The sequence below is a fragment of the Lolium perenne genome, chromosome 3 (genome assembly GCF_019359855.2).
Source record: "Lolium perenne isolate Kyuss_39 chromosome 3, Kyuss_2.0, whole genome shotgun sequence".
Classification (NCBI taxonomy): Eukaryota; Viridiplantae; Streptophyta; class Magnoliopsida; order Poales; family Poaceae; genus Lolium; species Lolium perenne.
In genome coordinates, this window is record NC_067246.2 from 222,300,952 (window position 1) to 222,373,040 (window position 72,089).

At 44.4% G+C, this 72,089-nt stretch overlaps 1 protein-coding gene and 1 long non-coding RNA gene across 2 annotated transcripts; one reads left to right on the top strand and one right to left on the bottom strand.

Annotated features, from left to right (window-relative positions):
* Nucleotides 1-27,780: 27,780 nt before the first annotated feature.
* Nucleotides 27,781-37,692, top strand: LOC127343469 (ABC transporter B family member 11). The gene is made up of 12 exons (XM_051369610.2): nucleotides 27,781-28,079; nucleotides 29,962-30,016; nucleotides 32,157-32,332; nucleotides 32,430-32,651; nucleotides 32,772-33,010; nucleotides 33,101-33,626; nucleotides 33,715-33,988; nucleotides 34,090-34,708; nucleotides 34,798-35,026; nucleotides 35,789-36,055; nucleotides 36,389-36,652; nucleotides 36,740-37,692. Exons 1-12 carry the CDS (start codon nucleotides 27,822-27,824, stop codon nucleotides 37,382-37,384), a joined length of 3,774 nt encoding a protein of 1,257 aa, XP_051225570.1. The 5' UTR covers nucleotides 27,781-27,821; the 3' UTR covers nucleotides 37,385-37,692.
* On the bottom strand, nucleotides 34,001-38,378 carry LOC127343471 (uncharacterized). Its single transcript, XR_007877269.1, has 2 exons — nucleotides 38,183-38,378; nucleotides 34,001-34,296 (listed from the first exon to the last, which is right to left on the bottom strand). It is a non-coding gene; the product is annotated as an uncharacterized lncRNA (long non-coding RNA).
* Between the last annotated feature and the right edge of the window lie 33,711 nt (nucleotides 38,379-72,089).

Here is a 72,089-nt window from a genome sequence, read left to right on the forward strand (position 1 = left end):
GTAGCTGGGGTAGGCCCTTGGCCAGGGGCTGGGGGGGCGTACACCCTTGTCCACATGGTGGGTCTCTAAGGCCTCTGACGAGGACGTGTAAGTCCTCCCTTCCTTTTCATGTCTCAGATGTAAGTTGCCCCGCTCTTCTCTTGTCAACCCGCTTGTTTTCCTTTCAGGGCCGCCAAGTGCCCCAAGAAGAAGAAACCAAAGACGGTCGAGAGAGAGGAGGGGAAGCCGCGGAGAAGGACGAAGTCCTCCACGCGTAAAGAGCCGCAGCCGCTCGCGCGTCCTGAGCCCATCGTTCTTGGCGGGGAACAGGACGCCCAAGACGCAGATGTAGACGCCGCTGTCCTCGGCGCTGCAGCCCCCGAGCTTCCAACGGATCCGATGCTAGTGGATCCTTCGTCCCTTGGCTATTGCCAGGGGACGTTGGAGACCCTTCTCCGTGGAGTGGGGGCGCATAACGCAGCACAGGGGACCGGGCACCCTCGGAGAAGACCTTGTCGGTAGAGGGGCCTCTGGCCGGCGGGGCAGCACGTGGCGAAGACCAGACGACTCTAGAGCATTCTGGCCCGACATGGCTGACACCGGTGGGATTGAACGATCCCCATCGCCTCTTTGGCCAGCGCCTGGAGCCTCTCCTCTGGGCGGCAGCCAGAGTGGGCAGGAGACTGGCCGCTGCTCGCGCAAGGTCCCTGTTACCAGCGAGGAGAGCGTCGATGTTGGCCCTGTACTCCCTGCGCCCCCTTTGGGCTAGCTGCAGCGCATATCGGCGGCACGGGCCGCCTTCAAACAGACCCTTGACGAGTGCGTTGGTGCCCTGGTTGTCGAAAACCAAGCCTTGGCCTCGGAGCGGGAGCTGTTCCGCGAGGAGCAGCTTTAGTTCAAGAAGGCCCAAAAGGTTGCTCGAGAGGACCTCCGCAAGCTGTGTGACCATGCCGATGAGGAGGTTGCCCAGAAGCTGAAGGCGGTCGAGCTCAGAGAGAAGGCATTCGCGGCTCGCGAAGAGGCTGCCATGACTAAAGTCAAGGATCTCGACACTCGCGCCCTTCAGTTGGATTCCGCCCGCTCTCGACTCCAAGAGGAACGTGACTCTCTTCAGGCGAAGCTGGATGCGGCCAAGGGCCAAGAGAAGAGACTCAAGGAGGTCTCTGCCTCTATTTCCACATTGCAAGGCGAGGTCACCTTGCTCAGTGGGTCCATTGCCAATTTGTAGACTAAGCTTGACGATGCGACGAAGCTTCAGCAGAAGCGGGCTGACCATATGCGCTCCGTCAATGCCCGTTGGTCCAAGGAGCTGGGTGCACTAACGACCAGCGTGCAATCTCTGTTTCCGCGTCTCAGCCTGGTCCCGCTTCCAGCCCTCATGGTGCCAGAAGACAATGACGGTGAGGCTTTGGCCGGGCACCTCCGCCTGATGTTTGCCGCCTTTGTGCGAATGGAGCCCTTGATCAGTGACCTGGTCGTGAAAGACAGTTCCTGTCTTCTACGCTCTGCAGGGCACCACATCTTCTACCACCTCCAGCGGCTCGGGATCTCCGTTGACTACCAGGAGCTCGTAAGGAGTGCACTGAAAGCCGAGGATCTGGTGAAGATAGATGGCAGGGCTGTGACGGAGAATAACATCCAACAGGGCCTGGCGATGCTTCTCGAGAGGTACATGCCTCAAGGCGAGGCCAAAGCCTTCTCCAGAGCCTTCCCTAGAGTCTTCAGATACAACCACCGATGAGGAGGGCGAGACCGAGGGGTGATGGCTCGGTGGAGGATATGAGCTCACCCGGAGAAGCTCCTCGAGATGATGTCACCTCTCCGTCGCACGCCTAACTGCTCCGCTGCCTGTCGGGAGGCCCTTATCTGTAATGTCCTTGTTTTTAAGTCATTGTTGTAAGACTTTGAATCCAGACCAGGTGGTATGTTTATGTCGTACTTTGCATGCGGGGCAGGTGTAGAACTTTAACTTGGTTCTTGTGAATGCTTTCTGTGCCTTCTTGTTGGTTCTTTATGGAAGAGATCGTAAGCTTGACACATAGGCATTCGTCCTGTGCGCGTATTCTTGTTGACCCCTCGAGGAGGCGGCCGTAAGACTTGACACGCAGGGTTCCACATGACTGGCACGTGTTGGGGGTGTCCTGTATGCATGTTCTTGTTGGTTCCTCGAGGATGCAACCGTAAGACTTTACATGTAGGCTCTGACGTGACATCTTGTAGGTTCCTCATGGAGATGAACGTAATATTTTCACGTGGGGGGCGTCCTGTATGCATGTTCTTGTTGGTTCCTCGAGGAGGTAACCGTAAGACTTTACATGTAGGCTTTAACGTGACTCCTTGTTGGTCCCTCGGGGAGGTGACCGTAAGGTTCGCACGTGGGGGTGTCATGTATGCCTATTCTTGTTGGTTCCTCGAGGAGGTAACCGTAAGACTTTACATGTAGGATCTGATGTGTCTCCTTGTAGGTCCCTCGGGGAGGTGACCGTAAGGTTTGCACATGTATAAGAGTTATCCTGTCAGCGGATTCTGTTGGTTCCTCAAGGAGGTAACCGTAGACCTGCACCTTAGGCTTTACCGCGACTCCTTGTTGGTTCCTCAGGGAGGTAACCGTAAAGCTATGCGCGTTGTTTTGCTCGTGCGATGTGTTTCTCGGATGTATTGTCGTGCAAGGAGATCAGACACCAAGTGACTTGGTGAGGTGGCTTAGTGCGGGTAGCGACCCCGCTGCCAGAGCTCAGTACCCAAGTGTAGGACTGATGGGTTATCCCGACTAAGGCACAGTGCCCAGCCCCCGCTCGCGCAGCGCATACAATCGAGAACTCAGGGAACGCTTTGAGACAAGTATTTGAATCCATTAGGAGTGAAATCCAGTTTATTCCAATTGGCGCAGGGGCGCATTGTGAAAGACCTGAAGAAATCCCAATAAATGTTGTCGTGGCTGAACCAGTGACCCTTAGAGCTGGCCTTCTTCAAAAAACAAGAAATCCGCTGCTGGTGAATGCTCCTGAGAATTTTCTTTAAGGGTTATAGCTCCCTTTAAGCTGCAAGGTGTCAGAAGGACCGAAGGCCATATGTCGGAGGAGCTCCTGGGTACAGCGCAGCAGACTCCTGATGTCGTGTGATCACTGCGCGTTGGTCATTGGCTGACATCCTTGCTTTACCCTCGTCATTATCCGGGGGCCTGGGTGGCATCTCTGCTCTGCTGGTCTTGTGCCGGGAGTACTTCATTCCGGCTCCTTCCTCGGGACGGGGCTTGATCACCTCTCCATTGAACTCCCGCACCCTTTATGGTGTATGGTTAGCCATGTCAGGGAGTTTCTTTAGGGAGGCGTCGAGCGCGCCTTCATATTTGGAGGGATTGCTCTTGAGAGTGCTCCGAGCCCCCGAGCCCCCAGTGCCTTGGAGATTTCCCAACCGGTCCTCCTCGAGGGTAGCTGTTTCCATGGCCTCGGAGAGGGTAGTGGCGTGTGCTGCCCTTTTGGCTCTGGCACGCTCCTGAGAGAGCATCTGCTTCTTCCCCTCACTGCCTCCGAGTTGTTCCATGACATCCTCGCTAACCGGGAAGGCTGCATCGACCTCTCGATAAGCATGTGCCATAGAGCGCATCGCATATGTCACGTCGCAGCAGACCGTGATGATCTCTCCTTTGGAGCCTGGCATCTTGACGATGTTATAGGCATGGTGGGTGACCGCCATGAACTTGGCGAGGGCGGGGAAACCCAGGATGGCATTATAAGGTAGCCCGATGTGTGCAACGTCGAAGTCGATGAGCTCTGTACGACAGTTGTTGTGGGAACCGAATGTCACAGGGAGTCGCACTTGGCCGATGGGCATGGTGGATCCCTCAGTGACCCCCCGAGAATGGCATCGTGGGCCTCAGTCAATCATAAGACAACTGCATCTTCTCAAAGGTCTCCAGCGACATAACACTCAACTCAGCCCCTCCGTCAACTAGAGTCTTAGAGAAAACAATATTGTTGATGACGGGAGTGCACATGAGGAGGATGGCCCCTACTGTCCCGACGGACTTCGGGTGGTCTTCTGAGCTAAAATAAATAGGAAACTGTGACCATTTGAGCTTGGCAGGGTTCAAACCTGGGCGAGCGGTCGCGACCTCTCGGACGAGCTGTTTGAAATGCCTCGCGGAGGTTGACGCCTGTGCCCCACCCCCCTCGAGGATGCAACAGATAGAGCCCCTAGGCTCCTTGTAGCCCCCAACGCCATCCTCGGGATGGTCTCTCCCATCTTCGAGGCGTGGTTGTCCAGTATTCGCCTGGTTATTGCCCCTGCTCTGGTCACTGATACGCGTACAACACGCGTCCGTTGGGAACCCCAAGAGGAAGGTGTGATGCGTATAGCGGCAAGTTTTCCCTCAGTATGAAACCAAGGTTTATCGAACCAGTAGGAGCCAAGAAGCACGTTGAAGGTTGATGGCGGCGGGATGTAGTGCGGCGCAACACCAGGGATTCCAGCGCCAACGTGGAACCTGCACAACACAACCAAAGTACTTTGCCCCAACGAAACAGTGAGGTTGTCAATCTCACCGGCTTGCTGTAACAAAGGATTAGATGTATAGTGTGGATGATGATTGTTTGCAGAAAAACAGTAGAAACAGATGTGCGGTAGATTGTATTTCAGTATAGAGAATTGGACCGGGGTCCACAGTTCACTAGAGGTGTCTCTCCCATAAGATAAACAGCATGTTGGGTGAACAAATTACAGTTGGGGAATTGACAAATAAAGAGGGCATGACCATGCACATACATATTATGATGAGTATTGTGAGATTTAATTGGGCATTACGACAAAGTACATAGACCGCTATCCAGCATGCATCTATGCCTAAAAAGTCCACCTTCAGGTTATCATCCGAACCCCCTCCAGTATTAAGTTGCTAACAACACACAATTGCATTAAGTATTGCGCGTAATGTAATCAGTGACTACATCCTTGAACATAGCACCAATGTTTTATCCCTAGTGGCAACAGCACATCCATAACCTTAGAGGTTCTTGTCACCCCTCCAGATTCACGGAGACATGAACCCACTATCGATCATAAATACTCCCTCTTGGAGTTACTAGCATCAACTTGGCCAGAGCATCTACTAATAATGGAGAGCATGCAAGATCATAAACAACACATAGACATAACTTTGATAATCAACATAACAAGTATTCTCTATTCATCGGATCCCAACAAACGCAACATATAGAATTACAGATAGATGATCTTGATCATGTTAGGCAGCTCACAAGATCCGACAATTAAGCACAATGGGGAGAAGACAACCATCTAGCTACTGCTATGGACCCATAGTCCAGGGGTAGACTACTCACACATCACTCCGGAGGCGACCATGGCGGCGTAGAGTCCTCCGGGAGATGATTCCCCTCTCCGGCGGGGGTGCGGAGGCGATCTCCTGAATCCCCCGAGATGGGATTGGCGGCGGCAGCGTCTCTGGAAGGTTTTCCGTATCGTGGCTCTCGGTCCTGGGGGTTTCGCGACGGAGGCTTTAAGTAGGCGGAAGGGCAGGTCAGGAGGCGGCACGAGGGGCCCACACCACAGGGCCGCGCGGCCAAGGGGGGCCGCGCCGCCCTAGGGTGTGGCCACCTCGTGGCCCCACTTCGTCTCCTCTTCGGTCTTCTGGAAGCTTCGTGGCAAAATAGGACCCTGGGCGTTGATTTCGTCCAATTCCGAGAATATTTCGTTACTAGGATTTCTGAAACCAAAAACAGCAACTGGCACTTCGGCATCTTGTTAATAGGTTAGTTCCAGAAAATGCACGAATATGACATAAAGTGTGCATAAAACATGTAGATAACATCAATAATGTGGCATGGAACATAAGAAATTATCGATACGTTGGAGACGTATCAGCATCCCCAAGCTTAGTTCTGCTCGTCCCGAGCAGGTAAAACGATAACAAAGATAATTTCTGGAGTGACATGCCATCATAACCTTGATCATACTATTTGTAAAGCATATGTAGTGAATGCAGCGATCAAAACAATGTATATGACATGAGTAAACAAGTGAATCATAAAGCAAAGACTTTTCATGAATAGTACTTCAAGACAAGCATCAATAAGTCTTGCATAAGAGTTAACTCATAAAGCAATAATTCATAGTAAAAGCATTGAAGCAACACAAAGGAAGATTAAGTTTCAGCGGTTGCTTTCAACTTGTAACATGTATATCTCATGGATATTTGTCAACATAGAGTAATATAATAAGTGCAATATGCAAGTATGTAGGAATCAATGCACAGTTCACACAGGTGTTTGCTTCTTGAGGTGGAGAGAAATAGGTGAACTGACTCAACAATAAAAGTAAAAGAATGGTCCTCCATAGAGGAAAAGCATCGATTGCTATATTTGTGCTAGAGCTTTGATTTTGAAAACATGAAACAATTTTGTCAACGGTAGTAATAAAGCATATGTATCATGTAAATTATATCTTACAAGTTGCAAGCCTCATGCATAGTATACTAATAGTGCCCGCACCTTGTCCTAATTAGCTTGGACTACCGGATCATCACAATGCACATGTTTTAACCAAGTGTCACAAAGGGGTACCTCTATGCCGCCTGTACAAAGGTCTAAGGAGAAAGATCGCATTGGATTTCTCGCTATTGATTATTCTCAACTTAGACATCCATACCGGGACAACATAGACAACAGATAATGGACTCCTCTTTTATGCATAAGCATGTAAGAACAATTAATAATTTTCTCATATGAGATTGAGGATATATGTCCAAAACTGAAACTTCCACCATGGATCATGGCTTTAGTTAGCGGCCCAATGTTCTTCTCTAACAATATGCATGCTTAACCATAAGGTGCTAGATCTCTCTTACTTCAGACAAGACGAACATGCATAGCAACTCACATGAAATTCAACAAAGAGTAGTTGATGGCGTCCCCAGTGAACATGGTTATCGCACAACAAGCAACTTAATAAGAGATAAAGTGCATAAGTACATATTCAATACCACAATAGTTTTTAAGCTATTTGTCCCATGAGCTATATATTGCAAAGGTGAATGATGGAATTTTAAAGGTAGCACTCAAGCAATTTACTTTGGAATGGCGGAAAATACCATGTAGTAGGTAGGTATGGTGGACACAAATGGCATAGTGGTTGGCTCAAGTATTTTGGATGCATGAGAGGTAATCCCTCTCGATACAAGGTTTAGGCTAGCAAGGCTTATTTGAAACAAACACAAGGATGAACCGGTGCAGCAAAACTCACATAAAAGACATATTGAAAACATTATAAGACTCTACACCGTCTTCCTTGTTGTTCAAACTCAATACTAGAAATTATCTAGACCTTAGAGAGACCAAATATGCAAACCAAATTTTAGCATGCTCTATGTATTTCTTCATTAATGGGTGCAAAGTATATGATGCAAGAGCTTAAACATGAGCACAACAATTGCCAAGTATCACATTACCCAAGACATTATAGCAAATTACTACATGTATCATTTTCCAATTCCAACCATATAACAATTTAACGAAGAAGAAACTTCGCCATGAATACTATGAGTAGAAACTAAGGACATACTTGTCCATATGCTACAGCGGAGCGTGTCTCTCTCCCACAAAGTGAATGCTAGGATCCATTTTATTCAAACAAAACAAAAACAAAAACAAACCGACGCTCCAAGCAAAGCACATAAGATGTGATGGAATAAAAATATAGTTTCAGGGGAGGAACCTGATAATGTTGTCGATGAAGAAGGGGATGCCTTGGGCATCCCCAAGCTTAGACGCTTGAGTCTTCTTAGAATATGCAGGGGTGAACCACCGGGGCAACCCCAAGCTTAGAACTTTCACTCTCCTTGATCATGTTGCATCATACTCCTCTCTTGATCCTTGAAAACTTCCTCCACACCAAACTTAGAACAACTCATTAAAAGGTTAGTGGACAATAAAAATTAACATGTTCAGAGGTGACACAATCATTCTTAACACTTCTGGACATTGCATAAAGCTACTGGACATTAATGGATCAAAGAAATTCATCCAACATAGCAAAAGAGGCAATGCGAAATAAAAGGCAGAATCTGTCAAAACAGAACAGTTCGTATTGACGAATTTTATCGAGGCACCAGACTTGCTCAAATGAAAATGCTCAAATTGAATGAAAGTTGCGTACATCTCTGAGGATCACTCACGTAAATTGGCATAATTTTATGAGTTACCTACAGAGAAAACAGCCCAGATTCGTGACAGCAAAGAAATCTGTTTCTGCGCAGTAATCCAAATCTAGTATGAACTTTTCTACAACGACTTTACTTGGCACAACAAAACACTAAACTAAGATAAGGAGAGGTTGCTACAGTAGTAAACAACTTCCAAGACACAAAATAAAAACAAAGTACTGTAGTAAAAACCATGGGTTGTCTCCCATAAAAGCTTTTCTTTAACGCCTTTCAGCTAGGCGCAGAAAGTGTGTATCAAGTATTATCAGAGGGTGGTGCATCATCCTTACCTTGGGCTTTACCCTTACCTTTCTTGTTGTTTTTCTTTCTCTTTGATTTAGGAAATTTATGATTCCCCCCCGGTATAGAGGTGAAATCCAGGATGCCTTCTCCCACATCTATGACTGCTCCCAATAGTTTTAGCAGGGATCTTCCGAGTGTGATTTTTCCTGTCCCTACACATTCAATAACAAGATAATCAATGGATATTGTTCTTCCAAGAATGGTTGTATGCACACCTGCGGCTATTCCCTTAGGAATTATAACAGAGTTATCAATGAGAGTTATTTCTTCTCCTCCTTCATCAACTCCCCAAAGTTTCAAAGATTTATAAATGCTCTCAGGTATAAGGCAAAATTCAGACATAATATCACAGTTGGCACGAAGAGTTTGATCACCGATAACAATTTTAACAGTAGGATCCCATAATGAAGGTTTAGAGTTCACTAAAACTTGTTCAAGACGATTACGAACATGGTGATAGTTGTCATCCAAGCGAGATGTACTTATCTCGAGATTGTTTAATCTATTATAAATGCTAATAAGGGCTGAATCAAAGTTATTAGCTGAATCATGTGATGCAACCAACTTCTTTATGGCATTAAAAGCTTGATCCCCATTGCAATGAAGGAAATCTCCTCCCACTAAAGCATCCAAAGCATATCTATAACGAATCATAAGACCAAAATAAAAATTACTAAGGAGCAAACTTAGAGTCATTTGAGGTTCAGTTTTACGATAAGAAGTAAAAATTCTAGACCAAGCATCCTTAAAACTCTCCTCATCCCCTTGTTTAAAAGTGAAGACTAATTCTTCAGGCGAAGAAGTAACAGGTTCAGAGCTAGACATGGTAACAAAAGTAACTAATATTTTTTTGTATTTTTAATATAGAGTGCAAGACAGTAAATAAAGCAAACTAGATAAAGTAAATGCAAGTAACTAATTTTTTTGTGTTTTTGATATAGCAAACAAGATAGCAAATAAAGTAAAACTAGCAACTAATTTTTTTGTATTTTGATTTAGTGACAGCAAACAAAGTAGTAAATAAAACTAAGCAAGACAAAAACAAAGTAAGGAGATTGGGATGTGGAGACTCCCCTTGCAGCGTGTCTTGATTTCCCCGGCAACGGCGCCAGAAAAAGAGCTTGATACGCGTACAACACGCGTCCGTTGGGAACCCCAAGAGGAAGGTGTGATGCGTACAGCGGCAAGTTTTCCCTCAGTATGAAACCAAGGTTTATCGAACCAGTAGGAGCCAAGAAGCACGTTGAAGGTTGATGGCGGTGGGATGTAGTGCGGCGCAACACCAGGGATTCCGGCGCCAACGTGGAACCTGCACAACACAACCAAAGTACTTTGCCCCAACGAAACAGTGAGGTTGTCAATCTCACCGGCTTGCTGTAACAAAGGATTAGATGTATAGTGTGGATGATGATTGTTTGCAGAAAAACAGTAGAAACGATGTGCAGTAGATTGTATTTCAGTATAGAGAATTGGACCGGGGTCCACAGTTCACTAGAGGTGTCTCTCCCATAAGATAAACAGCATGTTGGGTGAACAAATTACAGTTGGGCAATTGACAAATAAAGAGGGTATGACCATGCACATACATATTATGATGAGTATTGTGAGATTTAATTGGGCATTATGACAAAGTACATAGACCGCAATCCAGCATGCATCTATGCCTAAAAAGTCCACCTTCAGGTTATCATCCGAACCCCCTCCAGTATTAAGTTGCTAACAACAGACAATTGCATTAAGTATTGCGCGTAATGTAATCAGTGACTACATCCTTGAACATAGCACCAATGTTTTATCCCTAGTGGCAACAACACATCCATAACCTTAGAGGTTCTTGTCACCCCTCCAGATTCACGGAGACATGAACCCACTATCGAGCATAAATACTCCCTCTTGGAGTTACTAGCATCAACTTGGCCAGAGCATCTACTAATAACGGAGAGCATGCAAGATCATAAACAACACATAGACATAACTTTGATAATCAACATAACAAGTATTCTCTATTCATCGGATCCCAACAAACGCAACATATAGAATTACAGATAGATGATCTTGATCACGTTAGGCAGCTCACAAGATCCGACAATTAAGCACAATGGGGAGAAGACAACCATCTAGCTACTGCTATGGACCCATAGTCCAGGGGTAGACTACTCACACATCACTCCGGAGGCGACCATGGCGGCGTAGAGTCCTCCGGGAGATGATTCCCCTCTCTGGCAGGGTGCCGGAGGCGATCTCCTGAATCCCCCGAGATGGGATTGGTGGCGGCGGCGTCTCTGGAAGGTTTTCCGTATCGTGGCTCTCGGTCCTGGGGGTTTCGCGATGGAGGCTTTAAGTAGGCGGAAGGGCAGGTCGGGAGGCGGCACGAGGGGCCCACACCACAGGGCCGCGCGGCCAAGGGGGGGCCGCGCCGCCCTAGGGTGTGGCCACCTCGTGGCCCCACTTCGTCTCCTCTTCGGTCTTCTGGAAGCTTCGTGGCAAAATAGGACCCTGGGTGTTGATTTCGTCCAATTCCGAGAATATTTCGTTACTAGGATTTCTGAAACCAAAACAGCAGAAAACAGCAACTGGCACTTCGGCATCTTGTTAATAGGTTAGTTCCAGAAAATGCACGAATATGACATAAAGTGTGCATAAAACATGTAGATAACATCAATAATGTGGCATGGAACATAAGAAATTATCGATACGTTGGAGACGTATCAGTCACTGCTCCAATTTCCGCCTCCACGACCTCCCCCCATCTGCCGTCGTGCCCATCAGAACGCTTCTCTTTTCTCTGGCTGCCCCGCTCTTCACAGATCTTCAGTTGTCGGTGGAGTGGCCAGACTTGTGGTGATAGGTACAGAATGGGCGCCAGTCGGCTCCAGCGTTCTCCCCCTCCGTTCCGCACTGAAACTTCTGATGAGGCTTGGCAGCCAAGACTGCGATAGTCTTGCGCTTGGAGTCCTTGGATAAGTTCTTCCCTTTGGAGGAGGACGATGTGTTACGTGCCTCTTGTTGGTCCTGGATGAACAGCCTCCCTACCTCGGCCTTGTTGTCGGCCATGGCGAAGAGCTCAGTCGTCGACTCGAGCTCGTCATGCATGCCGAGCTTCTCCCTCATTTGCAGATCGGTGACGCCTTCAGTGAAGGCGAAGATGATGTTGGCTTGCGAAATCCTAGGTATTGTTCCTCACCTGGCTGAAATGATGCATGAATTGATACATCGTCTCGCCTTTTCCTAGCAAATTTGGCGCAGGTCATTGAGAGTGGAGTGGCGGTCTGCAGTAGGCTTGAAATTGGCCATGAACTGTTGGCAGAGGTCCTCCCAGGAAGAGACGGACTCCTCCGGGAGGTTCATGAGCTAGGAGCGGGCAATATCCTTGAGCGCCATAGGGAACCAATTCGCCAAAACCTTTTGGTCTCCCCCCGCGGCCTCAATGCTCACGATGAACAGCTGTAGGAACTCCGTCGGGTCCCCGTGGTCGTCATAGCGAGCAGGCAGATCTGACCGAAACTTGGGTGGCCACGAGACGCGGTGGAACTCCTTGGTGTAGGCGATGCAGGCCCCCATGCAGACAGGCGTCCCAGCTGGGTGGTCGCCTTGTCCTGCAGTCGCAATCTCCCGGAGGATCCTCGCTTGGCGCTCGTGTGGTCGTTCGGGCTGTCGCTCGAACCCAACATGAGCGTCCTCGGGCGTCCTCAAGTGTTGGAGATATGCCCAAGAGGCAATAATAAAAGTGGTTATTATATATCTTTATGTTTATGATAAATGTTTATATACCATGCTATAATTGTATTAACCGAAACATTGATACATGTGTGTTATGTAAACAACAATGAGTCCCTAGTAAAGCCTCTTAACTAGCTTGTTGATTAATAGATGATTAGTTTCATAATCATGAACATTGGATGTTATTAATAACAAGGTTATATCATTATGTGAATGATGTAATGGACACACCCAATTAAGCGTAGCATAAGATCACGTCATTAAGTTATTTGCTATAAGCTTTCGATACATAGTTACCTAGTCCTTATGACCATGAGATCATGTAAATCACTTATGCTGGAAAGGTACTTTGATTACATCAAACGCCACTGCGTAAATGGGTGGTTATAAAGGTGGGATTAAGTATCCGGAAAGTATGAGTTGAGGCATATGGATTAACAGTGGGATTTGTCCATCCCGATGACGGATAGATATACTCTGGGCCCTCTCGGTGGAATGTCGTCTAAATAGCTTGCAAGCATATGAATGGTTCATAAGAGACCACATACCACGGTACGAGTAAAGAGTACTTGTCAGGAGACGAGGTTGAACAAGGTATAGAGATACCGATGATCAAACCTCGGACAAGTAAAATATCGCGTGACAAAGGGAATTGGTATCGTATGTGAATGGTTCATTCGATCACTAAGTCATCGTTGAATATGTGGGAGCCATTATGGATCTCCAGATCCCGCTATTGGTTATTGGTCGGAGTGAGTACTCAACCATGTCCGCATAGTTCGCGAACCGTAGGGTGACACACTTAAAGTTGGATGTTGAAATGGTAGAACTTGAATATGGAATGGAGTTCGAATATTTGTTCGGAGTCTCGGATGGGATCCGGACATCACGAGGAGTTCCGGAATGGTCCGGAGAATATGATTCATATATAGGATGTCATTTTATGTGTTTGAAAATGATCCGGTGCATTTATGGAAGGTTCTAGAAGGTTCTAGAAAAGTCCGGAAGAAAGTCACTTTGGAAGGCGGAGTCCCGAAGGGACTCCACCACCATGGCCAGCCAACCCTAGGGGGTGGAGTCCCAGGTGGACTCCACCTAAGGTGGCCGGCCACCCCCTCCCAAGGGAAGGTGGGAATCCCACCTCTAGTGGGAGTCCTAGCTTGGGTAGGTTTCATGTGATATGGAAGGTTTTGGTTTGGGGTCTTATTCGAAGACTTGTAGACCAACTCTTGGGTGTTCCACCTATATAATGAGGGCCAAGGGGAGGGGGCCGGCCACCACAACAAGCCACAAGCTGGCCGCACCCCTTGAGGCCGGCCACCCCCTCTCCCCAAACCCTAGCCGCCCCACTCCTCCTTCTTCCCCACACGCTTAGCGAAGCTCCGCCGGGATTCTCCACCGCCACCGACACCACGCCGTCGTGCTGTCGGATTCAAGAGGAGCTACTACTTCTGCTGCCCGCTGGAACGGGGAGGTGGACGTCGTCTTCATCAACAACCGAACGTGTGACCGAGTACGGAGGTGCTGCCCGTTCATGGCGCCGTGATCAAGATCTTCTACGCGCTTTTGCAAGCGGCAAGTGAACGTCTACCGCAGCAACAAGAGCCTCATCTTGTAGGCTTTGGAATCTCTTCAAGGGTGAGACTCGATAATCCCCTCGTTGCTACCGTCTTCTAGATTGCATCTTGGCTTGGATTTCGTGTTCGCGGTAGGAAATTTTTTGTTTTCTATGCTACGTTATCCTACATCAAGATGATCTGGCAGCTAGCCTCGGCAACCTGCGGGGATGATGCCACACGCGAAGGTACCCGCGGCACTTGCTGAACGACTGGCTGCGGTGAGACGTTCTGAGCGGGGCGCCTGCCGCGCCCCCTCACCAGCTCGGTGATGCGTGTAGACCAACCATCCCGCTCGGCACCTGACGGGGGGTGGTTCAACAACTCCTGAGCCAGAAGGATGCGAGCCTCCTCCGTGAGCTGCTCCGGAGCGTTGGGCTCAGAGATGACGAAGGAGGTAAACCCCCGCGCCGAGGGAGATTGAGGCTCCCCCGACGGGCGGAAGGAAGAACCTTCCTCGTCGTCGGTCCATAGCTCCAGCTCTGGCACCTCAGGAGCACGACGCTCGGGTGGCTCGGGAGCCCCCGGGGCGTCGCATCCAGCGAGCTTGGAGGCGGAAGGAGCACGACGTCGAGTAGTTTCAGAGCGAGCGCAGCTAGCCACACGACGACGCGTGCGCTCGTCGCGAGTCTCCACCTGCCCGGACATGTTGACGACGCTGACGGAGAAGAACGGCGATAGATTGAGCCCCCTACCTAGCGCGCCAAATGCCAGAGATTCGTGCCGCTTAGGAACACGGGTATCACCGAACCCGAGAGGTTTGAACGCTGGGGACTCAAGATCACGTCGCCGCCTTACCGACTATGGCACTGCAGAGAGAGAGACACAATAGTTACCCAGGTTCAGGACCCTCGGAGAGGTAAAACCCCTACGTCCTGCCTTGGTGGTTGTATTGCAGGTCACAATGGAGGTAAAACGCCTTCTTGACATGTAACTGTCGCAAACTCCATCCCCTATATACTGAAATAGCCAAGACAAGTCGAACAGTTTCTATTTTGATAACAAGACTGAAGGTCTCTTCATAATAAATACCATAGCGTTGCATGAACCCCTTTGCATCTAGGCGAGCGCTTTGTATCTGTCAATGGAACAATCTGCCTTGCGCTTGACTTTGTATATCCATCGACAATCAGGAAAAGCCCCAGTTGAACCTGGGTGCACGTGAACCTAGGTTGGAAATGCATTTTCAAAATGTGAAAAAATTCTGAAATAAAAATATCGGGGTACATATGCATGTTCCATGTGTGCGTAGAAAGTTTTCGTGGAGAAACCACTTTTTTATTTCAGAATCTAAAAAAGACAAAATACGTCACATATATACTGCTATATAGCCCTGTAAAATTTCACTTTTTTGCCGAGGCAAAATAAAATGTTTTTTCAGAACGAAACTCATGTCCAGGGCACATATTTGAGATCATCTTTGCAATCATTTTGTGTTTCAATTTTTGAAACATGTTTTGACATCACAAACCCACTTTTGAAAAGTGGGTTCACATACACCCAGGTTTACAAAAGCCGGTCTCCAAACAATCATTAACATTTGTGGTTGTATGTGGAGGAACAAGCCTCCATGTTTTATTTTTCATTAGAGCACCGTACTCCTCATTCATCGCATTGGACCAATTTGGATCACTCAAGGCTGCATGTAAGGTAGCTGGTTCATCTGTGACAGCAGACATACCCCATCGAACAGTGCCGTCAGTGTACTCTTTGGGCTTTTTAATCCCTTTGGATGCACGAGTATCCGGTCGGTGAGAACCAGAAGCCGCAGAAGATGGCACATGGGAAGATGGAGCAGAAGATCCGGGTGCATGCGAGCTGTTGGCAGCATCTGCATGCGAGCTGGTGGACGTGGTGGGCAACGCGCTGGGCGTGGTCCCTGTCCCCCATGACGTCGCAGAAGAGGGCGCAGGAGTTCCTGTAGGCTCGGGTGTGGCCGACACATGCGCCCGTGTGCTGGAGGAACGAGCCGCAGAAGATTCGAGGGCGCAGCGACCGGGTCTGGCAGGAGGCGGGATGTCTCCGCGGGCGCCAGAATGCTGACGAGCCTTCAGGACTACCATGTGAGGGATCCGAGGTGGATCGTCCCATCCCAATGAAGATTTCGTCAGATAATCTGTTTCATGTTCTAAGCTGCTGTCCTGTAGTGCAGAAGAGACAAAAAAAATCTGGGGCATGTTCAGGAGCACTATTTGGACCGAAATTTTCAGCAAAAACTCTAGCTGTAACCTGCACATCACGAGGAGTACTAGAAGCGGGATTATCAGTAGGAAAATTAGCCATGTGTGAGTCATGAATAATTGCATCTCCATGATTAGAATTACGAAGAGATGGATCAAGGAGTAAGATTTCTTTACGAAGTAAAGCGCCAGCATTTGGATGAAGGGCTTGGAAGGGAAAAACAGTCTCATCAAAAACCACATCACGAGAAATATAGACACGTTCAGAGGAAACCTCTAGGCACTTGACACCCTTGTGACGGGACTGTACCCCAAAAACACACATTGTGTAGAACGGAAAGCGAACTTACGCTTGTTATAGGGACGTAAGTTGGGCCAACATACACAGCCAAACACACGGAGAGAACTATAGTCAGGTTTAGTGCCAAGAACACGATGAACAGGAGTGTCGTGGTTGATAGTTTTGCTTGGAAGCATGTTTATGAGGTATGTGGCTGTAAGAAAGGCTTCATCCAAAATTTTAGGGGCATATGAGCATTAGCAAGGAGTGCAAGGCCTACTTCAACAATATGACGATGTTTTCTTTCAGCAGAACCATTTTGTTGATGCGCATGAGGGCATGAAACATGATGAGATATGCCCTGTGCTTGAAAGAGAGAGTTAAGTTTTTCATATTCACACCCCCCGCCCAATCAGATTGTACCGCAAGGATCTTTCTATCAAGTTTACGTTCAATGAGCTTTTGAAAGTTAACAAAGGCAGCAAAGGCATGCGATTTTTTCTTGAGAAAATATATCCAAGTAAACTTGCTATAATCATCGATAAATCTTACATAGTAATCATGACATCCAAAGGAGGTGGGAGAAGGACCCCATACATCAGAAAAGACTAATTGTAGGGGTGCAGTGGATACACTGGTGGACACATGATACGGAAGTTGATGACTCTTGGCTCGTTGACATGCGTCACAAACCGACTCGATAGTAGACTCTTTAACAAAAGGTAACTTATTCTTGCTAATTATCTGCCTAACAATAGGTAAAGATGGGTGATACGCGTACAACACGCGTCCGTTGGGAACCCCAAGAGGAAGGTGTGATGCGTACAGCGGCAAGTTTTCCCTCAGTATGAAACCAAGGTTTATCGAACCAGTAGGAGCCAAGAAGCACGTTGAAGGTTGATGGCGGCGGGATGTAGTGCGGCGCAACACCAGGGATTCCGGCGCCAACGTGGAACCTGCACAACACAACCAAAGTACTTTGCCCCAACGAAACAGTGAGGTTGTCAATCTCACTGGCTTGCTGTAACAAAGGATTAGATGTATAGTGTGGATGATGATTGTTTGCAGAAAAACAGTAGAAACGATTGCAGTAGATTGTATTTCAGTATAGAGAATTGGACCGGGGTCCACAGTTCACTAGAGGTGTCTCTCCCATAAGATAAACAGCATGTTGGGTGAACAAATTACAGTTGGGCAATTGACAAATAAAGAGGGCATGGCCATGCACATACATATTATGATGAGTATTGTGAGATTTAATTGGGCATTACGACAAAGTACATAGACCGCTATCCAGCATGCATCTATGCCTAAAAAGTCCACCTTCAGGTTATCATCCGAACCCCCTCCAGTATTAAGTTGCTAACAACAGACAATTGCATTAAGTATTGCGCGTAATGTAATCAGTGACTACATCCTTGAACATAGCACCAATGTTTTATCCCTAGTGGCAACAGCACATCCATAACCTTAGAGGTTCTTGTCACCCCTCCAGATTCACGGAGACATGAACCCACTATCGAGGATAAATACTCCCTCTTGGAGTTACTAGCATCAACTTGGCCAGAGCATCTACTAATAACGGAGAGCATGCAAGATCATAAACAACACATAGACATAACTTTGATAATCAACATAACAAGTATTCTCTATTCATCGGATCCCAACAAACGCAACATATAGAATTACAGATAGATGATCTTGATCATGTTAGGCAGCTCACAAGATCCGACAATTAAGCACAATGGGGAGAAGACAACCATCTAGCTACTGCTATGGACCCATAGTCCAGGGGTAGACTACTCACACATCACTCCGGAGGCGACCATGGCGGTGTAGAGTCCTCCGGGAGATGATTCCCCTCTCCGGCATGGTGCCGGAGGCGATCTCCTGAATCCCCCGAGATGGGATTGGCGGCGGCGGCGTCTCTGGAAGGTTTTCCGTATTGTGGCTCCCGGTACTGGGGGTTTCGCGACGGAGGCTTTAAGTAGGCGGAAGGGCAGGTCAGGAGGCGGCACGAGGGGCCCACACCACAGGGCCGCGCGGCCAAGGGGGGGGCCGCGCCGCCCTAGGGTGTGGCCACCTCGTGGCCCCACTTCGTCTCCTCTTCGGTCTTCTGGAAGCTTCGTGGCAAAATAGGACCACTGGCGTTGATTTCGTCCAATTCCGAGAATATTTCGTTACTAGGATTTCTGAAACCAAAAACAGCAGAAAAACAAAGAATCGGCACTTCGGCATCTTGTTAATAGGTTAGTTCCAGAAAATGCACGAATATGACATAAAGTGTGCATAAAACATGTAGATAACATCAATAATGTGGCATGGAACATAAGAAATTATCGATACGTTGGAGACGTATCAGCATCCCGAAGCTTAGTTCTGCTCGTCCCGAGCAGGTAAAACGATAACAAAGATAATTTCTGGAGTGACATGCCATCATAACCTTGATCATACTATTTGTAAAGCATATGTAGTGAATGCAGCGATCAAAACAATGTATATGACAGGAGTAAACAAGTGAATCATATAGCAAAGACTTTTCATGAATAGTACTTCAAGACAATCATCAATAAGTCTTGCATAAGAGTTAACTCATAAAGCAATAATTCAAAGTAAAAGCATTGAAGCAACACAAAGGAAGATTAAGTTTCAGCGGTTGCTTTCAACTTGTAACATGTATATCTCATGGATATTGTCAACATAGAGTAATATAATAAGTGCAATAAGCAAGTATGTAGGAATCAATGCACAGTTCACACAAGTGTTTGCTTCTTGAGGTGGAGAGAAATAGGTGAACTGACTCAACAATAAAAGTAAAAGAATGGTCCTCCATAGAGGAAAAGCATCGATTGCTATATTTGTGCTAGAGCTTTGATTTTGAAAACATGAAACAATTTTGTCAACGGTAGTAATAAAGCATATGTATCATGTAAATTATATCTTACAAGTTGCAAGCCTCATGCATAGTATACTAATAGTGCCCGCACCTTGTCCTAATTAGCTTGGACTACCGGATCATCACAATGCACATGTTTTAACCAAGTGTCACAAAGGGGTACCTCTATGCACTTTGTACAAAGGTCTAAGGAGAAAGATCGCATTGGATTTCTCGCTATTGATTATTCTCAACTTAGACATCCATACCGGGACAACATAGACAACAGATAATGGACTCCTCTTTTATGCATAAGCATGTAAGAACAATTAATAATTTTCTCATATGAGATTGAGGATATATGTCCAAAACTGAAACTTCCACCATGGATCATGGCTTTAGTTAGCGGCCCAATGTTCTTCTCTAACAATATGCATGCTTAACCATAAGGTGGTAGATCTCTCTTACTTCAGACAAGATGAACATGCATAGCAACTCACATGAAATTCAACAAAGAGTAGTTGATGGCGTCCCCAGTGAACATGGTTATCGCACAACAAGCAACTTAATAAGAGATAAAGTGCATAAGTACATATTCAATACCACAATAGTTTTTAAGCTATTTGTCCCATGAGCTATATATTGCAAAGGTGAATGATGGAATTTTAAAGGTAGCACTCAAGCAATTTACTTTGGAATGGCGGAAAATACCATGTAGTAGGTAGGTATGGTGGACACAAATGGCATAGTGGTTGGCTCAAGTATTTTGGATGCATGAGAGGTAATCCCTCTCTATACAAGGCTTAGGCTAGCAAGGCTTATTTGAAACAAACACAAGGATGAACCGGTGCAGCAAAACTCACATAAAAGACATATTGAAAACATTATAAGACTCTACACCGTCTTCCTTGTTGTTCAAACTCAATACTAGAAATTATCTAGACCTTAGAGAAACCAAATATGCAAACCAAATTTTAGCATGCTCTATGTATTTCTTCATTAATGGGTGCAAAGCATATGATGCAAGAGCTTAAACATGAGCACAACAATTGCCAAGTATCACATTACCCAAGACATTTATAGCAATTAGTACATGTATCATTTTCCAATTCCAACCATATAACAATTTAACGAAGAAGAAACTTCGCCATGAATACTATGAGTAGAAACTAAGGACATACTTGTCCATATGCTACAGCAGAGCGTGTCTCTCTCCCACAAAGTGAATGCTAGGATCCATTTTATTCAAACAAAACAAAAACAAAAACAAACCGACGCTCCAAGCAAAGCACATAAGATGTGATGGAATAAAAATATAGTTTCAGGGGAGGAACCTGATAATGTTGTCGATGAAGAAGGGGATGCCTTGGGCATCCCCAAGCTTAGACGCTTGAGTCTTCTTAGAATATGCAGGGGTGAACCACCGGGGCATCCCCAAGCTTAGAGCTTTCACTCTCCTTGATCATGTTGCATCATACTCCTCTCTTGATCCTTGAAAACTTCCTCCACACCAAACTTAGAGCAACTCATTAGAGGGTTAGCGACAATAAAAATTAACATGTTCAGAGGTGACACAATCATTCTTAACACTTCTGGACATTGCATAAAGCTACTGGACATTAATGGATCAAAGAAATTCATCCAACATAGCAAAAGAGGCAATGCGAAATAAAAGGCAGAATCTGTCAAAACAGAACAGTTCGTATTGACGAATTTTATCGAGGCACCAGACTTGCTCAAATGAAAATGCTCAAATTGAATGAAAGTTGCGTACATATCTGAGGATCACTCACATAAATTGGCATAATTTTCTGAGTTACCTACAGAGAAAACAGCCCAGATTCGTGACAGCAAAGAAATCTGCTTCTGCGCAGTAATCCAAATCTAGTATGAACTTTTCTATCAACGACTTTACTTGGCACAACAAAACACTAAACTAAGATAAGGAGAGGTTGCTACAGTAGTAAACAACTTCCAAGACACAAAATAAAAACAAAATACTGTAGGTAAAAACATGGGTTGTCTCCCATAAGCGCTTTTCTTTAACGCCTTTCAGCTAGGCGCAGAAAGTGTGTATCAAGTATTATCAAGAGACGAAGTGTCAACATCATAATTTGTTCTAATAATAGAATCAAAAGGTAACTTCATTCTCTTTCTAGGGAAGTGTTCCATACCTTTCTTGAGAGGAAATTGATATTTAATATTACTTTCCTTCATATCAATAGTAGCACCAACGGTTCGAAGAAAAGGTCTTCCCAATATAATGGGACAAGATGCATTGCATTCAATATCCAAGACAACAAAATCAACGGGGACAAGGTTATTGTTAACGGTAATGCGAACATTATCAACTTTCCCCAAAGGTTTCTTTGTAGAATGATCAGCAAGATTAACATCCAAATAACAATTTTTTATTGGTGGCAAGTCAAGCATATTATAAATTTTCTTAGGCATAACAGAAATACTTGCACCAAGATCACATAAAGCATTATAATCAAAATCTTTAACCTTCATCTTAATGATGGGCTCCCAACCATCCTCTAGCTTTCTAGGAATAGAGGCTTCGCGCTCTAGTTTCTCTTCTCTAGCTTTTATGAGAGCATTTGTAATATGTTGCGTGAAAGCCAAATTTATAGCACTAGCATTAGGACTTTTAGCAAGTTTTTGCAAGAACTTTATAACTTCAGAGATGTGGCAATCATCAAAATTCAAACCATTATAATCTAAAGCAATGGGATCATTATCCCCAATGTTGGAAAAAATTTCAGCAGTTTTATCACGAGCGATTTAGTGGTTTTAGCGATTTCGGGCAGTTTCTCGCGCTTTGCATTAGAAGTGGAAACATTGCTAACACCAATTCTTTTATTATTATTAGTAGGAGGTGCAGCAACTTGTGTAGCATTAGCATTACTAGTGGTGGTAATAGTCCAAACTTTAGCTACATTCTTCTCTTTAGCTAGTTTTTCATTTTCTTCTCTATCCCACCTAGCACGCAGTTCAGCCATCAATCTTATATTCTCATTAATTCTAACTTGGATGGCATTTGCTGTAGTAACAATTTTATTTTCAATATCCCTATTAGGCATAACTTTCGATTTCAAAAGATCAACATCGTGACAAGACTATCGACTTTAGAAGCAAGTATATCAATTTTCCCAAGCTTTTCTTCAACAGATTTGTTAAAAGCAGTTTGTGTACTAATAAATTATTTAAGCATGGCTTCAAGTCCAGGGGGTGAATTCCTATTATTGTTGTAAGAATTCCCATAAGAATTACCATAGCCGTTGCCATTATTATAAGGATATGGCCTATAGTTGTTACTAGAATTGTTCCGATAAGCATTGTTGTTGAAATTATTATTTTTAATGAAGTTTACATCAACATGTTCTTCTTGTGCAACCAATGAAGCTAACGGAACATTATTAGGATCAATATTAGTCCTATCATTCACAAGCATAGACATAATAGCATCAATCTTATCATTCAAGGAAGAGGTTTCTTCGACAGAATTTACCTTCTTACCTTGTGGAGCTCTTTCCGTGTGCCATTCAGAGTAGTTGATCATCATATTATCAAGAAGCTTTGTTGCTTCACCAAGAATGATGGACATAAATGTACCTCCAGCAGCTGAATCCAATAAATTCCGCGAAGAAAAATTCAGTCCTGCATAAAAGGTTTGGATGATCATCCAAGTAGTCAGTCCATGGGTTGGGCAATTTTTAACCAAAGATTTCATTCTTTCCCATGCTTCTGCAACATGCTCAGTATCTAATTGTGTAAAATTCATTATGCTACTCCTCAAAGATATAATTTTAGCAGGGGAATAATATCTACCAATAAAAGCATCCTTGCATTTAGTCCATGAATCAATACTATTCTTAGGCAGAGATAGCAACCAATCTTTAGCTCTTCCTCTTAATGAGAAAGGGAACAATTTTAATTTTATAATGTCACCATCTACATCTTTATATTTTTGCATTTCACATAGTTCAACAAAATTATTAAGATGGGCAGCAGCATCATCAGAACCAACACCAGAAAATTGCTCTCGCATAACAAGATTCAGTAAAGCAGGTTTAATTTCAAAGAATTCTGCTGTAGTACCAGGTGGAGCAATAGGTGTGCATAAGAAATCATTATTATTTGTGGTTGTGAAGTCACACAACTTAGTATTTTCAGGGGTAGCCATTTTAGCAACAGTAAATAAAGCAAACTAGATAAAGTAAATGCAAGTAACTAATTTTTTTTGTGTTTTTGATATAGCAAACAAGATAGCAAATAAAGTAAAACTAGCAACTAATTTTTTTGTATTTTGATTTAGTGCAGCAAACAAAGTAGTAAATAAAACTAAGCAAGACAAAAACAAAGTAAAGAGATTGGGATGTGGAGACTCCCCTTGCAGCGTGTCTTGATCTCCCCGGCAACGGTGCCAGAAAAAGAGCTTGATACGCGTACAACACGCGTCCGTTGGGAACCCCAAGAGGAAGGTGTGATGCGTACAGCGGCAAGTTTTCCCTCAGTATGAAACCAAGGTTTATCGAACCAGTAGGAGCCAAGAAGCACGTTGAAGGTTGATGGCGGCGGGATGTAGTGCGGCGCAACACCAGGGATTCCGGCGCCAACGTGGAACCTGCACAACACAACCAAAGTACTTTGCCCCAACGAAACAGTGAGGTTGTCAATCTCACCGGCTTGCTGTAACAAAGGATTAGATGTATAGTGTGGATGATGATTGTTTGCAGAAAAACAGTAGAACAGTATTGCAGATGGGTGTATTTCAGTATAGAGAATTGGACCGGGGTCCACAGTTCACTAGAGGTATCTCTCCCATAAGATAAACAGCATGTTGGGTGAACAAATTACAGTTGGGCAATTGACAAATAAAGAGGGCATGACCATGCACATACATATTATGATGAGTATTGTGAGATTTAATTGGGCATTACGACAAAGTACATAGACCGCTATCCAGCATGCATCTATGCCTAAAAAGTCCACCTTCGGGTTATCATCCGAACCCCCTCCGGTATTAAGTTGCTAACAACGAGACAATTGCATTAAGTATTGCGCGTAATGTAATCAGTGACTACATCCTTGAACATAGCACCAATGTTTTATCCCTAGTGGCAACAGCACATCCATAACCTTAGAGGTTCTTGTCACCCCTCCAGATTCACGGAGACATGAACCCACTATCGAGCATAAATACTCCCTCTTGGAGTTACTAGCATCAACTTGGCCAGAGTATCTACTAATAACGGAGAGCATGCAAGATCATAAACAACACATAGACATAACTTTGATAATCAACATAACAAGTATTCTCTATTCATCGGATCCCAACAAACGCAACATATAGAATTACAGATAGATGATCTTGATCATGTTAGGCAGCTCACAAGATCCGACAATTAAGCACAATGGGGAGAAGACAACCATCTAGCTACTGCTATGGACCCATAGTCCAGGGGTAGACTACTCACACATCACTCCGGAGGCGACCATGGCGGCGTAGAGTCCTCCGGGAGATGATTCCCCTCTCGGCGGGGTGCGGAGGCGATCTCTGAATCCCCCGAGATGGGATTGGCGGCGGCGGCGTCTCTGGAAGGTTTTCCGTATCGTGGCTCTCGGTACTGGGGGTTTCGCGACGGAGGCTTTAAGTAGGCGGAAGGGCAGGTCAGGAGGCGGCACGAGGGGCCCACACCACAGGGCCGCGCGGCCAAGGGGGGGGGCCGCGCCACCCTAGGGTGTGGCCACCTCGTGGCCCCACTTCGTCTCCTCTTCGGTCTTCTGGAAGTTTCGTGGCAAAATAGGACCCTGGGCGTTGATTTCGTCCAATTCCGAGAATATTTCGTTACTAGGATTTCTGAAACCAAAAACAGCAGAAAATGACAAGCGGCACTTCGGCATCTTGTTAATAGGTTAGTTCCAGAAAATGCACGAATATGACATAAAGTGTGCATAAAACATGTAGATAACATCAATAATGTGGCATGGAACATAAGAAATTATCGATACGTTGGAGACGTATCAATGCCATCTTGGAACATAAGAAATTATCGATACGTTGGAACATAAGAAATTATCGATACGTTGGAGAATATTTCGTTACTAGGATTTCTGAAACAAAAAACAGCAGAAAACAGCAACTGGCACTTCGGCATCTTGTTAATAGGTTAGTTCCAGAAAATGCACGAATATGACATAAAGTGTGCATAAAACATGTAGATAACATCAATAATGTGGCATGGAACATAAGAAATTATCGATACGTTGGAGACGTATCAATGGGCGACCAAGATGGCTATGCCACTTGTAATACGAAGGCTTGGAGACAGCAAAGGCGTGCTTCTGAGACTGGTTGGAGGACACCAAGGATGATATGAGTGGATAGATACCTCTGACACACCGCCCTCTATGTATGATGCGCCACGTAACCTGATCCTTAATCAAGAAAAAAAGGGTGAAATTCTATGAATACACCGTTATCATATGTGAAGTGATGGACGGAGAGTGGGTTTTTAGAGGCGTGGGGAACATGCAATATGTAGCGAAGATGGAAATTCTGAGCAGGAGTGCAAACTAAAGAGTGACCAACATGGGAAATTTCCATACCTTGACCACTAGCAGTGTTGACCCGGTCATGTCCTAGATACTTGTCACGGACCGTCAGCTTATTGAGCTCGATTGTGATATGGTTTGTTGCACCAGTATCGGAGTACCAGTTGGTATCCACGCCATAGGTAGCCACGTGAGCCTCCTTGTCATCGACGAAGTCACCATCTTCAAAACGCCACAAGAATGTCTTGGCCGGGTGGCCTTCTTTGTTGCAGATTTTGCATATGACGTCAACCCATGGGGCAGTGCGACGGCATCGTCGTCCACGGCCACGCCCCCCTCCTGGAGGAGCACGACCAACACCACTGCCTTGAGCAGAGGGACGATCATCACGATGATCTTGGTGCCGATCGTTGCGGCGATCCCCACGGTCACTGCGGTCATCGCAGTCGAGTGGATAAGCGGCCCCGGTGTTGGCGGTTGGCGGTTGGTGAGGTTGGCAGAGGTGTCAAAGTCATTGTCGGGGAGCCGTGCAGTAGCTCCTAACACTGTTCATACGCGTTCAGTTGGGCGTAGAGATGACTGGAAGAGATGGGCGTCATCATGACGCCAAGGGCGGCCACGAGCACGTTGTAGGGCGCACCAAGACTGGCAAGGATGAAGGAGACATGCTCCCTAGTGGTGATCGTGCAACCTGCAGCAGCAAGCTCGTCGACAATACCCTGCATCTTTGTGAGATATGCCGGCGTGCTCAGATTCAGCTTCTTGGTATTTGCCAAAGCGATGCAGAGGTTCGTGACCTTGGATTCGCATTGAGAGGCGAACATCTCCTCAAGGGCCTGCCATACTCCGGCGGTGTGCTCGATCCTATGCACATGAGGTAAAACCAAAGAGGAGAGCGATTGGAGGAGGTAGCTTAGGACTGTTTGATCCCGGTAGATCCAGGCGTCGTAAGCTGGGTTGGGCACCGTCTTCGGTGTCTTGTCGGTGGCATCGGCCTCCGGTGTGACCGGCAGCATCTTAGGAGGAGCGACGCCGGTACCATCAAGGACACCGAGCTGTCGAGCTCCACGGATCGCCGAAGATCCTGGGCGCGCCAACCGGGAAAATTGGGCCATGTCAACTTGTCAGTCGGCGGATTGCAAAGGTGGATCATCGGAGTGGTGGATGAAAAAGCCATGGATCGGAGCTACGGGACGGCGGCGGCGGGCGGGTGGAATCTAGGGTTCGGAGCGATCAGTTTTGTCGGCGAAGAGGCCGGCCTGATACCATATCAAACGTGCGATCAGGTAGAATATGCCTACTCGGATACATGCCGAGGTAGGATGTTGTTCTATTTGTAGTAGGGAGATATACAAAGTTTGTATACATATATGACAAGTACTAGTACGTATAAAACTGTGGACTACTTTGTCTAACACATTTTACATGCTCTTGGCCAAGTAGTTACTAACTAAAATATAAATATCAAACGAGTAGTAAAACTTGTAGCATAACACTTGATGATAACATATATCATATCATTGGGCTGTTGGTTCAAATTTCCATCTCGCTGTAATTTTGAAGGGAGGGGTAAACTTTAAACTGGGTTATTATTCTAGCGTTCATCCACGGGAGAGTCTTATCCTATCTAACAATTTATAATCAAGGGAGGGATCATTCCTCCGTTGGTCAATATTTTTATGATAATACCTACCAAACGAGTAATTCAGAAGAAATATTACAGCTAGAGTGTAGACTAAATGATATAACAAAGAGAGTAGTTCAGAACAAATATTACAGTCAGAATGTAGACTAAATCATAGTAGGTTATACTCGACGGGGAATGAGACAACCGTGCCAGGAACTTGAATTCAGTCGCGCTAGACAATCTTAATTCGTTTCTCAAGATATTTCAAGGCAGTAATAATTAATCAACAATCTTTCTGCGTTGCGTGATTGCCCCAATCTGGCAACAGAGCGATACAGCGGTACTCCCGCTTGGAGGCAGCATTGACCACCCCAAGCATCCAACTCCATAAATACCCTGCAGAGACTAGTAGAGAAGTAGGAGTATCAGACTTAGAGAAAGCAGTGCGTTGTGCCCGCGAGCAAAATGGACGCAGCGGCCCCGGGGACGGGGACGGATGGCGAGACAAAGAAGGAGGAGGTCGCCATGGATCGCGGGAAGAAGGTGTCCTTCATGGGGCTGTTCCGGTACTCCGACGGCACGGACCTGCTGCTGATGCTAGTCGGCACGGTGGCCGCGTTGGCCAACGGCATGTCGCAGCCGGTTATGACCGTCATTTTCGGCGACGTCATCGACGCCTTCGGTGGCGCCACCACCGGCAACGTCCTCAACCGCGTCAACAAGGTGAGCATGTCTCTCTGCCCACCACCTTTCCGACCAGCTGGGCTTCTTCTCGCCGAGAACGGCGTTCCTTCGGGCTTACCTTGCTCCATCGAGCTTGGCCGATGCCTTTACTCTCTCGAGAAAGCTCCGGCAAATCTCGTCGACGTTTCTGCCCGAACTGGACAACATGTTTGGCTTTTTGGCGCTTGTTGCCTCTTTCGTTCCTTACCTTTTCCCAATAGTTTTGCATTCGCATCCCATTTCTGTCTATTAATTTTCTTTCCACATGGTTTCCTATCTATTTTCCCCCAAGCATACATGTTTTCATAATTTTCGAGCCTAGTTCAGATAGACGATTTTGCAATGGCTATACACTTGTTTTTTTTTGTGTGAAAGCGACGTTTGTGAAGTATCTTTTTTTTTGCCAAAAAGGACTAAGCTAGGCCCATATATTAAAACCAACCCTTATAAAAACGTTCTTATAAGAGAAGAAAATAAAACACAAGTTTTTGAAAAGTTCAGCACTATCTTTCTCATGCATCCCTTGAGGCCGCTTGGCCTCCGGGTAGCGAATTAGCTCGTGTGAGAAAAAGATTGAAAAAATTCAGGGTGCTTGTAGAAGCAGCGGTCGAGAAATTATTGACGTAGACTACAAGATGCCGACGATCACGATCTTGAGACATCACCGTCCCAAAGAAGCTATAGTGCCAAGATGAGCAGGGAGATAATCCCAACTCCGGCTAGATAGAGTGGAGGACACAAAACTCACAAATTTCCTGATAACGTTGTACTTGGCTGAGATTCATCAGGTAGAGACGGAACTTGAGGATACCCGTACGCTGCGACATCATCTCTTCTAAAGAACGTCGTTGCCGTAGACACACTTACCACACCCAGCTTAATGCCCGGAAATCGACTCCAAACTTCAGTCCATTGACGATCCTCCGAAGAAGGGCATAGATATAGGGAATCGGGTACGCTGCAGGACTTTTATTCTCATCACCGTTAATCCTCTTTCATCTGAGTCAAAGAACTCAAAGACCCAATACGATCGGAACCTGATCCGACGTTACCCCACCCTCCTGTAGTGGCCGGTGGAGGGCAGCGACGGCACCAGCGGCTGAGAGTGGATGTGATGGCCGAAAACTTGTTTTTACAGTAGCCGGTACCTACCGGAGTGACGTCAGCAGTGACATCAGCCATGTGCTGACCAATTTTTTCACAAAATTGTGAAATAAATTTGAAACATAACTGAAACATAACTGAAACACTAATATTTTTGTGAAACAAACCGTAGTGACGTCAGCAATGATGTCATCAGTTTCACTTTTTGTGAGACTGTTTCACAATATTTTCCATGTATCACTTTAGTTTCAAAAAAGTTTCACTTGTGTTTCAATTATTAGTTTTATATTAGACAAATGTCAAAAACCTCACCAATCTCAAAGCAGAGAGTGGATGGTAGATGTGACACCGACACCTACCGGCTCCTTTAAAATCGCTGCTCTCATGTGATGGCTTACTGATCGCCTCTCAACCGTTGCCTATGTTTGTGAAGTACTGAAGTTGCTTGCAGATTATTCCAATTCATTGAGATTTCACATGGCATTAAAATAAGAGATAAGCACCCACCCATAGACGGAGGAATCTTTCCATGATCAAGGATCCCAAGCTCCGCCCACGAGAATCTTGCAGTATTTTTCTCCTGAAACTCCGAAATGGGACAGAGATGATCCACTGTCACATCTGTCTTTTTTATTTATTTTTGAAACGATATACTAGCGGACATGCATGGTGTTTTGATTTGTACTGTAGGTCTAAATATATTTAAATTTATTTCCATGCACTCAAGCCAACAAAGACGGGAATAAGTTTTCACCCTGTTGCCATCTCGTTTTTGCAGGCGGTTCTAAACTTTGTTTATTTGGGCATCGGAACAGCAGTAGTCTCCTTTCTCCGTAAGTATGAGCAGACTTTGTCAAATTCATTGTGTTTGCACTTTGCAGTACCTGCCGGCTGCTGAATGCTGATTATAGTTGCAGCTAGTAACTGAACATGATTGCCATCTCAAGGAAGCAGAGTAATAATGAGTTTAGTATAAGTGCGAGAAAAAGACAGTTAATACCCTTTTTGGTTATTTTAAAATTGCTACTTTTCATCGTGGTGCAAAGTTCAAGTTGTGCTCCTAAAATTCTTTTCCAAAGAGTAAACTGTTGAATGTAGGAAGGAAAAATAGGGTCAACATGTTCTATATTTCAATTGAAGGTGAATGGAGAAACATATGAAAACTTTAACAGCAAATACAGCGCCAGAATTTTGTTGACATAGCCGAGCTGAAGGATAAGCTGAAACAGGATCCATATTCTTTTAAAGAGAAGGCTCGACGAGCCCAGCTTTGAATTAATAAAGCCATCAACCGGCCAGGAGTACAGGGTAGCACGCAACAAAGAAAAAAAGAAAAGAAAAGAAAAAGCTGGGGATACCAGCTCTAGATACAAGCCCAGGTGGTGAAAAGCTAAAGCCTACTACAAAGGAACAAGCAGACCAGGGCTAGGCTCTAAACTACAAGCTCTCTGAGAGCGCCCAAGACTTCAGCAAAACACCGGCGGCTCAGCTTGAGACCCCAAGCCCCGAGCCACCACTCCGCGGATCTGAACCATGCAGGACTAGCACACTGAGCATCCTGTCAAACAGAGGACCACCAACACCCCGAGAACTGGCTAACTACGCTAGCGAAGCCGGCGAAACTCCGGAGCTCGAAGGGGGAAGCTTCATGACAGCGCCTCCAGGAAGGAAAATGGCGCTCGCGAGCGTCATCGTTGTCGGCGCAGGCCAGCTGTGCAATGCTTACGCGGAGGCTTCGGCACCCACCCCAAGAGAACGCCTAAGTCTCAGCGCATGCCAATCACGACAAACCACCAGCTGTTGAAGAACACCGGGGTGTCTCCTGCCACGACGCACCACAGACAGCCACCCTAGGCTCGGGAATGGTCGCGCAAAGGGGAGACACACCGTCTATATGGAGCCGGGTACTGCCTGACGCATGGCCTCAAAGAAAGGGGTTTCGAGGAGGAACTCGGATGGATCACTAGTAACTAGGGTAGTAGACAGAGCCCAGGGGCAGGCAACCGGCGACAAGTTGTGTGTCATGGCCACGCCTCCAAGAAGGTGAACGGCGTCCAAGGACGTCGTCGTCGCCGGCAATGGCTAACGCCTTGCTTTGCTTTCGCAAACACCCCAACGAGCCCGCCAGCGTCCCTGAAGGTCAGGGAGTCCAGTGGTGCCACACTAGACCTGCTGGAACAAAAAACCGAGACACACCGTCCCCCGGTGGTCAAGGGTGGCCGGAGGGCAACAGGAAGGCGATGTCGGCGACCGCCACCGCACCAATGGAGCACCCCCTCCCAACCACCAACCCCACCATCCTCCGGCCGGAGCAAGCCGGAGATGGCATCTTGGTCCCTACCAAGAACGAATACAGAGGAGGCTCGAGCACTGCCAGCCCGGCCATACTCCAGCGACGGCCTCGACCCGCACCAACCTCTGCCGACGGGGGCACTGGGCAACACCTGTCTACCCAGGGACGAGACCCCTCAGGCCAACCCAGCCCGAGCCAGTCCACGCCCGGCCCAGATCTAAGCCCACCGGCCCAGATCCAGGCCCGCCGCCGCCACCCAAGGCCACGGACGCGTCGGCGTTGGGACGCGCCAGCAAGTAGCCAGCCGCGCCGCCACCTCGCCGGAACCACGCAGGCCTCGCACCGTCCGGGCGCCGTCGCCTCCTGCGCAGAGACGCCGCCCCTGCTGACTGCGCCGGCCCGCGCCGCCACCGCCAGACGAGGGGGAGAGGAGGCCCCGCCGCCGCCGGCGCCCCAGAGCTTTGCCCGGAGACGCCCTCCGGCAGCGGCGAGGGAGGGAGGAGGCGGAGGAAGGGCTGGTCGCCGGGCGGAGGTTAGGGTTCCGCCCTTCCGCTCGCGGGAGCAGGCAGGACGAAACGTTTTTTCTCACCTTGCCATCTACTCTTCAGGATCCATATTCTTATGCCATATACTTTTAATGTCAAGGAAGAATAACCGTCAAGCCACCTTTTTCTGTGCAGAGGTGGCATGTTGGACAATTACGGGCGAAAGGCAGGCAACACACATTCGTTCTCTATACCTCAAATCTGTCTTGAGACAGGATATATCATTCTTTGACGTAGAAATGACAACTGGGCAGATAGTTTCAAGAATGTCTGGTGATACTGTGCTAGTTCAGGATGCAATTGGTGAGAAGGTAAGGAGTTCCTCCAAGTCAAATGAAGAGCACATTAGTAAACTTGTGTTCATCACATTCCAACTCATATAGAAACTGACATAATTGACTAATGCAGGTTGGCAAGTTTCTACAACTGATTGCTAGTTTCATCGGTGGTTTCGTTATAGCTTTTCTCAAAGGCTGGCTTCTATCTGTTGTCATGTTGGCATGCATACCTCCAGTTGTAATTGCTGCAGCAGCAGTGGCAAAAGTGCTATCTACAATCTCTAGCAAAGGCCAACAATCATACGGTGATGCAGGGAATGTTGTTGAACAGACAATTGGAGCCATAAAAACAGTAAGTTTGGCTCACACATCAATTTAAATGAAGGCTAGTATAAACCTTCTCTAGGAAACTATGGGGGTTCTGCCTTCTTGAGTACTCACTAGGTATCTTGTGGCTATATCGATAAAATAGGTTGCCTCTTTCAATGGGGAGAAGCAAGCAATCAGAGCATACAATAAGCTCATACACAAAACATACAAGACTACTGTGAAGGAAGGACTTGCCAATGGCACTGGCATGGGTTCTATTTTCTTGATATTTTTCTCTAGCTATGGTTTAGTCATATGGTATGGTGCAAAGTTGATACTTAACAAAGGATACACGGGAGGAAAAGTCATCACTATATTGTTTGCTATCATGACTGGGGCAATGTGAGTTATTTACCTCAAAGTAGAATTCACATAAAAATGATGCTTCACATCGAATCGCTGATAGTGATAATTTCCAAATGCGTGTTGCAGGTCTTTAGGCAATGCCACCCCGTGTATGACAGCCTTTGCACAAGGACAATCAGCAGCGCATAGATTGTTCACAACAATCAAGAGGAAACCAGAGATTGATCCTGATGATAGGACTGGTAAGCAGTTAGAAGATATCAGGGGTGATGTTGAGCTGAAGGATGTGTATTTTAGCTACCCAGCAAGACCTGATCAACTGATATTTGATGGATTCTCCTTACATGTGTCTAGTGGCACTACAATGGCTATAGTTGGAGAGAGTGGAAGTGGCAAGTCAACTGTGATTAGTCTTGTAGAGAGATTTTATGATCCGCAGGCTGGTGAGGTTTTGATTGATGGAATCAATATCAAGAGTGTACAGCTCGATTCAATAAGAGGGAAAATTGGTCTTGTTAGCCAAGAGCCCTTGCTCTTTATGACCTCAATTAAAGATAATATAATGTACGGCAAAGAAGACGCAACATTTGAAGAGATTAAGAGATCTGCTGAGCTCGCCAATGCAGCAAATTTCATTGATAAGCTGCCAAATGTGCGTGAAACATTCAATAAGTTGTGTAAATCCAAGTTCTCGGGTTTGAGTCGAGTGCTAATTAAAATTTACTTTTCTATTGTATCAGGGTTATGACACACTGGTTGGCCAACGTGGTGCTCAGCTTTCAGGGGGACAAAAGCAAAGGATTGCAATTGCAAGAGCAATCATTAAAAACCCAAAAATACTTTTGTTAGATGAGGCCACTAGCGCATTGGATGTGGAGTCAGAAAGAATAGTTCAGGAGGCACTGAATAGGATCATGGTCGACAGAACGACCCTTGTGGTTGCACATCGTCTAACTACTGTTAGGAATGCTGATTGCATATCAGTTGTTCAACAAGGAAAGATAGTTGAGCAAGGTCAAGATTCCATTCCCATAACACACCTTTTATATATCACCTCTTTCGCATATTTTAACTAATTTGAGCAATTTCCTACACAAAATGTATGTTTCATATAGGTACCCATGACGAATTGGTGCTAAACCCAGATGGTCCTTACTCTCAACTTATTCGACTTCAAGAAAGTCGTGAAGAAGAGCAGAAAATAGACCGTCGAAGGTTGGATCCGATGTCTAAAAATACAAGCTTGTCATTGAACCGGTCGATTAGTAGAGGTTCTGCAGGGAATAGTAGTGCGCATTCTTCCACCCTCCCCTTCATGATGCCTGAAAAAAATGATACATATGGGGGGAATAAGACAGAGCTGCATGGTGATGGTGAGATTTCAACGAAAGCTCCTCTGGGACGGCTAGCACGTCTTAACAAGCCAGAGGTACCTATTATCCTCTTAGGATCCCTAGCGGCAGCAGTTCATGGAGTGCTTTTCCCAATGTTTGGCGTAATGATTGCCAATGCCATCAAAGTTTTCTATGCGCCACCAGATAAGATCAGAAAAGATTCTAGCTTTTGGGCTTTGATGTGTGTTGTGCTTGGTATCTTGTCGATAATCTCAATACCAGCAGAGCTCTTCTTGTTTGGGATAGCAGGAGGGAAGCTTATAGAGCGCATCCGTTCAATGTCATTTCAAAGCATTGTGCATCAAGAAGTTGCTTGGTTTGATGATCCTAAGAATTCCAGGTTTCTTATAACTTTTCTCTTGGTTTCTTCATTATGTAGATTCTGTTAGCTTTACTTTCAGGAGCTAACTGCTGAATTTTATCTTACAGTGGAGCACTTGGTGCAAGACTGTCAGTTGATGCTTTGAATGTACGGCGGTTAGTTGGAGATAACTTGGCCTTAACAGTTCAGATTATCGCTACACTTATCACAGGATTTGTCATTGCTGTGATGGCTGACTGGAAGCTCTCTTTGATCATCCTCTGTGTCATTCCATTAGCTGGTATTCAAGGTTATGCCCAAGTGAAGTTCCTGAAGGGTTTCAGTCAAGATGCTAAGGTAATCCATCAAACAAAGCCGTTAGGCTATTTCTCTAGTGATATGATATCTTGCAAATAATTACTACAGATAAATCTTTCTCTCTGCAGTTGGACATAAGCACACTGCAACTTTGACCACTAATTTACTGTAATATATTCAAAATGCACAAGAAAAGTTCTGCCTCTGTCCAAAACAACATCTTAACCGGAGGGAGTAATAATGTAGAGCATATCATGTTCAGTTTCTAACTGTCACGATAGAACTTCTAAACATTTAAATGCACATGCTTTTCTACGGTCAAAAGATATTATTGATCACATTAAACCATTCATCAACTCAGCCTGCTTCACATCTTTCCTATGCTTTCACCCTCATCTGATTTCCGCCTTTGCCGACATCATGCATCCTCTTTCATGCTAGGTTAAATACCTATCATCGTGCACTCGGCTCCATAGCCAAGCCTAGTCATGCTTTCTTTGTGACATGTGCCATGCACCAATTCATCATGGATTTTCTTGGAAGTGGTCAAATCATTTGGGTCAATTTAGTTAGCTTGTGATTTTTCTGTTGGAGGCATTTAGCAAGGCACAATAGGGAGGTGGGAGAGGAGGATGAACTACTACAAACTCCCATTTATATAATATTAGAATAAGATAAAGATGGTTCGATCAAGTTTATAAAGTGCATTCAATTCTTTAATCATGCACAGTACTCTAGATAATTATTTTTTACTATCTAAAAGTTTGCTAAGTTACTGATAATGAATTGCTGGTTCTCTAGATGATGTATGAAGACGCAAGCCAAGTGGCCACTGATGCAATTAGTAGTATCAGGACCATAGCTTCTTTTTGTTCAGAGAAAAAAATTACAACAATATATGATCATAAATGTGAAGCATCAATGAGTCAAGGAGTCAGAACAGGAATAGTTGGGGGCATTGGATTTGGTTTCTCATTCTTCATGTTGTACCTTACGTACGGTCTTTGCTTCTATGTTGGAGCACAATTCGTGCGCCATGGCCAATCAGATTTTGGTGGTGTTTTCAAGGTATGTAAATGCATTATTTCAGAAATGACATTTCTTCTTGTTCTTCAGATTTTTGGTCTTCTTCCGTGCTTTTTGAGTGGCCGTTGTATAGTTGTTATATAGCCGCTGAGTCGTTTTCCAAAAATCATGACGACTCGTCGCAACACAGCGACTCATGCCGACTATACAGCGACTTTCGTCGACTATACACTGAGTCACAGCATTGGCGACTCACTTTGGAGTCGCGACATAAAAACCATGCTTCTTCATATTCAATTTTTTCAGTCTTAATCCCTCCATCCTAAACAAGTTACTACTTCCACGAAGTGATTTCACATAGTAAGTCATCTGCAGGTTTTCTTTGCACTAGTTTTAGCGACTATTGGTGTATCTCAGTCAAGTGCATTGGCCAGCGATTCATCAAAAGCAAAGGATTCAGCTATCTCCATATTTGCTTTACTAGACCGAAAGTCTGAAATCGACTCAAGCAGCAATGAGGGTTTGACAATAAACGAGGTCAAGGGCAACATTGATTTCCAACATGTCAGCTTCAAGTACCCAACACGCCCAGATATTCAGATCTTCAGTGACTTTACCCTGCACATTCCCTCTGGCAAGGTTAGCATACTTTCCTATCCTCGTCAAATTTTTATATCTTCTAAAGCAATGTACTTAGCAATTAACTTTTATTATGGTTCTATATAGACTGTTGCACTCGTTGGAGAGAGTGGTAGTGGAAAGTCAACAGTAATCGGACTGTTGGAGCGATTCTACAATCCCGATTCAGGTACCGTTTCACTGGATGGAGTGGAAATCAAGATCTTAAACATCAATTGGTTGAGGGACCAAATGGGGCTGGTGAGCCAGGAGCCTGTACTCTTCAACAACACAATCCGTGCAAACATAGCCTATGGTAAGGATGGGGAAGTGACCGAGGAGGAGCTCATTGCAGCAGCGAAGGCATCAAATGCACATGGGTTCATCTCGAGCCTTCCCGAAGGATATGACACCACCGTTGGGGAGAGGGGCATCCAGCTATCCGGCGGCCAAAAGCAGCGGGTGGCTATTGCGAGGGCCATACTGAAAGACCCAAAGATACTACTACTTGATGAGGCGACAAGCGCCTTGGATGCTGAGTCCGAGCGGATTGTGCAGGCTGCGTTAGATCATGTGATGGTTGGCAGGACCACTGTTGTTGTGGCGCACCGCCTCTCGACGATCAAAGGTGCTGACATAATTGCAGTTCTGAAGGATGGTGCGATAGCGGAGAAAGGAAGACACGAGGAGCTGATGGATATCAAAGATGGAGTGTATGCTTCACTGGTAGAACTTCGTTCAGCGTCATCATAATACCTAGGATCAGTTTTGGTTCCTACCTCTGTGCACGTTGTACATCTTCCTTGACCCCTTTTTGTTGATGTTGCTGTAACTGTGCTCCGTAACACTTTGAGACTTGAAGAGGAATTCGAGAGGTAACCTGCTATTTTCTGTACCCATGTAGTGCAAGATTGCAAGCGCTTAGTAGAAGGAACGGTTCTGCTTCAGATTTTGATTTTGATTTGATTTGAAATGTACATTTCGCATAACCATGTGTAAATGAGTGTAAAGTTGTAACTAATACCTATATAAATATTTGAACACGTTGTAAAATGTCAACATATCCTGTAAAATTAGAGGACGCACTAGCTGTCATTTTCAGACAGACTGCAGTTAAATGTCGAAGTGTTTCAGGAAATAACAAAAAAAATCAAGACTTGTCAACGCACCTAGCACTATTTGCTACAAGAACGAAATACATTCAATTTTTCAACGAGGATGATGTGTACTTGTGCACCTGAGTATTACAGCAGAAACATAAGTTTTCACTGGTGCAATGCAACATATATCATAGAACGCCCTATCCACAAAGCGCTAGACTAATAAAGTGAGTGTGAGCTTCAGCTGAGAAGACAACTAGTGGAGATCGATGTGTCATACTGTTATCTTTGGAATCACAAACTTTGTCTGCAATTTACTAGCACAAATTTGTAGATTAAAAACAGATAGGTTCCTCCTGTGGAAGTGTGGATTCGCCATTCCCATTTCCGAAAGAGTAACAGCCAATCATTCACAGTAACAAAGACGGGAAGTCCAGGAATATGTGTATACCTTTTGGATTGGGTCAGGTCGGCTTCGGCGTGGAGTTGGAGGAGTTTGCTCCCGCAGGAGCTCGAACGTCGGCGGGACCGGGCCGCCGCCTCGGCTAGAAGCCGCCAGGACGAATCTCCGACGCCATGTCCTCCCACAGCCTTCGCCGCGGCACCGCACCGGCGAAGCGAAACGGCCATACCTCGGAAAGCGGAAATTTAAGACTACGTAACCCGCATGCGAAGACACAAAAATGTAGTAATATTTGTTTACGTAAACGCTCTGCGAACAGGTCACAAGTCACAACTCACGAGTGAAACCCACACAAAAAAAGCTGCGCTGGGGTATTTTTGTCAAAAGATCCCGACGTTTGTCATCCGAAGGACTAATCTGAGTATCATTTTCAAGTAGGGAGTATTTTATTTTCTAAGCTACATAAAAATGATAAAAGTGTGGATCTATGTATGCATATTTTCAAATCTCCCACTTTATCATATTTTATTATTTTTGTGCAGCCTGAAATATAAAGAATTTCAATTAGATTAATTTTTAACATAAACATGCCTATTTATTCATTCAAATAGAAGTTACATCATTGACTAAAAGAGGGGCTAATCTAACCATACTTGTTGATAATATCCCCGAGCTAGCCTAGCTAATTCATGAGCTATCAAGTTTGCCTCATAAAAACTATGTTCAAACTTAAGATTTAGAAATTCGGAAGCCAGCCAAGTGATAGAAGACATGAAGGATTGCAGTTGAAGCTTTATTAGAGTAGCCTCCTTCATTCATTGCAAGGGCCACATTGAGATTGTTTGAACAACATATAACTCTATTGCATTTCACTGTTTAAGCCAAAATTAAACCTTATTTCAAGGCATGTATCTCGGTCGACAGTACATCGTAGATAAATTTCAGCTTGCTATTACTCGGGGCAATGAAGTTTGTCTAACTATCTGTAACATCCCAAATTTTAAAACAAAGAGAAAATGAGTTTTCCTGTTTCCAAAAATGAGAACCAACAAAAACTTTTATTAAATAAAGTGCTATGCATAGTGCTCATACCTAATGCTTGGGTTATTCCCATGATTGTTTGTTTGTTACCTTGTTCATCATTATTATGGTTGGAAACGGAAAATGCTACATGTGGTAAATGGTATAATGTCTTGAATAATTTGATACTTGGCAATTGTTGTGCTCATGTTTAAGCTCTTGCATCATATACTTTGCACATATTAATGAAGAACTACATAGAGCTTGTTAAAATTTGGTTTGCATGATTGGTCTCTCTAGAGTCTAGATATTTTCTGGTGAGGTGTTTGAACAACAAGGAAGACAGTGTAGAGTCTTATAATGCTTGCAATATGTTCTTATGTGAGTTTCTTTGTGCAGGTTCATACTTGTGTTTGCTTCAAACAACCTTGCTAGCCTAAGCCTTGTATTGAGAGGGAATTCTTCTCATGCATCCAAATCCTTGAGCCAAAAACTATGCCATTTGTGTCCACCATACCTACCTACTACATGGTATTTCTCCGCCATTCCAAAGTAAATTACTTGAGTGCTACCTTTAAAATTCCATTCTTTGTCTTTGCAATATATAGCTCATGGGAAAAATAGCTTAAAAACTATTGTGGTATTGAATATGTACTTATGTATCTTATTTCTTAATAAGTTGCTTGTTGAGTGGTAACCATGTTTCTGGGGACGCCATCAACTATTACCTTTATTGAATATCATGTGAGTTGCTATGCATGTTCGTCTTGTCTGAAGTAAGGGTGATTTATCATGATCAAATGGTTTGAGTATGCATATTGTTAGAGAAGAACATTGGACCGCTAACTAAAGCCATGATCCATGGTGGAAGTTTCAGTTTGGACAATCAATCCTCAATCTCTTATGAGAATATTATTTGTTGTTGAATGCTTATGCATTAAAGAGGAGTCCATTATCTGTTGTCTATGTTGTCCCGGTATGGATGTCTAAGTTGAGAATAATCAAAAGCGAGAAATCCAATGCGAGCTTTCTCCTTAGACGTTTGTACAGGCGGCATAGAGGTACCCCTTTGTGACACTTGGTTAAAACATATGCTATGCAATGATAATCCATGTAAATCCAAGCTAATTAGGACAAGGTGCGAGCACTATTGGTAATCTATGCATGAGGCTTGCAACTTATAGAATATCTTATACATAACACATATGCTTTATTACTACCGTTGACAAAATTATTTCTATGTTTTCAAAATAAAAGCTCTAGCACAAAAATAGTAATCCATGCTTCCCTCTGCGAAGGGCCATTCTTTTACTTTATGTTGAGTCAGTTTACCTACTTCTTTCTATCTTAGAAGCAAACACTTGTGTTAACTGTGCATTGATTCTTACATACTTGCATATTTGCATTCATCATATTACTTTATGTTGACAATTATCCATGAGATATACATGTTGAAGTTGAAAGCAACCGCTGAAACTTATATCTTCCTTTGTGTTGATTCAAAGCTTTCTACTAAGAATTTATGGGAGTGGTGTTTTGGAACATGGGTGCGTATGCTCCCTATATTTTGAAATGCATCTTATGTATATTTTAAATTTCAAAAAAATTGAAACAAAAAATTTGTACGTACATCTTCACGTGCTACGCGTTCAGAAAGTCGTTTCATAAAAAATCGACTTATCATGTGACGTGTGTAAAAAAGATAAAATTCAGTGCTAAAAATAATGCTTTTCACAAGATAAAGTTTCTCCTTTTTACATAGACCACAAAAAATATTGGTTTTTCGTGAAACTTAGCGAATGCACATACATTATGGAGATGTACATGTAGAATTTTTTATCCAAATTTTTTGACATTTCGAAATATGTTTTTTTGGTAGAGGGAGCATACGCACCCGGGAGCCGAATTGAATTTCCGTTTATGAGTTAACTCTTATGCAAGTCTTATTGATGCTTGTCTCGAAAGTACTATTCATGAAAAGTCTTTTCTATATGGTTCAGTTGTTTACTCATTGTCTTTACCATTGCTTCGAATCGCTGCATTCATCTCATGTTTTTTTTTTCGATAAAGGATGCTTTATTACTTCAAGAAGCAATTACATCCAGCCTCTGCATAACCAGGATGCACATAGCCATTTGTTGTCTCAAGAGTCCAGAGTTACAAAAATAAAAAGGCGAAATACATATCGGAACGATGAATCATATGACGCCTAAGATGTGGGAGGAGCTACTATCCGTAGACTATGCTGCCACCCATGTAGGGAAAAAGTATCCCTCGCCGTATCCTCCAACCGTGTACAGACCTCCGTAAATAGGTCTCGGTTCTCCACACGCTGAAGAGGTAACCACGAACGGAGAATACCTGTGCATATGTAGATGACCTGCAACAAAGAGCAATTTTTGTCATTAAAGATCTTGTCATTTCTACATAGCCAAAGCGCCCAGATAACTGCTAGCGCCCCCATCCTAAGAAGCATTTTAAACCTTGAGTTAATACCATGAAGCCAATTGCCAAAGACATTAGCGACACTAGTCGGCGGATACAAGGTAGACGCTACTTGGATGACTGACCTTATAGATCTATGGCCAGCCTTTGGAAGAATAAATGTTTGATGGTTTCATCATGATGACAAAATACACATCGTGTACTTCCGTGCCAATTCCGCTTAACAAGATTGTCTTTGGTGAGGATAACCCCGCGACGAAGATACCATCCAAAATTTTTAATTTTTAATGGTATCTTCATCTTCCAAATTTTTTTATTATTATCAACTGGTAAATCAGAAAGCAGGATCGCATTGTATAAAGATTTTACAGAAAAAGTACCATCTACATGGAGGTTCCATCGAAATTCATACGCTCACAGTGATAACTGAATATCTCCAAGCCGCTGAATTAGATTGTTCCATGCCACAAGCCTTTGTCCTAGTAAAACCCGTCTGAACGTCACATTCGGGGGTGAATTAGCCATTACAGTTGCAATGGTATCACCTTGGCGACGTGCAATTCTATACAAAGCGGGATACTGTTCACTTAGGGGAGCATTGTTGAGCCAAGCATCTTCCCAGAACCGTATTTGTGCTCCATTCTTAATGGAGAAAGTCCCATGTCGAAAAAAGACATTTTTTGTCGCCATGAGACCAGCCCAGAAGTGTGAATCCCCAGGTTTCCAAACCACCTGAGATAATGTCTTCGAGCCGATGTACTTTCTCCGAAGTATAGTTTGCCAAATTCCATCCTCCGTAAGTAGCTTAAAAAGCCATTTACCCAGAAGAGCTGAATTCTTGACCTCCAGGTCATGAACTCCAAGCCCTCCTTGATCTTTGGGACTACAAACTATACTCCATTTAACCAGTCGATATTTCTTTTTCTCGTTGTCCCCTTGCCAAAAGTATCTGGATCGATAATAATCGAGTTTATGCAGAATTCCTTTTGGTAGGATGAAGAATGATAGCATATACAGTACCATATTAGTTAGTACTGAATTAATGAGTACCAATCTTCCACCCAGGGACAACAATTTACCTTTCCAACTACTAAGGCGTTTTTGTAATCTTTCTTCCATTAATTTCCATTCCGCAATTATCAGTCTCCGATAATGAATCGGAATACCCAAATAGCGAATCGGAAATTGGCCTTGCCCACAACCAAATAACTCTGTATACAGAGCTACATCGTCTTGGGCATCACCGAAGCAGAACAATTCACTTTTATGGAAGTTAATTTTCAATCCTGATAATTGCTCAAAAACTGCTAAAATTAATTTCAGGTTTCGAGCTTTTTCAAGATCATGATCCATAAAAAGAATCGTGTTATCAGCGTATTGAAGGATAGATAAGCCACCATCAACCAGATGTGGAATCACACCTTCAATCTGACCATCAGACTTGGCTCTCTCTATGAGTACCGCCAGCATATCTGCTACGATGTTAAATAACATCGGAGATAGCGGATCTCCTTGGCGTAACCCTTTTCGTGTTTGGAAGTAGTGTCCGGTGTCATCATTAACCCGGATTGCAACACTACCTCCATACACGAAATCATGAATTAGAGCTCGCCACTCAGGCGAAAAGCCTTTCATCCTGAGTGTCTGTTGAAGGAAAGACCATTTACCTTTATTATACGCCTTCTCAAAATCAACCTTTAAAATAACCCCATTTAATTTCTTAGAATGCATCTCATGTACCGTCTCATGCAAAACCGCTACTCCATCAAGGATATTACGTCCTTGCATAAAGGCTGTCTGCGATGGTAAAACAACATGATCCGCAACCGTATTAAGTCTAATGGTGGCCACTTTCGTGAAAATCTTGAAACTTACATTTAATAGGCAAATGGGTCTATATTGTTGGATCCTTTCTGCCTCATTAATTTTCGGTAACAAGATAACTTCACCAAAATTTAGACGAAATAATTCTAGTTGTCCAATGTGTAAATCACTGAACAAATCTAGAAAGTCCGATTTAATAGTATCCCAGAAGGTTTGATAAAACTCTGCTGGAAACCCATCTGGACCCGGTGCTTTGTTGCATTCCATTTGGAAAACTGCCTTCTTAACCTCTTCCTCAGTATAAGGTGCGGTTAGCAAGCCGTTTTCTTCCAAAGAAACTTGGGGTATATCATCCGTTAAGTCCTCGTTAAGAGAAAAAGTACTTTCCTCCGGAGGACCAAACAGACCCTTATAATAATTAGTGATGTAAGACTTGAGTTGCTCATGGCCTTCAATCAACCCTTCATCTTGAATAAGAGAGTGAATACGTTTTTTTCGGTGTCTCCCATTAGCTAAGCCATGGAAGTACCGCGTATTCGAGTCTCCTTCCAAGATGAATTGAGCTTTGGATCGTTGATACCATTTGAGCTCCTCTTCGCGAAGAAGACCCACCATCTGTTCATTCGATTGATTTTTAAGCTCAATCTCATGTGTAGACAGGGGTCTAATCTCCGCAACAGCCTCAAGCTCATCAATCACATTTGATAAGCGAGACTTTTCTTTTTCAAGAATACCAGCCGTATGGGCAGCCCAACCAGAGAGATGTTTGCGCATAGAACGCATTTTATTATTCCATCTCAAAATGGGCGTACTCCCCCCGACCGGTCTATCCCAAACCCTTTTAACCATATCATGAAATCCCTCTCGATATAACCAGCCAAGTTCAAATTTGAACGGCCGTTTACAAACGGGTGTGGGATTCCCGGTGGTTAAAAGGATGGGAGCGTGGTCAGATAGTTTTTCAATACGTTCTAGTGCGCGGACTGACACCAGAGGGTATTTATTTTCCCATTCGGTATCCATCAACACGCGATCTAGTTTCTCGTAAGTGGGCTCCGGCAAGCTGTTTGCCCAAGTAAACTGTCGACCAGTCATAAACACCTCTCTTAAATCAAGGCTATCAATGACAGCGTTGAACAAGAAAGGCCAATGACCATCAAAGCGGCCTTTACTTTTCTCATGAGGAAACCTCAACAAATTAAAATCACCTTCGATTAAAATCGGGTAAGGATTATCTTTTATAAGGTTTACCAACTCACGTAAAAAGTCAGCCTTAAACTCTTCCTGGGCGGCACCATACACAGCGACCAGACTCCACATGAAACCATCTGCTTTGTTCTGAATGTCGAGCTTAATGTGGTACTCTCCATCAGAACTAGCCAAAATGGTCATGGTGTCTATGCGGACGCCAAGTAAAATGCCCCCTGACCTACCACGGGGCGGGCGAGAAAACCACTGAAAGTTAATCCCGCCTGACAAATGGTCGAGAAAACTTTGAGAGAAATTTCGCCTACCCGTCTCCGATATAGCAAGAAAATCTAAATCATAATCTCTACAACCATCAGCAATGTGGGAATGCTTAGCCAAGTCACGAAGACCTCTGCTATTCCGGAACATGCCAATCATCGAGAAACTATTTTAGATTTATAGTTCTTGCCATACCTACGAGATTTCTTTCCAGCCAATGATCGAGAACCACGTTCGGATGCTTGTAAATCAGAACTAAGCTCCGTGTGTTCTAAATCAACTTCTGAAATGTTGCCAATTATAGCCGAGAGAATTTGACCATCTAGGATGTCATCATCATCATCATCGTCTATAATTGCCGTTTCAGGCCCAGTGGAGACATTCGGAACAACCGTTAAACGGTCAAGCTCCGTTTGTCTCAACACATTAGCCGAAATAGAAATCTCATCAGACCGAGAACCCAAGGAAACCCCTAGGCTACTCAAATTAGAAGAAATACGAGTATCTGAAAAAGAAACAAAAGACTTAGACGGTTGTTTAATACCTGCCGTGTCGAGGTTCATCTCTGCCTTGCGTCGCATGGATCTCTGCAAGACGTCCTCATCCGTCGCCCCCGCCCCATCCTCCGAAAGAGCAAACCTCCCACTTCTCCTCACCGTCGGCTGAACGACTGGAGGAGGGACCATGGGTGAAGGCTGCTGCAAGGAGGCTGGCGAAGAAGAGGGCGAGCGCGGTGGAGAACCAGCAGGTGAAGAAGGAGCCACCGATACAGGGGTAGCGGGTGAAGAAACCCCCTGTATCTCTCCCGCCTTGGCCGGCGGCGTGGAGGTAGACAGCGGAGCAGACGGTGGCGACGAGGAAGCCGGCGGAGCCGCAGACTCGGAAGACCTAACCGCCATAGAATGCGTGGTCCTCGGAGTCCGCTGCTCAAGGTCCCGCATCTCCTCCACCACTGCGGCACTCGGACGCGGCAGAGGCGAAGAAGATTTGGGCAGCACCTCCACCCGGCCCCCCTGCGTGGCGGCCTCCGAGACCGCCTGTCTCGGCGAAGACAACGTCGTGGCGCCCTGCTGCACCAGCAGCGTGGGCCCCCCAACAGGCTGCAGCGGCGGAGCCGTGGTCGGCCGCGGCTCGGCCCGGTGGTTCAGCGGCGCCGACCGCTCCTCGGTCGACCCCGGCGCGCGAGGAGACCCCACGGTCCGCTGCGCATGCAGCGAAGACGCAGCGGGCTGCTGCACCACCGACGTCGGCGGCACCACTGAAACCGTCTGAGGCGATGTAGAAGACGGAGTCAGTGGCTGCTGCACCCGCGGCGGAACGGAGACCGGACGAGTGCGACCCTGCATAAAGATCCGAACTCTGGAGGGTGAGGGCTCCCGTGGAGCCACAGGGGGAGAGGCGACCAGAGCATTCATCTCATGTGCTTTACAATAGTATTGATCAAGATTATGATAGCATGTCACTTCAGAAATTATCTTTGTTATTGTTTACCTACTCGAGGACGAGTAGGAACTAAGCTTGGGGATGCTTGATACGTCTCAAACGTATCTATAATTTCTTATGTTCCATGCTACTTTATTGATGATACTCACATGTTTTATATACACTTTATGTCATATTTATGCATTTTCCTGCACTAACCTATTGACGAGATGCCGAAGAGCCAGTTGTTGTTTTCTGCTGTTTTTGGTTTCAGAAATCCTACAAAGGAAATATTCTCGGAATTGGACGAAATTAACGCCCAAGGTCTTATTTTTCCACGAAGCTTCCAGAAGACCGAAAGGGAAACGAAGTGGGGCGACGAGGCGCCGCCACGCCAGGGCCGCGCGGCCAAGTGTGGGGCCGCGCCGCCCTAGTGTGTGGGGCCCTCGCGTCGCCTCCTGACCTACCCTTCCGCCTACTTAAAGCCTTCATCGAGAAAACCCCAGTACCGAGAGCCACGATACGGAAAACCTTCCAGAGACGCCGCCGCCAATCCCATCTCGGGAGATTCAGGAGATCGCCTCCGGCACCCTGCCGGAGAGGGGAATCATCTCCCGGAGGACTCTTCATCACCATGATCGCCTCCGGAGTGATGTGTTAGTAGTTCACCCCTGGACTATGGGTCCATAGCAGTAGCTAGATGGTTGTCTTCTCCTCGTTGTGCTATCATTGTTCGATCTTGTGAGCTGCCTAACATGATCAAGATCATCTATTTGTAATGCTACATGTTGCGTTTGTTGGGATCCGATGAATATGGAATACTATGTTATGTTGATTATCAATCTATATATGTGTTGTTTATGATCTTGCATGCTCTCCGTTGCTAGTAGAGGCTCTGGCCAAGTTGATACTTGTAACTCCAAGAGGGAGTATTTATGCTCGATAGTGGGTTCATGTCTCCATTAAATCTGGGGGAGTGACAGCAACCCCTAAGGTTGTGGATGTGCTGTTGCCACTAGGGATAAAACATCAATGCTATGTCTAAGGATATTTGTGTTGATTACATTACGCACCATACTTAATGCAATTATCTGTTGTTTGCAACTTAATACTGGAAGGGGTGCGGATGCTAACCTGAAGGTGGACTTTTTAGGCATAGATGCATGCTGGATAGCGGTCTATGTACTTTGTCGTAATGCCCAATTAAATCTCACTATACTCATCATATCATGTATGTGCATGGTCATGCCCTCTTTATTTGTCAATTGCCCAACTGTAATTTGTTCACCCAACATGCTATTTATCTTATGGGAGAGACACCACTAGTGAACTGTGGACCCCGGTCCATTCTTTACATCGAATACAATCTACTGCAATACTCGTTCTTACTGTTCTTTGCAAACATCATCATCCACACTATACATCTAATTCTTTGTTACAGCAAGCCGGTGAGATTGACAACCTCACTGTTACGTTGGGGCAAAGTATTTTGGTTGTGTTGTGCAGGTTCCACATTGGCGCCGGAATCCCTGGTGTTGCGCTGCACTACACGCCGCCACCATCAACCTTCAACGTGCTTCTTGGATCCTACTGGTTCGATAAACCTTGGTTTCTTACTGAGGGAAAACTTGCTGCTGTACGCATCACACCTTCCTCTTGGGGTTCCCAACGGACGCATGCTGTACACGTATCAGCGTGTTCCGCTCGTAGGAGCTCAGACGAGAGGAAGCTCTGTAGCACCCAGCAGGCAAGCGCCAACGAGCATGGATCCAATCCGCCCTTCCGCCGCTTCTACTCTCGCCACCACGACAAGGCTGAGAAGAAAGCAGAGGAGACGAACTAAGCAGCAGCCACATCGGTGGAGAGGACAGGATCCCTCCTCCCGAACCAAAATCGGCAAGCCTCGCTTCAGCTCCTCCTCGCCACCATGGCTAGCTAGGAGATAAGAAAAGGCAAACCTTGCAGCAACAGGATGGCTCTCCCCACGCCACCATGGCCGGCCAGGAGCGCTTCACCTTTACTGTCATCCGGGGGATAAGAGGATCATGTGGCCACCAAATTATTGCAGAAGACAGTGCCGCTCCCAGCAACTCCTCCCTCCAGCCGTCGGAGCCATCAGAGCGAAGATCCAGACCACCGTCTCAACTAAGGGGAAAATGCCCAGATGGTGGCATACATCCACAAATACACAAACAAACCTAAAGATCTACACCTAAAACTACCCCGGAACCAACCTAGACCTACTCCAGCCAGCTATTCCAACGGAGTGGCTGTCGGTGGCCCGGTCAAGGGAGGAGGAAGAACATAGCTACTATAGTGGCTTGAGAGCTGGGGAGGGGGAAATGAGCCACCCCCCACCGCCAGAAAATTGTCCCATCTTGGTTAGGCTCTAACCCAAAAAAATCATTCATGTAAGATGAGATGGTATTGCCAATATTCTTTTGTAGGGATTCGTTGCATAGAAAACAAAAAATTTCCTACCGCGAGAACGCAATCCAAGCCAAGATGCAATCTAGAAGACGGGAGCAACGAGGGGATGATCGAGACTCACCCTTGAAGATTTCCAAAGCCTATAAGAGTAGGCTCTTATTGCTGCGGTAGACGATCACTTGCCGCTTGCAAAAGCGCGTAGAAGATCTTGATCACGGTGCCACGATCGGGCAGCACCTCCCTACTTGGTCACACATTCGGTGTTGATGAAGACGACGTCCTTCTCCCCGTTCCAGCGGGCAGCGGAAGTAGTAGATCCTCCTCGGAATCCCGGTAGCATGACGGCGTGGTGGCGGTGGTGGTGGAGATCTCCGACATAGCTTCGCCTAAGCTATGTTGGAGAGAGAGGTAGGAGGGAACCGCTAGGGTTTGGGAGAGGGGGCGCCGGCTAGGGCAGCCTTGAGGGGGTGCGGCCATGGTGGTGTTGTGGTGGCCGGCCAGCCCCTCTCCTCCCCTCTTTATATAGGTGGAAGCCCCAAGGTTTAGGTCAAAGTGTCCGAATAAGACCCCAACAAAAACCTTCCAAGTAACCAAACCTAGGGGGAGTGGGACTCCCCCCTTTCCTTGGTGGGGTGGCCGGCCACCATGGTGGGGAGTCCACTTGGGACTCCTCCTCCCTTAGGCTGGCCGGCCAAGGTGGGTGGAGTCCCTGACTCCACCTTCCATCCTTATTTCTTCCGGACTCTTCTAGAACCTTCTAGAACCTTCCAGAGAAAATACCGGATCATTTTCAAACCTAGAAAATGACTTCCTATATATGAATCTTATTCTCCGGACCATTTCGAAACTCCTCGTGATGTCCTGGATCCCATCCGAGACTCCGAACAAAACTTCGAACTCCATTCCATATTCCATATCTACTTAAACGACATCAAACCTTAAGTGTGTCACCCTACGGTTCGCGAACTATGTAGACATGGTTGAGACTTCTCTCCGACCAATAACCAATAGCGGGATCTGGAGATCCATAATGGCTCCCACATATTCAACGATGACTTAGTGATCGAATGAACCATTCACATACGATACCAATTCCCTTTGTCACGCGATATTTTACTTATCCGAGGTTTGATCATCGGTATCACTCTATACCTTGTTCAACCTCGTTTCCTGACAAGTACTCTTTACTCGTACCGTGGTATGTGGTCTCTTATGAACTTATTCATATGCTTGCAAGACATTAGACGACATTCCACCGAGAGGGCCCAAAGTATATCTATCCGTCATCGGGATGGACAAATCCCACTGTTGATCCATATGCCTCAACTCATACTTTCCGGATACTTAATCCCACCTTTATAACCACCCATTTACGTAGTGGCATTTGATGTAATCAAAGTACCTTTCCGGTATAAGTGATTTACATGATCTCATGGTCATAAGGACTAGGTAACTATGTATCGAAAGCTTATAGCAAATAACTTAATGACGTGATCTTATGCTACGCTTAATTGGGTGTGTCCATTACATCATTCATACAATGATATAACCTTGTTATTAATAACATCCAATGTTCATGATTATGAAACTAATCATCCATTAATCAACAAGCTAGTTAAGAGGCATACTAGGGACTCTTTGTTGTTTACATATCACACATGTATCAATGTTTCAGTTAATACAATTATAGCATGGTATATAAACATTTATCATAAACATAGAGATATAAAATAACCACTTTTATTATTGCCTCTTGGGCATATCTCCAACAGTCTCCCACTTGCACTAGAGTCAATAATCTAGTTTACATTTGTAAAGATATAACACCTTGGTCTTCCGGTGCTTTATCTTGTTTTGCTCATGGGAGAGGTTTTAGTCAACGGATCTGACATGCTCAGAAACGTATGTATTTTGCAATTCATTTGCGTCTCAACGCATCACTCATTTCCAAATGAGTCGGCATTAAATATGTTTGGTATTCTGGTGGAAACTTAATTCCGCGGTCTGAAATATGTTACTAATATTGTCACACACAATATAGCTTCTGTAGGATAACGTTGCATAGAAAACAAAAATTTTCCTACCGCGAACACGCAATCCAAGCCAAGATGCAATCTAGAAGACGGTAGCAACAAGGGGATTATCGAGTCTCACCCTTGAAGAGATTCCAAAGCCTACAAGATGAGGCTCTTGTTGCTGCGGTAGACGTTCACTTGCCGCTTGCAAAAGCGCGTAGAAGATCTTGATCACGGCGCCACGAACGGGCAGCACCTCCGTACTCGGTCACACGTTCGGTTGTTGATGAAGACAACGTCCACCTCCCGTTCCAGCGGGCAGCGGAAGTAGTAGCTCCTCTTTAATCCGACAGCACGACGGCGTGGTGTCGGTGGTGGTGGAGAAATCCGGCGGAGCTTCGCTAAGCGTGCGGGATGTGGTGGAGGAGAGAGAGCCGCTAGGGTTTGGGAGAGGGGGGGCGTCGGCCTCAAGGGGTGCGGCCACCTTGGTGGTTGTTGGGGTGGCCGGCCCCCTCCCCTTGTCCCTCATTATATAGGTGGAAGCCCCAAGTGTTGGACTACAAGTCTCCGAATAAGACCCGAACCCAAAACCTTCCATGTGATAGGGAAACCTACCCAAGGTGGGAATCCCACTTGGGGTGGGATTCCCCCCTTCCATGTGGGGGGGGGGGTGGCCGGCCCCCATAGGGGGAGTCCACTTGGGACTCCTCCCCCTCTAGGGTTGGCCGGCCATGGAGGTGGAGTCCCTTTGGGACTCCGCCTTCCATAGTGGTTTCTTCTGGACTTTTCTAGAACCTTCTAGAACCTTCCATAAAACCTTCCGGATCATTTTAAATCTCATAAAATGACTTCCTATATATGAATCTTATTCTCCGGACCATTCCGGAACTCCTCGTGATGTCCGGGATCTCATCCGGGACTCCGAACAAATATTCGAACTCCATTCCATGTTCAAGTTCTACCATTTCAACATCCAACTTTAAGTGTGTCACCCTACGGTTCGCGAACTATGCGGACATGGTTGAGTACTCACTCCGACCAATAACCAATAGCGGGATCTGGAGATCCATAATGGCTCCCACATATTCAACGATGACTTTAGTGATCGAATGAACCATTCACATACGATACCAATTTCCTTTGTCACGCGATATTTTACTTGTCCGAGGTTTGATCATCGGTATCACTCTATACCTTGTTCAATCTCGTCTCCTGACAAGTACTCTTTACTCGTACCGTGGTATGTGGTCTCTTATGAACTTATTCATATGCTTGCAAGACATTAGACGACATTCCACCGAGAGGGCCCAGAGTATATCTATCTGTCATCGGGATGGACAAATCCCACTGTTGATCCATATGCCTCAACTCATACTTTCCGGATACTTAATCCTACCTTTATAACCACCCATTTACGCAGTGGCGTTTGGTGTAATCAAAGTACCTTTCCGGTATAAGTGATTTACATGATCTCATGGTCATAAGGACTAGGTAACTATGTATCGAAAGCTTATAGCAAATAACTTAATGACGTGATCTTATGATACGCTTAATTGGGTGTGTCCATTACATCATTCATACAATGATATAACCTTGTTATTAATAACATCCAATGTTCATGATTATGAAACTAATCATCCATTAATCAACAAGCAAGTTAAGAGGCATACTAGGGACTCTTTGTTGTTTACATATCACACATGTATTAATGTTTCGGTTAATACAATTATATCATGACATATAAACATTTATCATAAACATAAAGATATATAATAACCACTTTTATTATTGCCTCTTGGGCATATCTCCTTCAGCTTCAAAGTTCTGACTCTGTCGGAACTACACCAAATTCTCAAAGAACCTCTTGACTTTAACATCCTTTGTCATTGTCAAAACAATGACATACTCTGCCTTCTTTTGTAAAATCCGTCACAACATTTAGAACTCTTCTAAATCTAGCATAGACAACTTCTATCTTATTGTGCTACCTTTTAAACAACACTTAGCCTAATTGAGATTGAAATTTATTTTTATATGCGACCAAACTAATATCGGTGCAACACATTACATCGATTTGTTTGTCATTACACCATATAAAATTATATATATATATATATATATATATATATATATATATATATATATATATATCCTTGGATCTTCTAAATTACTCAAGGATATTCCTACTGTTTATCCAATAATCATCACATGAATTATTCTGATATATGCTCCTAACTCTTTTAGAGCACAGGACATCTGATTTTGTACATATTCTTCGTGATCTAGAATCACTTATGTGTTTTTACTCATCGGGTGTCAAATACACTCAAGTCTTGTTAAACCTTCACATGAAAAGAACACCTTCTTAATATTTCTATATTGAACTACTTCAATATCCATTCTTTGTACTTTGACTTAAACTTATTATGTATTCCAATCTATCTTCATACATCTTGACACTAAATATGTTTCAGTCCATATTCTTTCATTGAAGTTAATTTCTCAATGAAACCTTTTAATCAAGTATATAATTACATCATTTATAACCAACTATATGTCATCTACATAAAGTATTATAAATATGTCTCAGCGCTCCCACTTAATTTCTTGCAAATGCAAGCCTCTTCACCGTCTCTGATGAAATCAAAAACTCTTTGATTATTTCATCTGGTGAAGATTCCAACTCCGTGATACTCACTTCATCCAATTGAAGTTTGTATACCTATCTAGTATTCCACGGCCAGCAAAACTCTTGGTTGTATCTTGTATACACCTTTAATACACATTTCTTATAAGTAATGTATTTTTCCATCCTACTAACATATCCCATAAAAGAAATATGTAGTGATTACTAGAATAATCCACATATACTATAAGCATTGCTACGGAAGATCTAATCTTATCGTAGTCAACTCTTTGAACTTTGTCGTAAACAACTTTTCGGCAAGTCGAGCTTCTTCAAGGATATTTCATCCAAGTCCATCAATTTTATAGATCCATTGACTTTCTCAAAGTATTCATCTATCTTGGATTTCATGGCGTATAGCCATTTTAACGGAGTCAGGACCCATCATAACTTCTTTGTTTGTAGTTGGTTTATCATTGTTCAAAATCAATCCTTTGTCCACAAATCATTTATTTGATCACAAAGTAAACCATACCTACAAGGTTCAATATGTACTTCGATCTTCATGACTAAAACACTTTGTAGTCGTGAGAGCCATGATCGTCGTGGCCGCTTCCGGAACCAATTCCAATGCTGCGCTACTCTGGTCATTATGCTCAGTTTCATAAACCTTATCAAGTTCTATTGTCCTCCCACTCAAATACTTCGCTAGAAAACATTTTCTTGGAAATAAGAAACTTTGACAAACACTTTTGTCTTTGTCTCGTGGGAAGAATTCCCAATCAAATTTCTGGGATAACCAACAAAGACATTTATCCGATTTTGGTTGTAAACTTATTTACTTATGCTATGCATACCAAAATTTAAGAAAAGACTATCAGGGTTCATACCCATGCCATAACACGTATGGTGTCATTTCAACAGATCATGATGATGCTCTATTCAGTATAAAAGCGGTAGTCACTAAAGCATAATCCACAAAAATATAATGGCGTCATAATATTTTATCTCATCATTAATCCAACAAGGTTTGGATACATCTCTCGGATATTATATCATCATTATGATACTCCAAGAAATGTGAGTTGTAGAACAATTTCATGACTCTTTTAGATATTCGCTAAAACTCGTAATTCAAATATTTCCACCATGATCCAATCATAGATATTTGACTTTTCTATTACGATGATTTCCACTTCATGCTGAAATTTATTTGAATCTATTCAAATGTTTCAAACTTCTTCCTTATCGAATATATCCACATATATATACTCAATTCATTGTTGGAAGTTTTCATGAAGTAGAAGAATCTCCCGCACACAACTATGCCTAGTGAGCCACATACATCATCATGTATGTTTTCACTAAGTTAGTTGCCCGTTCAAATCTTGGCCTATGAACGGTATTTTAGTCATTCTCTTTAGAAAAGATTTGCAAGCGCCAAACGATTCAAAAATCAAATGACTCCAAAAATCCATTTGCATGGAGTTCCTTCATGCGTTCTTTTCTAACATGACCTAAATGGCGGTTCCACAAATAAGTGGAATTCAAATCATTTGCCTTATGGCATTTTAGCGTCAGTGTTATGTATGTGTGTTTCACCATTAAGATTTATAATAACTTATCCATCGTACATGGAGTAATGTCATAATTTGAACAACTCATTGTTTTTTTATTTGACCAGAGCAAAATAACTATTATTAAGTTCTTTATTATAAATTCTAAGGGTTAGGTAGAATGCCAACGACAAACATGATAATACTTTATTTTGTTCCAGACGTGCACTATTACCATATTCCTTATTAGTCACTTAGGCCATCGTATTCTTGTATTGCGTTGTATTGTATGACATCTCATACCAATCAACCTGGTATAAATACCCAAGAATTTCATTATGTGACCAAACAAGGAATACAACCATAACATGTATATCATTTATATACACCTGAGCTAGACTTTCTAGTCTTTTCTTTCTTTCTGCCAATAATATTTTGTAGTTTCTCTTTTAGCTTTCCTCATTATTCAGAAAAACACTTCAACATCAATTACTTCTAGGTTTGTTGGTCAAATACCAATAACCTTGAGGTTCTTACTTTGAAGTTGATAATCATATGACAAGTGTTCCGGATTTCACTATTAGTAACCTTTTAATATGATGAACAATTTCACTCATAATTTTATCCATCATATCATGACGACTTTTCGAGACCATGTCTGTACATGCTAGGCTCATAAAGTATAACCTTAGTATTCGCATGTGCAAATCTGGCTTGCACCCATTGTATGCACATGTAGAATCTATAACACCCGATCATCACGTGATGCTTCGAAACGACGAGTCTTAGCAACGGTGCATACTAAGGACGATCACTTCATGGATATGCGAATATCGTTAGTGCCCCAATAGTTGGAGGATTGGGACGCCTGGCGTCTTCAACCTTCATACATTCCCATAAAACTTATGAGTTTATGTAGTCACACCAAATTATATTCTATCATCTTGCAATAAGGTCTTAGATATCACATATCTCTCATACCTTGATTATTTCTGAAAACTAAATTTTCAGCTCCTTACTTTTCAAACAGATTTGAACTTCAAGTTTCACGGAGACAAGATAACTTTTGGTACTAATTGAAACCATAGCTCTTTGAATCAACAATGTGAGGTTTACTAAAAGTTTGCAATAGGACTTAATCAATTCTTGATTCTTTAACAATACGGTACCAGTCCGCAAAGTTTCTTGTCAGACTTAACATTATTTCTATCTCAATTACAAGACTAACGCATGGTAGAAAACGGATGCCAATACTACAAAATTAATTCAAAATACTACTCAAACTATGTTCATGATAATTAGTTCATGTTTTAATCTAATTACTAATGAACTCCCACTTAATACGACATCCCTCATAGTTGTTAAGTGGTACACGATCCAAATCCACTACACCAAAACCGATCATCACGTGAGATGATGTAGCTTCAATGGTGAACATCAACATGTTGATCATATCATCCATATGACTCGTGTTCAACCTTTCGATTTCCGTTGTCTCGAGGCCATGTCTGTAGATGCTAGGCTCGTCAAGCAAACCCAAGTATTCCGCGTGTGCAACATGGCTTACACCCGTTGTATGTGAACGTTGAGTCTATCACATCCGATCATCACGAGATGCTTCGAAACGACGAACTGTACAACGGTGCATACGAGGAGAGAACACTTTATTATCTTGATATTAATGTGAGGGATCATCTTATAATGCTACCGCCGCGTTCTAAGCAAAATAAGATGCATAAAGGATTAACATCACATGCAATTCATATGTGATATGATATGGCCCTTTTGTCTTTGCGCCTTTGATCTTCATCTCCAAAGCACGGACATGATCTCCATCATCTTCAGGCATGATCTCCATCATCGTCGGCGTAGCGTCAAGGTCCATGGCGCCGTCTTCATGGTTGTTCACCTCATGTAGCAACTATTACAACTACTTTGAAATACTACTCAACATGAAAATTAAAGACAACCATAAGGCTCCTGCCGGTTGCCACAATACAATAATGATCATCTCATACATATTCATCATCACATTATGGCCATATCACATCACCAAACCCTGCAAAAACAAGTTAGACGTCTCTAATTTGGTTTGCATATTTTACGTGGTTTAGGGTTTTCGAGAGAGATCTAATCTACCTACGAACATGAACCACAACGGTGATACTAATGTTGTCAATAGAAGAGTAAATTGAATCTTCACTATAGTAGGAGAGACAGACACCCGAAAAGCCTCTTATGCAATACAAGTTGCATGTCGAACGAGGAACAAGTCACATGAACGCGGTCATGTAAAGTTAGTCCGAGCCGCTTCATCCCACTATGCCAAAAAGATGCAAAGTACTCAAACTAAAGACAACAAGAACATCAACGCCCACAAAACCATTGTGTTCTACTCGTGCAACCATCTATGCATAGACACGGCTCTGATACCACTGTAGGGATTCATTGCATAGAAAACAAAAAAATTCCTACCGCGAGAACGCAATCCAAGCCAAGATGCAATCTAGAAGACGGGAGCAACGAGGGGATGATCGAGACTCACCCTTGAAGATTTCCAAAGCCTATAAGAGTAGGCTCTTATTGCTGCGGTAGACGATCACTTGCCGCTTGCAAAAGCGCGTAGAAGATCTTGATCACGGTGCCACGATCGGGCAGCACCTCCGTACTTGGCCACACGTTCGGTGTTGATGAAGACGACGTCCTTCTCCCCGTTCCAGCGGGCAGCGGAAGTAGTAGATCCTCCTCGGAATCCCGGCAGCACGACGGCGTGGTGGCGGTGGTGGTGGAGATCTCCGACATAGCTTCGCCTAAGCTATGTTGGAGAGAGAGGTAGGAGGGAACCGCTAGGGTTTGGGAGAGGGGGCGCCGGCTAGGGCAGCCTTGAGGGAACCGCTAGGGTGGTGGTGTTGTGGTGGCCGGCCAGCCCCTCTCCTCCCCTCTTTATATAGGTGGAAGCCCCAAGGTTTAGGTCAAAGTGTCCGAATAAGACCCCAACAAAAACCTTCCAAGTAACCAAACCTAGGGGGAGTGGGACTCCCCCCTTTCCTTGGTGGGGTGGCCGGCCACCATGGTGGGGAGTCCACTTGGGACTCCTCCTCCCTTAGGCTGGCCGGCCAAGGTGGGTGGAGTCCCTCTGGGACTCCACCTTCCATCCTTATTTCTTCCGGACTCTTCTAGAACCTTCTAGAACCTTCCAGAGAAAATACCGGATCATTTTCAAACCTAGAAAATAACTTCCTATATATGAATCTTATTCTCCGGACCATTCCGAAACTCCTCGTGATGTCCTGGATCCCATCCGAGACTCCGAACAAAACTTCGAACTCCATTCCATATTCCATATCTACTTAAACGACATCAAACCTTAAGTGTGTCACCCTACGGTTCGCGAACTATGTAGACATGGTTGAGACTTCTCTCCGACCAATAACCAATAGCGGGATCTGGAGATCCATAATGGCTCCCACATATTCAACGATGACTTAGTGATCGAATGAACCATTCACATACGATACCAATTCCCTTTGTCACGCGATATTTTACTTATCCGAGGTTTGGTCATCGGTATCACTCTATACCTTGTTCAACCTCGTTTCCTGACAAGTACTCTTTACTCGTACCGTGGTATGTGGTCTCTTATGAACTTATTCATATGCTTGCAAGACATTAGACGACATTCCACCGAGAGGGCCCAGAGTATATCTATCCGTCATCGGGATGGACAAATCCCACAGTTGATCCATATGCCTCAACTCATACTTTCCGGATACTTAATCCCACCTTTATAACCACCCATTTACGCAGTGGCATTTGATGTAATCAAAGTACCTTTCCAGTATAAGTGATTTACATGATCTCATGGTCATAAGGACTAGGTAACTATGTATCGAAAGCTTATAGCAAATAACATAATGACGTGATCTTATGCTACGCTTAATTGGGTGTGTCCATTACATCATTCATACAATGATATAACCTTATTATTAATAACATCCCATGTTCATGATTATGAAACTAATCATCCATTAATCAACAAGCTAGTTAAGAGGCATACTAGGGACTCTTTGTTGTTTACATATCACACATGTATCAATGTTTCAGTTAATACAATTATAGCATGGTATATAAACATTTATCATAAACATAGAGATATAAAATAACCACTTTTATTATTGCCTCTTGGGCATATCTCCAACATCTTTGTGCATTAATTGCCAAAAAGTTTGCTCAGTTAGAGTCCATCCTATGAGTTTGTGATGGGATCAATCAGTTCATGAACTCTAGTACTCCCTCCGTTCCCACGGCGGTTGTCTGAGATTTGTTAAAATTTAGATGTATCTAGACACTAAATAACATTTAGATATATCTAAATGTTGACAAATCTCAGATAACCGTCGTGGGACAAAAGAAGTATATATGTTTTGCTCCTTTGGTGTAAATACCTCACGTGAATGATGTGGTGACCCTGCATACCACTGCATGTTGTAGTATGTCAGTCGTTGATATAACATTCACGAAGTACCATTCCGCAAATATTATATCCCTCAGAGTAGTACAACAGAACATAGCAGGTCCATAACTCATTCATTTAATATTACAAATATCATACACATATCGTCTCGGAGCTCCTCTTGGGTCCTAAGAGGAATACTCCTGGGTTCGAGGCGAACCCAACTTAGCTTACAATATAGATGTCTCATTAAGTTGTACATTTATTCTCTCGAGCAGCTAAGTATTAAGAGTTCGGGCTGCTCGGCTACTACTACTACTACTTGATGCTTCTAGGCTTGATCTCCTCCGGAAGCCTCCTCGGTTCCGTAGACTATCAGGTAGTCTACGCCTTCAATACCTCCAGAGAGGTCTGGTTCATCATAGCCGATGATCTCGGCTCCTTCAGGGTTGTCGTAGTCCTCCTCCAGACGATTCAGACAATCTAAGCAAGGGATTTAAGATTGGGATGAGTACGAGCGTACTCAACAAGTTCATTATAGATAAGAGGTGTTTAATGCACTAGCTACGATATTAGACCAGAAAGTATAATACCAATGCAGGTTTTGATAAACATTTCTTCAAGAGATTGCTTTTATTCCAAAGAGCTATGTCCGTCAGCCTTCACCGGTTTACTAGAACTTCATGGAGCTCCTTTCCGGCCGCGTTCGCAGTTCCATATCCCGGAACAGGGAGTGACAGGTCACGGTTCTTTACACTCTGCAGAGGTGTGTTGCTTTCCCCATAAGAGATCTTATCCTTGGTGCCAACCGGGCAGCTTTCCTGTCCACACTTCCTATGGTGTGAGGCCCGGTATAAGGTCATAGCCAATCATATTCCTCCGCTACCTCATACACCCACCCTTTGTTGCAAACCCCGACCCTGGGTCCTCGTCGGTCCACTTACACCATTTAAGGACGGACCCCGACCACGACAACAGTCTGGGATCGAACCAAACTCCTTCGCCGGTAGCTGCAACCCATCATAGACCACATTACCGTGGGGAATTAGAGTGGGATCCCCACCCTCAAGTTGTTCCGCAAGCCGCAACCGCTACGGTATGCACAGCATAACCGTGGGGACTTAGAGTGGGATCCCCACCCACAAGTTGCTCCGCAAGATACAACTGCTACGGTAAGCGCATCCGTTGATGTACAAGAGGTGGAAATACGATTGACTAGTCCGTCCCATTTCAGATCTTATGGTTAACACGGTTATTACGGCACAAGAATCACTGACGACATTTGTTGTTTAATCCTAGCTGGATATAAACCCTTGCAATGGAACCTCCACCATATCAACACAATCCATGGTTCCATTGCCAACCACATAGTCATATTCATAGTTATGAAAATAGTGGTTTTGGTTTTTATGCAATAGTGATAACCATAGTACTTTGCAAGTAATTTGATAGAAATACACAAATGACATGAGCAAGTGATGAACTTGCCTGAACACTGCAAAGTTTTGCAGTTGGATGGTGTGGACTGACCCTTGTCCTCTGTTTCTGAAAAATAGCATCATTGTCCGATAAGGGCAATGGTTAAAGAAGCAATTATGCATGATTCCAGTTTTAGGGTTTGTTCCCCCCTTCCGATGTCGTTATTATTTCATGTGAGAGGTTAATACTAAGAACAATTTGGAGATACTTAATTTAGGGTAAATACAATCCTTGAAATGTTGTCAAGGTGTTTTTAAAGTCCAAATGCATTAATGGACTTATTTTTATTATTGAAAATAATAGGTGTGATTTAAATGATTATTTAAATCATCAAATTGAGACTTATTCTTAATTGTCCTCAAAAGTTCTCTTTGATATTTTATTTAGATAGAGAATTTTATGCTGATCATTTTTCATATTTTTTATTATTTTTTTAGAGCTATATTCTATTTTATAAAATTCTTAGAAATACTCACTTAAATGGGTATTTTGGAAATGTCCAAAATACCCCTCGGGCCCACCTGTCAGGTGACCGAGCTGGTTAGGTTGGACCAGCCCACTGGGCTCGGTCCAACCGACCCAGTCGAGTCGTCTTCCTCCCTCACTCTCTAACCCTAATCCCCTTCGGGCTCCCGTGACCAAAATCGCCTCCGCCGTCGCCGCTTTAATTCCGCCGTCTCCGGCCGTCGCCGGTGACGAGATGCTGCGGATCTGGTCCGCCTCTCGACGGCGGACCTGATGGTCCGCGTCGATCTGACGCTCGCTGCTTCCTCGACTCGCCCCCAACGCCACCGCTCGCCTACCGTGATGTGCCGCAGCGATTTCGTCGCCGCCGACGCTCCTGGCATCGTGGCGCGACCGTGTGCCTCGCCGTGGTGATCCAGGCGTTGTGGCGAGGTGGTGCCTGGCTAGGCGTGGCCTGGCGCCGCCGTTCGCCCGGCGTGTGCCGCCGTGCCTCCAAGGCCGTGCCCTTCTCCGATTAACTTGTAAGTTCACACCGCCTCCCTCCTTCTCTACTACCTGTTCTTCCTCTTCTCCTTCCTTTCTAGCCTAGCTCTGGCCACTGGCTTGCCTCCACTCATGGAGGCGCGGCTATGCCGTGATGCTGCTGCTGCTTTACTTGTGTTGCTGTGCTATGGTGTTGCTGCTACCTACATGTGCTGTGACTGCTAGCTGTGGTGCTGGCTCTATTGCTATGCATATGCTACTGCTGTGCTGCTATCATGGCCCTTGCTTAGGAATTCATGCTTGTGCTTGTGTTGCTGCTTCCATGTACCTCTGTTCTTGATGTTATTTCATCTAGATCATCAAGTGTATTCAATTACTTGCCCTGGCTTGATTGATGTGTGTGATCCTTGCAAATTTGCAAGAACCAGTGCTATCTGTGTAGTGCTCTTGGGCTTTTCTTCACTGTAAAGCTCAGTTTAGCTTGTGTATTGGCTAAATAACTCCACATCTTGTTGGTGTGCTACTGGTTACAATTATATTTCATGTATTTGATTATCTGTGATGCAATGGTTGGTTAATTTGTGGCTTTGGATGATCCTGTGATCATCAGGGCTTCCTGTTGGCTTATAAATTTGTATGGATTCATTTCAAATGCTGCTGTTGCTTGTGAATCCAGCTCCTCACCAAAATCTTGGTGGTTCTTTGTTGCTTGTGAAAGCAAAACTGGTGGTTGATTGAGGAATTTGCTACCTCTGGATGTATATGTGTGTGTGTTGTTTTATTTATCTATGCTTGTCAGTGAAGCTTGGCTTCCTATTTCTGACAACAGACATGATCTACCTAATGCAGTAGTGATCTGGTGCATCCTATGCCCTATCTGGATGGAAACCAACATGTGTTGGCACCTCCTGTGATGCATGAACTCCTTGGAGTGATGATATGCTTCTCTTGTGGCTTTTCTGTGTGGCTAGGTAGTTGTTGTGACCCTAGCAATGCTTGGTGTGCTAGTAAAGGTTGCTCCTACCTCTTACGTATGCTCTTTGTGCAATATTACTGGTAGTCATTCATGGGCTTCCAGTATAATTGATGTTGAAATGAAAATAGACATATAAATGTCTATATTCTGATGGTCTTAAAAGGGCTAGTGTGGTCTGGTTATACTTGGATAAGTCTCTGGGATGGTTTTCTTTCCTGTTTCCATTTGGAAGATGCTACCACTATTCTGGTTGGCATAACCATGGGTATAGGCTTGATTGATCCCTGGTCCTTGCCATTTCTACCAGGTTACACTTGGTCTCTGACCAAATGATGATCAAAACAGGGTTACCCCACCCTTTGTGTGCTTGTGATCATGCCTGTGCAATTTATGAACAAAACCATCTGGTTTGTTCATGATGATGTGTATACCTCACTCCAGCTCCTAGAAATGTGTTGGTGTAGAGGATTGCTTCTGGTGGTTTTGGTTTGCTTGCCCTGCTCCTCCTTGCAAGCTTGTGAATCTTGGTTAGTTTCTGGTGGTGACTGGAATAGGTGGAGCAGCCCTAATTTGTTCACTGTTCTTCTTTGTTCTTCTTTGTGTTCTTACCCGGTACTCCTTGTCGATGGAATGGCTAGGGTTTCTTTGGTGAAAAGCTTATATTTGGTCCTCTACTTGCTCTCTGGTCGACATCAACTGCTGGCTGTTTTGCTGACTCCCCCTGGCCTTGTGTGTTGTTACACATGCGGCAGTCCTTGTGTCTTTGCTGTGTGTGTGTGGCTTGGGACTTGGGTTGGAATGGATCAGCTCGGCTGATCCCTGGTCATATCCTCTTCATTCAATTGTTTGCTAACCTGCCAAGTGGCTTTGCCACTTGGCATAACTAGTTCTTTGTTGTGTTTGTGTGCAGGGAATCAGGATGATGATCAAGTGAAGATCAAGTTGTAGTTTAGGAATTCCATTTGAATTGTAATCTTCTTTATTTTGCTTATTTCTATTTATTCCAATTCATGTAATATGTTGTAATATTTCAAATTGCATTTCTGGATATTGTAATTGACAATGTATCATATGTGATTATTAATAAAGCTCAAGTTTTCCTTAATGAGCTTTGTCTAGGTGCTATATTATTTATATTCTTGATTACTTTTAATTATTTATTGAATTATCTCAAGTTTGAATTATGTGATATCAATTTGTTGTTTGAATTTGAAATTCAAATTCAAATTTGGTTTGAATTCAATCATGCAACTTAATTTTGAATTCAATCATGCAACTTAATTTTGAATTCAATCATGCAACTTAAGATTGCAATATAATCTCTCTTCTCTCTTCTCAAAACCCTAATCTAGTTAAGTAGGAACAAGTTTGTCACACTCTCGAAACCCTAACCCTGTAAGATGTCGAGAGAGAAACCTGTCCCCCTTCGATGCAGTTTTGTTTTAAAAGCGCGTAATTTCCCCAGAATTTATGATGCAATGCACATCCCTTTCTAAAATCTACCCCTCGATCGTCTCTAAACTTGGGACATCACAGCCTTTCCCCCTTAAAGAAAACTTCGTCCCGAAGTTGTGGTTGTAATACCTGAAGAGTTCGGGGTATGTTTTCCTCAGGTCTTCCTCCTTTTCCCAGGTGGCTTCCCTCTCGGGATGATGCTTCCATTGTATCTTGCAGTATTTTATGGCTCGATTCCTGAGTTGTTTCCAGTTTTCCTCGAGAATCTTCGCTGGCTTCTCGATGTATGTCAAATCTGGTTGTAACTCGAGCTCTTCATGTGATACTGGTTCATCTGGGGTCTTCAAACACTTTCTGAGTTGCGACACATGGAATACGTTGTGAACCTGAGATAACCTTCCTGGTAGTTCCAATTCAAAGGCTAACCATCGGTTTTGAATCAGAATCTTGAAAGGTCCGATGTACCTAGGGCTTAACTTTCCCTTTACTCCAAATCTCTGAAGTCCTTTCATCGGGCTCACCTTAAGATATACCATGTCTCCAACTTGTGGCTCCCATGTTCTTCTCTTCTGATCGGCGTAACTTTTCTGTCGGCTTTGGGCTATCTTCAACCTATCTCTTATGATGTCAATGATTTGTTGCTTTTCCTTGACATAATCAGGATTAAACTCCTTGCTTGCTCCAGCTTCATACCAGCATATGGGTGATCTACACCTCCTTCCATACAGAGCTTCGAACGGTGCCATCTTGATGCTGCTTTGATAGCTATTATTGTATGAAAACTCTGCTAGTGGCAAGTGCTCCTCCCATGATCCTCCGAAGTCTAGGGCACAAGCCCTAGGCATATCCTCTAGGATCTGATTAGTTCTCTCCGTTTGTCCACCTGTCTGAGGATGATAGGCGGTACTATAGTCCAACTTGGATCCTAAAGCTTCGTGTAGTTGCTTCCAAAATGCTGACGTGAACACGGATCCTCGATCCGATACGATCTTCTTGGGCACTCCATGTTTACTCACGATCTCTTTGATGTAAAGATCGATGAGTTTCTCTCCTTTATCTTGCTGGTTTACCGCTAAGAAGTGTGCACTTTTCGTCAACCGGTCCACGATTACCCATATCATGTCCTTCTTTTTATTGGTCATGGGAAGTCCGGTGATGAAATCCATTCCTATCTCCTCCCATTTCCATTCTGGAATGGGTAAAGGTTGTAACTTCCCTGCCGGACTCTGATGTTCAGCCTTCACTCTACGCGAGTATGGCATTCCGCCACGTATTGTGCTATTTCTCTCTTCATGTTGTTCCACCAGAATAGCTCCTTTAGATCCATGTACATCTTTGTACTTCCCGGATGAATGGAGTATGGGGTTTGATGGGCTTCCCGGAGTATTACTTCCTTGATTTCAGCAATATCCGGAACACAAATTCTCTTCTGGAACCATAATGATCCCGATTCTCCGCGGTGAAATTCTGATGGTCTTCCTTCATCTATCCTTCTCATCTCCTCTATGATGAATGGATCGTCCAACTGACCCATCATTATCTCATTCTTCAGGTTAACATTTAACTCATCGGCTACTTGCAAAGCCGATAGTCCTTCGTGAGCTTCCTTTTCCCAAAGTTGTATTTGGGCTTGGCTTATTTCCTTCCTCAATTCTGGTGATATTTCTTGTTCCACTCCGCCGGTGCTCTTCCTACTCAAGGCATCTGCTACAACATTGGCCTTCCCTGGAGTATAATTGATGGTCAAATCATAATCCTTGATCAGTTCAAGCCATCTTTTCCGCCTCATGTTGAGTTCCTTCTGAGTGAAGAAGTATTTGAGACTCTTATGATCTGTATAGAGCTCACACTTGACTCCATAGAGAAAATGTCTCCATGTTTTAAGTGCAAATACAACTGCTGCTAATTCTAAGTCATGTGTTGGATAGTTCACTTCATGAGGTCTGAGTTGCCTCGATCCATAAGATATTACCTTCCGATCTTGCATGAGTACGCAACCCAATCCATGCTTGGATGCGTCACAATACACGGTGTAATCCTTGCCAACTTCCGGAACCGCTAACACCGGTGCCGTGGTGAGTTTCTCCTTCAGAGTTTGAAAACTCTTCTCACACTCCTCTGACCACACGAATGGTGTGTTCTTTCTTAATAGTTTCGTCATTGGTCCTGCTATCTTGGAGGATCCTTCAATGAATCTCCGATAGTATCCTGCCATTCCTAGGAATCCTCGGATTTCCTTGACAGTCTTGGGTGCTTCCCATTCTAGAACTGCTGCTACCTTGCTCGGGTTAACAGCTATTCCATCTTTGCTAATGACATGACCAAGAAATTCCACTTGATCTAGCCAAAATTCACACTTGCTGAATTTGGCATAGAGTTGATGTTCTCTTAGTGTTTGCAACACTAACCTCAGATGTTCAGCATGTTAGGCCTTGTCTTTGGAATAGATCAAGATATCATCAATGAATACGATGACAAACTTGTCTAGATATGGCATGAAAATCTTATTCATGAGATTCATGAAAATTGCTGGGGCATTGGTTAATCCAAAAGGCACTACAAGGTATTCATGATGTCCATACCTTGAAACAAAGGCAGTTTTCGGAACGTCTTCCTTCTTGATCTTTATCTGGTGATAACCGGATCTTAGATCAATTTTGGAAAAGACTCCCGCGCCTCTAACTTGATCGAATAGATCTTGTATTCTTGGAAGTGGATACTTGTTCTTGATTGTAACGTTGTTCAAATTCCTGTAGTCTCCGCACATCCTTCTTCCTCCATCTCTTTTATCCACGAAGATCACAGGTGATCCCCATGGTGAAACACTCTCTTGTATGAATCCTTTCTGTTCCAAGTCATCCAATTGCGCCTTAAGTTCTTTCAACTCCTTAGGCCCCATTTTATATGGTGCTTTAGCAATCGGAGTTGTTCCTGGAATTAGGTCGATAGTGAATTCTATCTCCCTATCAGGTGGCATTCCTGGTAATTCCTTAGGAAACACATCCTGGAATTCATTTACTACCGGTATATCTTCCAACTTCACCTCCTTCATGCTGTTCAGCTATAGCTCGACCTCTATCTGGGTATGCTTGTCTCCTTGGTAGATCATTCTACTTCCATCGGGGCTTTTCAAAGACACTGTCTTGTTCACACAGTCGATCAATGCTCCATTAGCTTCTAACCAGTTCATACCAAGAATGACATCAATGTCCTTCATTGGTAAAATGAACAGGTCTGCGTCAAACGCGCACTTATTGATCATGATGACTTGTTTTTGTTTGGTATGGGTTACTACTATCGTTCCCCCCGCGGAAAGTATAGTTATGGGTGTATCTAACTTACTGCAACTAATCCCATGTTTGATGATGAATTGCTGAGAAATGAATGATGTAGTTGCACCAGTATCAAAAAGTACTTTGCCAGGATGAGTGAGTATCTGGAGCGTACCTATCACCGCCTGATCGGAGTTAACCACCTCCTCCAAGCTGGTGCAGTTCAATTTGCCGAAGGGTTTCTTGTTCTTCCAATTCCCTCCGTTGTTTCCTCCTCGGCTTCCTCCTCCTCCAGACTGACCTCCTCCATTCTTCTTATTGGGACAATCCTTCATCATGTGCCCCTCCTGACGACACCCGAAGCAAATGATTCTGGGTTTACGACAATCCTTTGAGGCATGTCCTTTAAACCCGCAGATGTGACAAACTATTTGATTTGCAGTTTGAAACGCTTGGTTCCTCCTGCTATTGTAATAGTTGATGTTGTTGTTGTTGTTGTTGTTGTTGTTGTTGTTGTTGTTGTTGTACCTTGGCTTGAAATTCAAGATGGTGTTGGGCTTGTTACTGGAAAACCTCTTAGGCTCAAACTTAGCCTTTTCCTCTTTTCCTCCTGCAGCTGCTTGAAATCATCTTCCAGAGTGATGGCGGCATCCACCAACTCCTGGAATTCCGTCGCTCTCATCATTCGGAGCTGTACCTTGAACTGGGGACTTAACCCCCTCAAGAACATCTTCTTCTTTTTGTCCTCAGTGTTGAGTTCTTCAACAGCATACCGGGACAGCTTTGAGAATTCCTTGACATAAGTCAGGATTGCCTTGTCCTTCTGCTCGAGACTTTCAAATTCTCGACGCTTCAGTTCCACAATACTTTCAGGGACATTGGATTCCCTGAACTTCCTCGCAAACTCCTCCCAGGTAAACACTTTTCCAGCCAGATAAACGGCTACGATGTTGTCCCACCATGATGCGGCAGGTCCACACAACAAGTGTGTAGCGTAACGAACCTTCTCCTGGTCGTTGCAACCAACAGTATTGAGCTTTCGCTCAGTGTCCATAAGCCAATCCTCCGCGTCCATTGGCTCGGGCGCGTATGCAAAGGATATAGGCTTGGTGTTCTGGAAGTCTGCTAAGGTGACTCCCGGATTCTCGGGTCTCTCCACCCTGTTCTGCTGCAGCATCTCCTGGAAGAATTTATTCTGCTGCTCCAACGTGATACGTTGCCTCTCCTCCACCATTTGCATGTACTGGATGAAATTCTGCTGCGTCATGGGTGGTGGTGGTGGAAACTGATTCCTGGCTGCTTCATCAGCCTCTTCCTTCTGTTTTGCTTCGCGCTCCATGCGCTTTGCTTCCGTCTCCTCTCCTACCGCTCCCGACATAACCCCCTAGTTCTGCAACACAAGATGATACTCATAATTACTCCATGCGCAAGTTTTCTGAGCTCAACTTTGTGCACAGAACTAGTCACGCAATGGAAATCAAGAAGCAAATCCAAATCATACAAAACATATACCATGTATATACATACTTAAGTGGTCTTATTACAATACTCAGTGACATTGTGAGTATGCAAACTCACTTATTGAAGTATATGTACAAATTTCTACAAATATTACACACTACAATACACGTGGTACTTGTGTATTGTAGTCCCGCCTTCCTTGGTGGACTCTAGTCGATCCTCACTCCCGATACATCCCAGGCTTCCATCCGGTCGAACGTGTCGTCCTCCTGATAGAACCTGGAACATAAGGTCTCCCCGTAGGCTGGTAGTCAGAATCAGATGATGATCCTAGGGAGAAATCAATGTTCACAAACTGGTCATTCAGTGCATCATAGTCCACCCATCGGGTGTACTCCCCTGTGGCTCCACCATAGGTATTTCCAACATTCGTATCCGACTCAACCTATGTAGTATACTCTCCATCAACTCCTCCATTACTAGGATAACTCTGGTTCTGGGTCGTGGCGTCCTCATTCATCTCTTCGTCATAATACACTGAAGTACTATGAGTTCCAGTATCAGATCCCCAACGCCAACCCGTGGAGTTTTCTATAGGAGTCTCGGAACGCTGATTGTTTCCGGATTCCTCTCCACCCTCATATCCTCTATAGGAACTATTAAAATAGTTCCCAGGTGTAACTGGTGTAGTTTCTCGCTCAAGAGGATCAATACTAATGTAGTCACCAGCTGAGTAAACTGGTGTGTGCACCACGTTCTCCATGGGTTCTTTCCCCCTAATCTCCTCCTTGGGTTCAGTAAACTCCTCTAGCATCGTATCAATTGCTCCCGTCAAATGATGGTTCAATTGAAAGAGCAATGATAGTAAGTTGCGGCTATTATCCATGTATTTTGCAGCTTCTATTGGTTTGCGTTTTGCATATTTGAAGTGGTTAAGCATGGGATCCTCTTCCTCCTGCATATGTGGAATGTGGGTGAATTCGGAACCCATAAGCTCTTTCGTCTTATGCTCCCGAATATGGGTGATGGCTCTCATAACGGCTATATGGTAGGTTGTGTTGATAGTTCTGGCTTCACCTGCTGGCATTACTACGCTCATTCCCAAAGATTCGGGAAGTCGCAGTCCTACCCTACACTTTGCCAATACAGTACCATCGTAGTACATGTATTTCTTTACTTGGATCTGGGGATCACACCCGAATTCAAGTAACATGGCACGTAAAATATCTGCAAGTCCTCCTTCATATTCACTCAGTGTTGAATCCATCACTTTCACGTTTCGTCCCAGACGTGAACTTGCCATTGTTGGCTGTAGAAATAGAAAGAATATAAGATTAGTAATAGTGCATCATAATAGAGATAATAAAGAATTATCGCACTAAAAGATATGATTGTTGTATTCTCAATTGAATATTCACCATATTTTTAGAGAATTCTTTACTAGTCCTATTTGACTCCTAACATTTGGTCCCATTTACTAGGTTCCAACCTAAGGTCAAAGCTTTTGCTCTGATACCAACTGTGTTGACCCTGCATACCACTGCATGTTGTAGTATGTCAGTCGTTGATATAACATTCACGAAGTACCATTCCGCAAATATTACATCCCTCAGAGTAGTACAACAGAACATAGCAGGTCCATAACTCATTCATTTAATATTACAAATATCATACACATATCGTCTCGGAGCTCCTCTTGGGTCCTAAGAGGAATACTCCTGGGTTCGAGGCGAACCCAACTTAGCTTACAATATAGATGTCTCATTAAGTTGTACATTTATTCTCTCGAGCAGCTAAGTATTAAGAGTTCGGGCTGCTCGGCTACTACTACTACTACTACTACTACTTGATGCTTCTAGGCTTGATCTCCTCCGGAAGCCTCCCCGGTTCCGTAGACTATCAGGTAGTCTACGCCTTCAATACCTCCAGAGAGGTCTGGTTCATCATAGCCAATGATCTCGGCTCCTTCAGGGTTGTCGTAGTCCTCCTCCAGACGATTCAGACAATCTAAGCAAGGGATTTAAGATTGGGATGAGTACGAGCATACTCAACAAGTTCATTATAGATAAGAGGTGTTTAATGCACTAGCTACGATATTAGACCAGAAAGTCTAATACCAATGCAGGTTTTGATAAACATTTCTTCAGGAGATTGCTTTTATTCCAAAGAGCTATGTCCGTCAGCCTTCACCGGTTTACTAGAACTTCATGGAGCTCCTTTCCGGCCGCGTTCGCAGTTCCATATCCCGAAACAGGGAGTGACAGGTCACGGTTCTTTACACTCTGCAGAGGTGTGTTGCTTTACCCATAAGAGATCTTATCCTTGGTGCCAACCGGGCAGCTTTCCCGTCCACACTTCCTATGGTGTGAGGCCCGGTATAAGGTCATAGCCAATCATATTCCTCCGCTACCTCATACACCCACCCTTTGTTGCAAACCCCGACCCTGGGTCCTCGTCGGTCCACTTACACCATTTAAGGATGGACCCCGACCACGACAACAGTCTGGGATCGAACCAAACTCCTTCGCCGGTAGCTGCAACCCATCATAGACCACATTACTGTGGGGAATTAGAGTGGGATCCCCACCCTCAAGTTGTTCCGCAAGCCGCAACCGCTACGGTATGCACAGCATAACCGTGGGGACTTAGAGTGGGATCCCCACCCACAAGTTGCTCCGCAAGATACAACTGCTACGGTAAGCGCATCCGTTGATGTACAAGAGGTGGAAATACGATTGACTAGTCCGTCCCATTTCAGATCTTATGGTTAACACGGTTATTACGGCACAAGAATCACTGGCGACATTTGTTGTTTAATCCTAGCTGGATATAAACCCTTGCAATGGAACCTCCACTATATCAACACAATCCATGGTTCCATTGCCAACCACATAGTCATATTCATAGTTATGAAAATAGTGGTTTTGGTTTTTATGCAATAGTGATAACCATAGTACTTTGCAAGTAATTTGATAGAAATACACAAATGACATGAGCAAGTGATGAACTTGCCTGAACACTGCAAAGTTTTGCAGTTGGATGGTGTGGACTGACCCTTGTCCTCTGTTTCTGAAAAATAGCATCATTGTCCGATAAGGGCAATGGT

Coding starts and splice junctions, on each gene's coding strand:
- LOC127343469 (XM_051369610.2), top strand. CDS start 27,822: ATGGACGCAGCGGCCCCGGGGACGGGGACGGATGGCGAGACAAAGAAG. Junction 28,080..29,961: donor TCCTCAACCGCGTCAACAAG/GTGAGCATGTCT, acceptor TCGTTTTTGCAG/GCGGTTCTAAACTTTGTTTA. Junction 36,653..36,739: donor TGCACATTCCCTCTGGCAAG/GTTAGCATACTT, acceptor GGTTCTATATAG/ACTGTTGCACTCGTTGGAGA.